The sequence below is a fragment of the Mauremys mutica genome, chromosome 8 (genome assembly GCF_020497125.1).
Source record: "Mauremys mutica isolate MM-2020 ecotype Southern chromosome 8, ASM2049712v1, whole genome shotgun sequence".
NCBI classification, from domain to species: Eukaryota; Metazoa; Chordata; order Testudines; family Geoemydidae; genus Mauremys; species Mauremys mutica.
The window spans coordinates 88477282-88549370 of record NC_059079.1 but is presented as its reverse complement, the minus strand read 5'-3'; the positions used below and the strand labels follow the sequence as shown (position 1 = coordinate 88549370).

The following is a 72089-nucleotide window of genomic DNA, read 5'->3' as shown; positions in this document are numbered from 1 at the left end:
TGTAATTGGACAAGAAAGAGTGTGGGTCAACATGTCAGTGTTCCAATACATATCATTCCAGACCTACACTATGGCCTTGCCTACACATAACTTGCACTGGTTTAATTTAAACTGATTTAGTTAAACCAGTGCAAACCCCTATGGGTAAGTCTACCCTGCAAGTAGGCATTCACATCTGTTTAACCCTCCCCCTTTATGGGGTCCCAGAGCTTGGGCTCTGGCCTGAGCCCGAACATCTGTACTGCACTTAAACAGCCCTTAGCCCGAGCTAGCTGACAAGGACCAGAAACTGGTGTCTAATTGCCACATAGACATACCCTATGTGTAAAAGCAGCAAAGAGTCCTGTGGCACCTTATAGACTAACAGACGTATTGGAGCATGAGCTTTCGCGGATGAATACCCACTTCGTTGGATACCCTATGTAGACATTCTTGCTTCAGTATAAGTGTCTTTCTATGGTTTCATTAAACCTGTTCCTAATTGACTTAGGCTAAAATGAAATACACGTTTCACACAGCTCTTTGCACCAGTTTATCAAAATCAGTTTAAATTAAAAAGATTTTTGTTAAACTTGTGCAGCTCTGCATTTAGACAAGTCCTAAGAATGGTAAGGAATACATTTTATGAGTCCTCACAACCCAGAGGTTGATTAATAATCAGGCCTTGGAATAGATCATCCAAAATACAGCCTTGAGTCTCAAAGCAAGAATGAAAGTTTATATTGCTATGGAATTAATCTCTGCCATTTCTAAGAATGCCAGGGATTTAATCCATCTACTGTCATTTTAGGACAAATCCTCAGCTGATGTAAATCAGTCTAGCTGAAGATCTGGTCCTTCACATCAAAAGATGTTTAGGATAACATCTGCAACTTTTTATCTAAAGTTGCACTCACTCACCAGAAAAGGCTGAACAGTAAACTGCAAACTCCAGCATTGGCCTCTGCAGTTTAGTTTCAATCTATTTCTCTGGGAAGAAATGCCATCAAGATTAGTTTCCTAAATTCGCATTTCTTTTGTTTTCACCAAAGAAACATGACAGATAAAATAATCGGCAAATAAAAAATGTTTCTGCAAGTCATGTCTGCTATGCTGAATTTTGGCTCATTTCAGCCTCGTGCAGTTCTGTTTCTGACATTAAAAATGTATTAACATTCACAAAAATTTATGACTTTAATAAAATCTTTGTTTGTTAATGCTTGTAAAGCACTTTGAGAGCCTTGAATGAAAAAAGTTATATAAGTGCAAAGAAAAAGGAGTAGCAAAGTTATAATGCTGAAAATGATATCACAGGGTTCTGTATTTATTCCCTTCCAAACCATCTCCAAATTACAAAAAAAAAGTTTTCTTTTATGTTCACTGTAAACGTAGCCTAGATCCAAAAGTTAAGCTGTGTTTCTGCTTCCCACATCACTGTCAGTACCAATGAACTGATGCATCCTTAAATATTTTGCTGTCCTTCATAACTTGCTGAGTTAGATGAACACCTTTGCCTCCTGTATGGCCTGCCTTGGTATTGCAGGAACTGATGAATGCAACACAGTTATAATACTGGAGAATCTGTGAAGTGGAAGTGTAGGTATTAGATCTTATTAATATACCACCAGTTTTGAAGCAGAAATCCCCCTTGAACCAATGTGAATTTCTGCTTACAATTGATAACATTATCTGTCCCATTCTGAGCACTTTAAAACTGTTAGTGCTGACAATTTAGTTGATGCACAAAGCAGAATAGGATCCAGCTCATTCTCCCACTGCAGTATTAGCTAAGTGATGCCAAATAGTGGCAAAAGTTATCCACTGCTTTATCATGAAACTAAAATATAGCTGAATGAGAAGGCACCATTTTTATTTTGCAATGATTCTGACTATAGCTGGGCAAATTCTACAAATATTCTTTTCAGGTTTTCCCTAGACAGAAACTCTTTATGTTAAATGTTGGTTTCTATGCAAGCTCTCCCATAGTAGGCTACTGGTAACCTGAACCCTCAACCTCCTTTTCATATAAAAATATCAGGTAAATTTGGGGATGCCTAAAAGAGCCATATTACTGTCCCCCAACATCCTTTGGCCAACCCTGTGCATGATGGTGTAATCACAGTGTATGAGTGTTGGTTATATTTTGGGGGATGGACTTGAAAAAAAAATGTTTTCCACCTTTTCCCCATTCACCCTCTGTTTTTCTTCTCTTTTCACCTTTACCTGCCCATCTTTTTCCTCCTGTCTTTTTCTTTGATTCACCATTAACCTCCTCCACTGTTCTGTCAGTCTGTTATGCCTCCACTCCATTATCCCTTTTCTCTGTTTCTCTGATCTTTGTTTCTCATCTCCCCTTTCTCTTCATTTCCACCCCCTTCAGATTCATTTCCTCTTCATTATCTTCCCTTCCCTTGTCTTCCTCCTATGCCTTTGTCTCTACTGATCCGCAATCCTCACATTTTCCTTTTCTTCTTTCACCTTTTACCTGTGGACCCCCATCAAGTAGGCTGCGTGGTAGTTTGCAATTATGGTAACCTGGGTTTATTACGATATTCTCCATAGTCATATACATAGCTCTCGGGTTTTTTATTATACTTTTGTTCTAGATACTGTATATATTAGTTCCTCTGGTTGTGTTGTCAACGTTCCATGTACTTGTGGTGCACTAAAGAATGTAAGTGAAACTAACAATATTTTGGCTTCAGTAACTATAAATACCTTGACTAAAAAAATTCTAACAAGTTTTATGTTCCATTCCAAAAATGGAGAAGCCAAGAAAAGTTTTATGAAGTGAACTTTCAATGCACATATCCACTTACTCTTTTTCATATTCTAAATGATTATGGGTAACATTTTCAAAGATGCCTAAGTGACTTAGGTGCCTACATCCCATTTTTAATGGGAAATGGGTTTTATGTTCCATTCCATTCCAAAAATGGAGAAGCCAAGAAAAGTTTTATGAAGTGAACTTTCAGTGCACATATCCACTTACTCTTTTTCATATTCTAAATGATTATGGGTAACATTTTCAAAGATGCCTAAGTGACTTAGGTGCCTACATCCCATTTTTAATGGGAAATGGGTTCCTAACCTAATTGGGCACTTTTGAGCAGAACAAATGACTTCCCAGCTCAAATAGACACCCTCAGAGGACAGGCACTCCCACTGCCACCTTTTCCTCCTCCTCTCTCCCCTACCTCTTCCTTCCTCCTGCTCCACTGACCCTTCATTCTGAATCCCACATTATCACCACCCCTCCACTACTCATTGTCTTTCAATTTCCCTCCTCAAGCCACATGCCTTGCCCTCATTTTCACTGTGTGTGTGAGAGAAAGAGTGGAGGATAAATGGAAGGAAGGTAGGAAGGATGGATAGCAGGGGTAGGGGAAGTCCTCCTTCCCACCTACTCCAACTTCTGGCAGCAAGAGTGGCCCAGAAAAAAGAGGAGTTTCTGAGGCCTCCTCTCACCCAGGCTGGTGGCATTAGAAGTAGCCTGGGAAAAGGAAGCCTTGCTGCATTTCTTTCCCAGCCAGCATCTCTGGAATTAACTGCTCCTTCCTCCTCACCCATCCCTAGCTGGTGGCACCAGCACAGCTCGGAGACAGGAGAGTTCTGGAATGCCCATCATTAGGCTAGAATGAACTTGGCCCCCAAATCCACATTCCGAAAATTGTTAGCTGTGCAATTGCCTGTTTATTTCTTTTGCTTTACATGAACTTGTGGGATGCGGAGCCAGAGCTATAAATCAAATATGGAAAGGAAACAGAAAAGTATAGTACAGAGCAAATGATGCTTAAATAAACCCAGCCAGACTTCTGCATCTGTACACTCTCCACCCCCACAGAAGACTCCAAGGCAGATAACAGGAGGGGGCTATTCTGTCTTCTGCTATGTTCATAGGGACTATGGCAACCATGCCCAAATTAGACCAGACCGCCAAGCTGTCCTAACCTGTACTAGGTGCCAAATGGGCCTCCGAGAGCCCCATGATCAGGGAGGATCAAGCTGCCTCCCCCGTGTCTCTCTTCTCATAGGTTATGTCTACACTGCACACTAAGCCAGACTCTGATTCAGGTTTAGGCCCAAGCCCCGCACCTGTCCACGCACAAGTCAGTGCGACTCAGGTCAGTGAACACCAAGAACCCAGGCCCTAGACTCATAGACTTTAAGGTCAGAAGGGACCATTATGATCATCTAGTCTGACCTCTTGCACAATGCAGGCCATACAATCTCACCCATCCATTTCTATAATAAACCCCTAACCTATTTCTGAGTTACTGAAGTCCTCAAATTGTGGTTTGAAGACCTCAAGCTGCAGAGAATCCTCCAGCAAGTGACCCGTGCCCCATGCTGCAGAGGAAGGCGAAAAACTTCCAGGGCCTCTGCCAATCTGCCCTGGAGAAAAATGCCTTCCCAACCCCAAATATAGCGATCAGTTAAACCCTGAGCATGTGGGCAAGACTCACCAGCCAGCACCCAGGAAAGAATTCTCTGTAGTAACTCAGATCCCATCCCATCTAATATCCCATCCCAGACCACTGGGCATACTTACCTGCTGATAATTTGGCAACTGATCTTTGATTAATTGCCAAAATTAGGCTATCCCATCATACCATCCCCTCCATAAACTTATCAAGCTTAGTCTTAAAGCCAGATATGTCTTTTGCCCCCACTACTCCCCTTGGAAGGCTGTTCCAGAACTTCACTCCTCTAATGGTTAGAAACCTTCATCTAATTTCAAGTCCAAACTTCCTAGTGTCCAGTTTATATCCATTTGTTCTTGTGTCCACATTGGTACTAATCTTAAATAATTCCTCTCCCTCCCTAATATTAATCCCTCTGATATATTTATAAAGAGCAATCATATCCCCCCTCAACCTTCTTTTGGTTAGGCTAAACAAGCCAAGCCCTTTGAGTCTCCTTTCATAAGACAGGTTTTCCATTCCTCGGATCATCTTAGTAGCCCATCTCTGAACCTGTTCCAGTTTGAATTCATTCTTCTTAAACATTGGAGACCAGAACTGCACACAGTATTCCAGATGAGGTCTCACCAGTGCCTTGTACAATGGTACTAACACCTCCTAATCTTTGCTGGAAATACCTCGCCTGATGCATCCTAAAACTGCATTAGCTTTTTTAATGGCCATATCACATTGGCGGCTCATAGTCATCCTGTGATCAACCAATACTCCGAGGTCCTTCTCCTCCTCTGTTACTTCCAACTGATGTGTCCCCAATTTATAACTAAAATTCTTGTTATTAATCCCTAAATGCATGACCTTGCACTTTTCACTATTAAATTTCATCCTATTACTATGACTCCAGTTTACAAAGTCATCCAGATCTTCCTGTATGATATCCCGGTCCTTCTCTGTGTTAACAATACCTCCCAGCTTTGTGTCATCCGCAAACTTTATTAGCACATTCCCGCTTTTTGTGCCAAGGTCAGTAATAAAAAGGTTAAATAAGATTGGCCCCAAAACTGATCCCTGAGGAACTCCACTAGTAACCTCCTTCCAGCCTGACAGTTCACCTTTCAGTATGACCCTTTGTAGTCTCCCCTTTAACCAGTTCCTTATCCACCTTTCAATTTTCATATTGATTCCCATCTTTTCCAATTTAACTAATAATTCCCCATGTGGAACTGTGTCAAATGCCTTACTGAAATTGAGGTAAATTAGATCCACTGCGTTTCCTTTGTCTAGAAAATCTGTTACCTTCTCAAAGAAGGAGATCAGGTTGGTTTGGCATGATCTACCTTTTGTAAAACCATGTTGTATTTTGTCCCAATTACCATTGACCTCAATGTCCTTAACTACTTTCTCCTTCAAAAAATTTTTCAAGACCTTACATACTACAGATGTCAAACTAACAGGCCTATAGTTACTCGGATTACCTTTTTTCCCTTTCTTAAAAATAGGAACTATGTTAGCAATTCTCCAGTCGTATGGTACAACCCCTGCTAGGAGTGTGCATGTGTGTGTTTCAGAGCCTGAGTCCTGCTGTGACAAGCCCTGTCATTTTGCGGTGTGGATGCAGGTCAAGCTGCAGACCCAAGTTAGACGGTTTGTGTAGTGCAGTGTGGATGCATTAGCACAACTGTGAGAATCGGGTCCAGCAATTGTACACCCAGTCTTACAGTGCAATGTGGATGCTAGAGCATGGGCTTGGAAACACTGAGTCCACAAGCCTGGGTCCCACAGTGCAGGGCACATCTTAATTTTGTTTTGATCTTAGAATTAGACAAAATGTCTTGAGATAACTAAAAGTCTTGCAGTGAATAGATTTCATAATTCAGGTCATGAATGACTCCCATTAGCTTATATTTAATTCTAAAGCAAACAGAAACAATACTAAGGTTCACCTATTTAAAAGTCCAAAATGTAGCAAATCGTCATGGAACGTGGAGGGAGGAGCAGGATGAACTAGTGTGGAGAAGGCAAGAGAGGAAGGAAGCCAGAAGGAAGCTGTGGTTGTAGCATGGCTGTAAATAGTTCTCTTAATAAAGAGTCAATTTAGTTTTAGAACCATGGAGACCTGTCATGTTATTATGCAGCATATGGTACCTGAAACATGGTGGCAACTCAGTCTAGTGAGCCCCATAACAGGGAGGAGAGTGTGATTAGCAGGCAAATAGATAGCATCAGCAAACAAGCAGCATAGAGGACTGGGACCACCAGGAATGCTAGATTTCTCAACAAAAAAACCTTTCATTGGAATGGAAGCAATGGAAGCAAGAATTATACCTTCATACAGAGCTGATCACAGGGAATACAGGTGAGGAACAGATGGTGCTTTTTTTAGTATTTTATTGGAGGAAGGGATGAGAAGTATGTGAGAAGACACTCTTTCTAATCATACCTGAAACACTGGAACAGCTGATAAAGGTGTCTGAGTACTGTAAACCCAAACAGCATGAAACTGTAGAGAGACCTGATCTCTGTGTAAACTTGTCTCTCTCACCAACAGATGCTGGTCCAATAAAAGATACCACCTCACCCACCTTATCACTGTAGAGAGTTACTTTTTTTTAACCTGAAACCAAGAAGCTGACGAGGAAATCGATACATTGCAGAGCTGAGAACTTTGGCATCCGCATGTAATTTTGGAGACATTAGAAATTCCCTAATTGGAGAAAGAATTATTTGTGGGACACATGATTCCCATTAACAGGAAAGAGAGTGTGGGGAGGAGATTTAACCCTGGAGAAGTGGCTTCAAATAGCAAGGGCAACTGAACTGTCCAGGGAAGGGATCAAAGTAACAACAATCATTAGTGCAGAACAAGTGCACAGGCTGAAGCTGAAGGAACCCAGGAGGCAGGGCAGAGACTGACCAGCCAAGAATGCAGACATCATGCTGCACTGTACATACTTTGGAAAGCAACACTGAAGGCAGAACGAAAAATGCCCAGCCTATGGGTAGTGGTGCAAAGGATGTGGGAAACAGAACCAATTTATGTCCAATACTGAAGCCACCCCTGGAAGAAAGGCACAAGTACATGCAGGGATTGAGGATGTAGAGACTTCCAACAAAGTTTCTGCAGTGCACTTCTAGCAGACCCAAAGACCTGCAGTGTACACACACTGAGGAAGAAGGCAGCCAGCCATTCAACTGCCATATTTGCAACTATGCTATTAGATGAGCAGTTAGATTCAAGGTGGATCATGGAGCCAGCTGCAATTTAACCCAGCAACACAGATAAGCATCAATATTAGACTGGAGGAATATGACCCAAGTGCAATAAAACCATTCTGAGACCAATGGGCAAATGCAGGCCATTGATAAGAAACCCATGAAACAAGAGACATAACTTGGAATTTATAGTAGCTGACACATTGGAGTACCACCCACTGCTGGGCAGTGCAAACCATGGATTTGCTTGCAGTACAATACCAAAACATCTTCAACGTGAGAGGAGGAAGAACAGGCACCGGGGGCCCTGTCCAGCATTCTAACAGAATGTCAGGACATATTTCAAGGAGATGGACACCCAGACAGCAAGCTGGAGTTAGACGTAGACCCCCAATGTGCAGCCTGTAAAACTACTGAATGCATTAACCCTGGTGGAGCCATGGGATAGGCAACCATGCAAAGAAGTGGCATCGTTACACCTGTTGAGACTAGCTCAGAGGGGATTAGTAGCCTAGCAGTGGTGAGAAAACCATCAGATAAACTGAGGATCTGCATTGATCCAAAACCACTTAACAGAGTGTGGCTAGAATCCTAGCTGCAGTGGCAGCATCTCTGTAAACAGTTCTCTTAATAAAGAGCCAGTTGAGTTTTAGAAGCGGGGTCTTCCCCTCCCCCCACTTTACCGGCAGGTGGTACCTGAGACAGAGTGAGGAAGTTAGTTATCTTCAGCTTGGAAGTAACCTTTATTTCTGTTACTGCTGGTTTACATTCACTGCACAGCTGCTGTCAGTGAGATTTGCAGCCTGTGATACATCACATATCCAGCACCCCGGAGATCACAGTGACATGCAAGGAAAGCCAAGAAAAATCACCCGTTCTTCTGTTCCAAAAATACTTTTGTTACAGACAGTGCACATGGTGCAGCAGATCAATGCACCAACCAAAAGCAAATGAAAAGACCCAAATTCTCCTTCAAACAGCTCTAGTTCTCCAAGACTGAAGGAGTTCAGAGGCAGTGCTGCATGGAATAAACAAGTACCCAAGAACTTTAGGAAACACTAACATTATTTCTCTGTACAATGTTCTCAGTAACACCACAGAAGAGTGGTAGGCTACGGCATCAATAGGGATTTGCCTCTGTTTAAGAGGCTACACAGAGAGTGTGTGTCTGTGTCCACTGACAGCTTCACACTGATAGAACCAATGATCTGTGAACACATTATAAAGGAGAACACCACACCAGCACTAGAGCACATATATAAGTCCTGTAGAATCCTGGCTTTTCCCTTTGAGACAACAACAAAATTGCCTCTCTTATATAGCACTTTTTATCTGCGGATATCAAAGCACTTTACCTAGGAGGTGAGCATCACTAGCCCCTTTTTACAGTTGGGGAAACTGAGGCAAAGAGAGACGTGACTTGCCCAAGGTCATCTAACAGGCCAGTGGCAAAGCTGGGAATAGAAACCAGTTCTCTGAGTCCCAGGACAGTGCTCTATCCACTAGGCAAAAATGCCTCAAATACTAGCCCCACACAGGTGATGTATCAGATATTGATCAGATAACAGCTTCTACGTTTGATCTTAGCCAAAAGGCTGAGAAGTTATGTTGTGTAATGTTTACACAATAAAGTTTTCGCTCTAATGCCTTAGTAGTTTGGAACTGCTCCTGTGTAACTCAATTGCATCAAATTAGTAAAGTCCTACTGCCCAACGAGTTTCCTCTGGACTAAATACACATGAAATGTCTCTCAGGTGTCAGTTATCTATTTCATAACTGAAGGAAGTTTTATATGGGAGTGGTCTATTTCATCTTGCATCCAACGAAGTGGGTATTCACCCATGAAAGCTCATGCTGCAAAACGTCTGTTAGTCTATAAGGTGCCACAGGATTCTTTGCTGCTATTTCATCAACATAATTCCCTTTTTTCCCTTTGAATATATTTCAACTGATTTAAGATAAATTTCACACATGCATTTGGGAAGCAATAGTAGAGAAAGCTAGATACAGAGATGAGATGCAGAGTGCAGATATAGGTGTATCTCTACACCTCTGTACCTTTACTTTGCAGCTCATCTTTGTATCTGTATCTTTCAATTTTATATATTTCACACATGCACACACACACCCTCTATGTCTATATAAATATAGAGGTAAACAGATACATTGAGAAACAAGTAATGAGATTAATAAGTTTTTCCTCAACTCTGTCTTCCAAAAAGCTCCTGCAGGGTTCTAAACCAGCCAAAGAGCCTTTGCAGTTTCAGTGCTGTGATGTATTGTGGTGGAAATAAAACTTGTATTGTGGTGGAAATAAGATATTTGAGTTATCAGTAGGCACGTCTTTAATTTATCATGCTGTTTAATTTGTCCCTCTGAAGCTTTAAACTGAGCTGGTTTGGGCTATAAATAAAGATCCTTTGGGAACCTGGGTCTTGCCTCTCAAACTAAAACTTCAGTGACTCATTCTCATACATATTTTCTTCCATTATTATCACCATGACTGAATGTTCATTCTGAAAAGTCAGAAGCTGTGATCATTTTAGAGATAATTCAGATTCTACATTTCTTCCACACAATAGACACCCTTAAACAAATGTGATTTATTTTATAACTGAGAGTTGTTAAAGAAACAGTTTGCAGTTATAAATGACACTCTCCAAGCAATTTTGATGTTCCCCAGAAATTATTGTGCTGGTTCTCCATCACAGGTTCACTGGAACAAGTGATGCATCTCACGAAGCAAACGTCCTTTAATTTGACAGCAGTAAATTGATGTGGCCAACTCAGGGTGGCTACCTGGGCTTTACATTCCCAAGTGTCAAATGGAACAGTCTTTCATTGGTCTAACCAAAAAGGTGCAGTCAGAGTTAACTCCCTGGTCTGGCTGGGGTTCTTGGGTTAAGATGTGAAATCTCACTCCCATCCTGCCATGTTCCAGCTTCACCCAGGACTGCACCCTGGAGGAAGGAGCCAGCTCCTTCTACCTTCACTTCTAGGCCCTGATTGGCTTCTGCCTGCTCCTGTCCATTCTAGAATTGAGGACCAATTTTCATTGGTTCTCTCAGCAGCTGCTCCTGGGTGGCTTCTCTAGGAGGTCTAGACTCACTTCTCTTTTTCCCCAAAAGAGTACACTTCATCATGCTGAGTGTGCCAAGCTGGGGGCATCAGACACCTGGTACACACAGTCAGTCTCCATCACCCAGCATCCTAAAGTTACTCCTAAGAACAAAAGCAAATTTACTAATCAGAAGAGATTATGCCTTGCTGAAAGAGGCATAACACAAGTGTCTAATGACCTCATTTGGCATTTCTAACTTGTTACCTCCTAGCAGCCTTGATGCAGGGTCTTTCTCTGAAGGAAATAGATCCTGCTGGAGTCAAATCTGGTCATTTTTAATAAGAACAAAAGTTAACCTGACTAATAGACCATGGATTGAGGCAAAGTTTCCTGAAGCAAAAACCTTCAGAGGTCACTAAAATATGATGCATACACAGTATCAACCATGGTCCATTAGTTGATTTATTCAGAACCACAGTTTCCAGTTGGTCTGAAACACATCGACTTCAAGTAACTGTCCAACAAAGAGGCAAAGCACCACAGGCCAGATTTTTAAAGGTATTTAGGGGTCTAAAGATGCAGATAGGCACCTAGGGGGCATGGCTAGTGCTAAGGCTCCATTTTTGATGGAGCAAGTGGGTACTGGAGGGCCACTGGATGTCACGATTAAAAAAAAAAAACAGGCAAAAAGCCCACACTTTCCAGGAGTCCAGGGGCTAGTTACAATCCAAGATTTTTCAGGAGTATAAGAGTTTAAAGGACTAAAATTTGACTTCTGTCTGTATTTTGCTGTGATTTATAATTTATACAAATGATGAAGACTCTCCAATCTGCTGCTATTGCACTGCTTAACATTTGATAACTATGTACATATTTTGGCCTTTTGACAATAATTTGGGACCCCTTAAAGATCACTGGAGGGGGGGCAAATGTCCCCTTTTCCCCTCACCCCAGTAGCACTGGGCCTGCTAGTGGGATTTGCAAAAGGATCAAGGCACTTCCCATTTAAGTCAGTGAGAATCAGCTTAGCTCTTGGCTTCAGTAGAGCTATATCAATTGAGAATTAACTAAAGTATTTTAAGGCCAGATTTTTAAAGATACTTAGGTACTTAAAGATGCAAATATGTGCGTAGTGGGATTTTTGAGAGTGCCTAGGCACCTAACTCCCATTGAAGTCACTGGGAATTAGATGCCTAGACACTTTTGAAAATCCCATTAGGCATCTAGCTGCATCTTTAGGTGCCTAAATACCTTTCCATAGCTGTCCCTTTGTGCAGATTCTCTTATTAACGTAGCCTTGAACTAGCTTGCGTTGTCTATGACCCATCGTCTGTTACAAATTCAGTCACTAACTGTTCAGTTCTCAACTCCATGTTATAAGTTCTGCCACCACAATGCCTTTCCTCCAGTCTGGACAAAAGACTGGATCTTCCCCAGGGCTGGTGTCTGATTCTTCCTGGATCAGACTGCAGTTGGTGCCTTGGGAAGATAACAGCTCCTAGAACTATCTCGTAAGGTACCAGTGAAGCTATTAATGATGAGCCAACGTCAGTTTATCTCAATGTGCAGAGCCTCGTCTCACATATGCATCTGGCCCATAATGACTTGAGGGTCTATTTTCCTCTCCATATAGATACATCATTCCCATTAACATTGCTTGGAATGTGTGTGTGTAAAATGTGACCCTTCTCCCCAGGGACTAGAAATTTTTCCATTTTTCTTGAGCAAAATAAAACAAAATATAAGCAGGCATAATTTTAAATGTCCTATTTAAAAACAACAGACCTCTAAAAAGCCTATTTACTATAACCCATGCCTTACACTGCTTCATCTATACTGTATTCTCACACAACAGGAATCTCCAGTGTGTTACAATGTGACACTCTTATATGGAGTCAAAGGGGGGCCATATAAGAATAAATATGCATGTGGTTCTAAGATTTTGCAGTATCATGCACTTATTTTGTCTATCTGGTGCCCTGGCTTTTGTTGGTTATGTAATGACATGTTAACAACTCTCTGGGGAGACAGAATTGGGGGGTTGTCGCTGAACTACAGAATATATTCTAAGCACAACATTCTGATGCTGCCAGCAAAATTTTAGGTGAACTTTAAGGTAATTCTGCTGGTTACAGTCTACAGAGACCCAAATGCCCTGAGGCCCAGCGATCCCAGGGATTAGCTCTCTTTCTATGGCCTGTGCTACAATTTGCACTCATCACTGGAACACTTACATTCACTGTCTCAAAAATGAGGCTCAAAGGAGCCAGGGAGCAGACTCTCCTATCTGGAATTTGCTATATATAGAAATTGCCTAATCCTGAGCCAGGTCATTATAGTTAGGAAGCATGGCCAATGCCTCTTAATAATGAACAGCTCATTTTCCCTCATTGCTAAGGTACATCTTCTCTTTGTGGTTTTAAATTCCTGGTGCTAAAAAAGGGTTATGGGTAAAGGGTAACTGACAGGTGTCAGATAAATGTATGCAATAAATAATAAACCTTTAGATGTAGTATTTTGGTGGGAGCTGTTATCAAATGAGACAACTTAGGTTCTTCTAAAAATATTAACATGATCATAAAGCAAACTGGAAAATGGTTAATAAACAGGAAAGATATCTGAATCTGTGGTAATTAAAATGGATTTTTACCCCTTTGCAATACAAAGAAATCATGTGAATTTCCTGGATTGTACCCAGATTTGTGCTAAAACAGATTGCATTCTTCTAATTTTCATTTGCAGCTGGCTGTGCTTGGATAAGCAACAGTCATATATGGCATGCCACCCTTTTAAATAAAGAATAAGGCAAATTTTCTAGTGAGACAAAGTAATATTTAAGCAGCAGAGATCTTTCTCATTCTGCGGATGAGCACAGAATAAAGCTCCATATCATTGATCTGACACTACTGAGGAACTTTGAGGTAATGCATGCGCCTATTCTTTTCTATTTTTAATTGTTCTGCTTATGTCGAAAATTAAGATAAAGGCTTTCATGGCGACTAATATTATACCATCAAGATGTGGAGTAAGAATAAGACAAGAAGGGGAGGAATATATAGATATAGATATTTACCTTGAGAAATAAAATTGTTTCTAGAGAAATAAAAATTAATATATTTGACAGGCTTTAATGAGAAAACAATATAAAACTTTTGTGGAAAGTAGCAAATTTCATGATGATTTAGCATTAATGCAAAGAAGAGTCATGTTCATTTCAAAGAAACTATACAAAATAAACCCAGATGTCTTTTCTGAAAGGTTTTCATTTAATTCCTTTCTTGGAACCTCTCAAATCCAACACTGGGATTCTTCTAGAGATTCTTATGGTCTATTAGAACAGAGGACTCCTAGGTTATGTGTTTAACTCTGCCACTGACTAATGCATTGTGTCATCTTGGCAAGAAACTTAACCTATCTGTGCGTGCCTCTTTTTACACTCAACTTTCCAACGTACGTAATACTCATCTGTACTATCTCACTAGGATGTAGGGAGACAATCAGGGAATGTTTGTAGAGGACTTTGAGATCTTTAGATGAAAGGCAAGACATAAGTGCAAAGTATTATTTCCTATGAATGAGGGTGTTTTTGCCCTACTTGAATATCTGAATCACACACTGAACCTTTAAGAGAATTAATTTAAAGAAGTGCATTATGAGAAACAATTCTGTTCACTGCTTAAACAAGGGGCTGTAATTATCCATAGAGCAAAGGAGGCAGTATGTGTTGTGAAAATGGCTCATTTTTCATTTTTTTCCAGTGAATTTGTAGAATTTTTTTCTATTCCCAGTTCAAAAAAAAGGAATGGTTTAGCCTTATGCATGACTCGTTTCTCTGGCTTTGGCTAAATGTCAGTTTTAAAATTAGATGAACTATTGCATGTAGCAGTTCTGCGGATGTCGAAGGGTTGTTCTAGCATTATTTTGTTTTGCTTGATTTTCCCCAAACACTTCTCTGCTGCAAACCATCCACACAATGAAGCTTGTTCCATTAGACCTTGATCTCTATTCTGTTGGCTCTTCTTCTCTTTCCCCATACTGTTTCTTGAATCCCCCTATTATGTTGACTGACAGCGCATACAGCATTGCAAATGTGTTCTTACTTGGCCCTTATGGATAACTTTCTCCACCTTAGATATGACATATTTTTGCATCCTAGAATTTGTTTGTATTTTGTCTCCTGCTAAATAGTGAAGGGTTGAGTTTCATCCTTTGGCCCAATGCTATGCAGTCTGACCTTGAATGAAGAATTCCCTCATCTTGTTTTTTGGATCTTGCCTCATTATTACCTTAATTTTCTCTACACTGAGTTGCACAGACTCTTTATCTGCTCATTTTCCTGGTCTAAATCATTCTGAGCTGTGTTATTACCCTTTTCCAATGTAATGATTACACCCTGAGAAGTTTGCATCATTAGCAAATGGAAAGTCTATCACTGGGGCAAGGAGGAGAAGCACAATCTATCCTTCCCAGTTTCCTATCTGTACTAGGAAACTAAAGGAACGTGTAGCTAATGCTTTGAGATATTTGGCTTCTTAGAGTCTGCATTATTTTAACACAAGTGGAACTCCAAAATCCTTCCTCAAGAATAAATACGTTGGTTGGCTCCAAGAAAGACATCCTGGAAGATATCTAATGACAAATCTATGGAAAGTAATAGATTAAATTAGACTGAAATATTGCCAAAGACTAGTTTAAATTAGGATTTGTATGTCACCTATGGTCATTTTAGAAACTATAATGTTAAATGTACAAAACTCATTTTCTTGCTCTTAAAAGTGTATGCATGAAGGCAAAACATCTAATGAGCCAGCATGCAAGCATCGCAAATTGCAGTTCACTATCAACAATAATGAATCTTCATGATTTAATTGGCAGTAATAACATATTTAGATTGTAGGTTCAAATTCTGAATGTGATGCTAATGTATACAGCAGGCCTGGAAAGTAACATGTCTGCAACAACAGGAAAGAAACCACAAAATCTATTATTTTTTTAACCATTGGCAAAATAGCAGCCAATCATTTAAATTGGCTTGAGCTGCAAAATTCAGATCCCAATTTCAATCACCCCAAAGTTTAGGGGCATTTAAACCCCAGGTTTGGTTTGGCCCATTATAAATACAGAGAACATTGGCAAAATTCAGCTTTGGTTCCTTAGGAACACTGGAATGGCTAAAGAAGATCCGCTGGCCCAGCTCCATCATAACAGATCTGGGATAAAATTTTCAGACTGTCTAAAAGCCAGAATTTTCGAAGATATTTAGGTACCTTAAGATGCAAATAGGAGCCTAGTAGGTTTTACAGACCTGCCTAAGAAGGCTGGGCACCTTATTCCCATTGATTTCAATTGGGAGTAGGCACATAACCTGCCTAGGCACTTTTGAAACACCAAGTAAGCGTATACCTGCATTTTTAGATGCCTTAATGCCTATGAAAATCTGGCTTTTAGTCACTTTTGAAGATTTTACCCCTAACCTAATACCCAGTTTCTAACAGTGTCCATTACTGATTGCTTCAGCAGCAGGTGCAAGAAACATAGTAGTGAATAATTATGCAATAATCTCCAAATAAGGGAAGTTTTTTCCTAACCTCTGTGAAGCTGCAGGTTTGTGCCCTGAAGCATGAAGGTTTACATCCACTTTGTCGTCTGATCTAATCTAACTGTGGATGTTTTTATTACCCATATAAATGTCTAATTGTTTCAGATTCCTACTGAGCTCTTGGCCTGACTTGTTTTATGACAATGAGTAACTCCAGCTAATTATGTGGTTGTGTTAAAAAAAAATAAAAAAGTGTACCCTTTTTTCAATTTTAAATTTGTTGCCTTTCAATGTCATGTTAAATATTTCAGATGGAGATTGTTTTAGTAAAATACCTGAGTAATATGGTTTTTTTTTAAAGAAAATACATCAGTCTTTAGCTCTATGATGTAGAACAGATGTTACTACAGAGACTAAAACTCCAAGTCAAAAATCATGGTAATTAGGCTATCAAATATTCAAGTTATGAGAGAGATTTCTCCTGATTTTTTTCCATTTAACTACTTAACCTACAGAGCCTGGTCCTGTGTTAATACTGGACTCTCATCTGCCCTTGACTCTACGGGGAGTGAAGAACACTTAGAACTGGAGCTGGATGGAAATATCTTGATGAAACTTCTTGACCAAAAAAATGCCTTTTTTGTTTAATTGAGATGTTTTGCAAAAAGTGTGGCTTTAGATAAAATTTCATTTATCAAGAGGCTTAGTTTCATTTTTTTCTAATGTTGGAATGCCCCATTTCAATATTTCCGGGTTAAAATTGTTTGGTTCTTTTGCTTTGAAATTACTTTTCAAAATGAATTTTTCATGAAAAATATTTTTAAATTGTATAAGAGGTCAAAATCAAAACTAAATGTTTCAATTTTATTGAAACAAAACATTTTAGCTGACCTGAAATATATTTTTTTTTTAATTTCATTTCCTGGAAAATTTTGTTTCAAAATAGAAAAATATTCAAAAATCGCAGAATTTTCCATGAAATGAAAATCAGGTTCTCTTGCAGCTCTACTCAGAACCCTGCAGGATGGATCACAACTTCTTTACTTTTAAAAAACATAAAGAAAAAAGTTCTTGAAATAAAGTACATGAAAATTGTATTGTAGTTTTCAAAACAAAGCCATGTCAAGTATTGGCCTACAGAACAGGATGCATTGTTCAACTGCCAGGTTTTTAAATCTTTGGCAAAGCAAAACAACTCTTTTTCCATTAAAACCAATAATATTTTGGCAAACATTTCAGTGACAAACCTTTCCTTAATTTATTTCAGTCACAAATTTTACAGAGGATTAGAATGTTCTTATTCATTTTAATCCTAAAATAATTAATTTAAGGCAAAGGGAAAATTGCAGGGGGGGTCATTTTAGGAATTGAGGTACATTGTTCTGAGCGAATACAGTTAGTGGCTTTCTATTTAGAAAGCCAATGGTACGTAAATCCAATAGTATTTGCTGCATTAGGACCCTTTGTCTAATATGATACTGTTTATATAACAGTCTCAGGGAATATAAATGATCTCTTCAACAATCTATCATTTGCTTTTGAGATGTGGATACATCCTATATAGTAAGCTCCTGGGGACAGTGATCAGGTCAAATTCATCCTTGACATCAATCCGGGACCCCTGATGTTCACTCAGTGGTCTTCACGGGATTGAACATATTCTCCATGTCCAATACATTGGGTGATAGTATACTTTGACAAAAACCATTAGAAGCCAGAACCATGTCTTAGAATTCAGGGCTTTCCATACCTTTAGCTCCAATATTGTTTCCTCTGTTACAGAAAGAAAGAATATACCTCTTCATGCGGAAGATTCTCTTTCTTCTTTGGCTTTCTTTTGGATTGCCAGTTCTCTAGAGCCACAGGCTGAGATTCTCTGGCCCAGCTTTGCTGGATTCAGTGCAGGACCAGAGAAGTGGAGGACCAGGCTTTGTGCCACATGTGTGGCTTCCTGATCCTCAGGCTCATCAGGGGCTAGTTCAGCCCCCAGCACAACTTAGAACAAACTCAGCCGACTTTAAAATACACACAGTTCCATTCCAGCATCTGGCAACTGTCCCAGTGCCAAAGCACAGGCGCTGTGCCCCCTTTGTCCGCTCCCTACTTCAGAAGCATGAAAGGGGATTACAGTGAGCTGCTGTATACCACCCAGGGAGTCTTCTTATGCAGCAAGAATCCCCATGTGATCAATAAACTCTTTAACATTGTAGTGGATTCTGGGTAAATCAGCTCCCTATTCTATCTCCGACTTTAGTGTTTGGACGATCACCTGCAACCAGGGACTGAGTCTTTATATTCAGTCTTCATGTTTCAGTCCTTAGCTACAAATCTGAGGGCCCTGCTATACATTTAGTCTTTCATTGATTGAGAGGTATGGGTGACCAGTTTCCACCCTCTAGCTCTTTTGTGTTATAGATTGCAGGGGATAATCAGGGCATTAATACTCAGTATACAGCCCCCATGCCACTTACAGACTGAATCTGATATGATAGCAGAGGTGGAAGAATTCGAAGAGGGGCAAAATAGCAAGCAAGGGAGAAAACTTTAGTGACAATGTTTTGGCTAGACTAGGGGCAATATGAGCGTTTGGGAGACCAGACAGGAAATGTTGCTGTAGTCAGGATTGGAAGAGAGGGCCTGAATGAGAGAGACACTATTGTGGAGAAAGAAAAGAATGTCTCCTACCAATGTTTTGGAATAAGAACCCACAGGATGGGGACATGGTCTGGCGGTGTGGTCAAGGGAAAAGAAGATAACCCCTGCATTACAAGCTTAAGTGACAGAGAGAATGGTGCTCTTGTCAACAGAGACAAAGGGCGAATTGGAGCAGGGTTAAGAGAGAAGAGAAGCAATTCAGTTCTGGACATTTAATATTTAAGCTGAGAGGAGATGTCAGAGTCAGGCTGAGAAGCAGGAATGAATGGAAAGAGAATCCCACTTAAACTCTCAAAATAGGACTCAAGTGGGACTGAAGTGATGCACAGGTCTTGTGCTTCAGCATAAGGGGGATGAGTAGGCTTATGAGTCATCAACAGAGAGAAGGCAGGTAAAGCCATGTGAATGGATGAGACTGCATAGAAACACAGTGTAAATTGAGAAGAGCAGGGGGCCAAGGACAGACCCCCTAGGGATGCATTCTCCCCACATGCCAGTAGCAGAAGGCAGGAGAACACCCACTGAAAGAACAGTCAGAGATAGGAGAGGACCTAGGAGACAGCAGTCCCGCAAAAGCCCAGTTAGGAGTCAAAAAGATGACCTCTCTCTCTGCCTTTTTTTTTATACTGTTTTCATGCAAAATAAACTCAAGATTATAGAAAATTTTAATGCTTTGATATACATTTCTTCTTGTTTTTGAATCCATAGTTGATGGGTAGATTTCTGGGTGTGGCTTTGTTTGCTTAGTTTAATGCTACCCTACATGGCAAACCACAACAAGCAAAACAGGCCTAGCAATTTTTGTAGGGAGGGGTTTCGTGGGATTTATTAAAATAATTGCACTGTTAAATCATACCTTACATTCTACCGTTTAGAAGCAACACCCCATAGCATGCAATCAGTTCTATTTTGTCATGTCACAATAAAGACCCAATGGAACCTTAAATCCAGTTGTATGATTTAGGGTTGGGTTTTTTTTTTAACTCCTTGCTACAGATCCCACCCCAGAGCAAGCCCCATTTGCACAGAAGTGACTTACCAGATAGCACTCCCTGGTGGCTGGGTGCAGAGTTGCTGTGCATTCCCCTGGGTCATCACCTCCTGTTGGTCACCTCTGTCTGGGCCTCATGTGGCCTAGCCTTCTTAAGAGCTGAATCCCTTTCTGGAGTATCCAAGATTCCAAGTCCAGCTGTAACTGCTCAGGCCCTAAGCTAGCTTCTCCCAGCTGGCCTTTTCAACACCCCTTCACCCAGCTTCCCTTTTGGCCACCAACAAAGTCTTTCTAAATCAAACAGAATCCCACCCTTCATTCACAAAGCAGCAGGTCCCAGGGCTTCTCCTGGGCCCCCCAGTAGAACTCCAGCATTACAGACAAAACTAAACACTACCAGACCATCTTTCAGGCTTCAGGACTGCTTCCCTAGAGCTAGGTCCCTGGTTCCAGGAGCTACCACAGGAGTCAGTTCCACCCCTTTGGCTCAGGTCTCCAGCCCTCACCCAGTTCAACTTCTCTCCTCCATGGCCAGCCCCTAAATGATGGGCTTCCTCTTTTTTTAAGTCCTACACTCAGCGCAGGTGTGGCAAAGCAAGGCTTATTAAACAGGATTGGCTAACCCTGGGCCTCTTGGCTGTTACACCCACATAACTTGCCCAAGCCAGTGATTTAGCAGTATGGCTGCATACTCTGGCAAAGGGCTCCTGGACTTTTAGCAGCAAACACAGATTACCCACTTTGGAGGCTAATGGAGATCTGACTGGTCACATGCTGGACATTCATAGAGTTTAAGGCCAGAAGGGACCATTATGATCATCTAGTCTGCATAACACAGGCCATAGAATTTCACTGAGTGATTCCTGCATCAAACCCATAACTTCTGGTCAGCTAAAGCATATCTTTTAGAAGACATCCAGTCTTTATTTAAGGACTTCAAATAATGGAGAATTCGTCATGCGCCTAGGTAAGTTATTTCGAATGGTTAATTACTCTCACTGATAAAAATTTGCACTTTATTTCTAGTTTGAATGTGTCTAACTTAAGCATCCAGCCATTTGGATCTTGTTAAGTTTTGACTGCTTAATTATAGAGTTCTCTACTATCAGAAACCCTGTCCATTTGTAGGTGCTCACAGATGGTGATCAAGCCACCTTTTAACCTTCTGTTAGATAAACTAAATAGAATGAGCTGCTTTAGTCTCTCCCTGAAAGGCAGGTATCATGGTTCCAGGGTGAAATGTACCTTAGCCCCCTTTTAGTTCCTTGTGAGTGCACCCCTCTGGTGACAGAACTGGCATCTAGCACCTTACTCTAGGTGGACCATGCAGTCCAACCACTCTTAGACTGGATCCCTGGGCTACAACACCCCTGGTTCCCAACCATGTTTGATGTGACAGGCCCAACTGCATTTGGTACCTGTACACTCTTTCACTCTGGGGACCTCTGACCAGTGAGTTGATTAAAGCAACTCAAAAACAGCATCTTCCAAACAAAGCATTATTTATTAATTCCCCCAAAGTTACAATGAACATACAGCAAAGGGCAATAATAAAAAAGGTCTGTAATTTGCTTATACCTTAATCTTTCTTTGCCAGCTTTTGTAAGTTTCCCTCAGCCCAGCTAACCCCCATATTTGGCGGGAAGAAACAGACTGCCTTGTTCTCAGCAGACTCTTTCTGTCTCGGTGTAATTCCTTGCCAACCTGTCCGCATTCACTGACACTCTTTGGGCAGCCACTCATCACTCACTCAACTCCCACCCTTTTCTAGGCACCAAGTTTCTCTAATGTTCTAGTGTTTCCTTGGATCTCTCTCCTCAGCTCTGGCAAAACAGTTCTGTCACCAGCACTGGGCCAAGGAGTTGCCGCTTCACAGCAATAAACCTGGCTATTGGGTTTGAGTGTTTGCTAGGATGCTCCTTATCTAGGCTATTGTTTTACTTTTCCTGCTTGCTCTGGCAACCCCTTTTGATCTCACTCCATAGAAGTGTCCCATCATAAACAAACACATAGGCATGGATCACATTCATAAAAAAAAATACAGATATTTCCCAGTTCATCACAACAGGTTTTCCAGATCTCAGATAATTCTTGTGGCTCTCCTCCCTCGGCCTGCACCACTACCCACAGCCCCCATTGGCCTGGAGCGGTGAACAGCAGCCAGTGGGAGCTGTGATCGGCTGTACCTGCGGACACGGCAGGTAAACAAACTGGCCTGGCCCGCCCAGGGGCTTATCCTGGGGGGCCGTGTTCCAAAGGTTGCCGATCCCTGTTATAGGTTATAATTTCATTTATATAGTTACAAGGCTGAAAATGTGTCTTCATGGCTTAAAATGAGCCCAGGCAAAAACTCTCTATGAGCAGAGGGGAAGTTCACACCTCATCAGGGCATGTATGGGACAAACCCAGCCCAGCCTCACAGGAACAAAGGACGCTGGTCTAGGCAGCAACAAAAGGATCTGTTGGACTCTTGAGTGAGTCAACCCCTTTCTTTTGGCCAGTTTGGGACTGCGATGAGGTAATGCTTACCTGACTCTGAAAGGCGGGACAGGCAAAGCCAAAAGGGAAGAAATAACATGATAAAAGGGAGAGACGTTTGCCATGGTCACTCTCTCTTCCACTTACATCTACAGACACCACACCAAGCAGCTGAAGGGCTGATCAAAGGGGAAAGCCTCGTGAAGAGCAACTAGCCAGCTTGTGGTGAGAAGCATCTAAGTTTGTAAGGGCATTGAAAGTGTTAAGATCAGCTTAGAATGCATTTTGCTTTTATTTCATTGAACCAAATCTGACTTGTTATGCTTTGACTTATGATCACTTAAAATGTATCTTTGTAGTTAATAAATCTGTTTGTTTATTCTACCTGAAGCAGTGCGTTTGGTTTGAAGCTTGTCAGAGACTCCCTGTGAGATAACAAGCCTGATACATATCAATTTCTTTGTTAAATTGATGAACTCATATAAGCTTCCAGCGGGCATAACTGGACACTGCAAGATGGAGGATCCTAGAGTTGTATCTGGGACTGGAGATATTGGCTAGTGTCATTCGGTAGCACAATCCAAGGAGCAGCTTACGTGCCAGAGGCTGTGCGTGAACAGCCCAGGAGCGGGGGTTCTCACAGCAGAGCAGGGTAAGGCTGACTCCCAGAGTCAAGGATTGGAGTGACCTAGCAGATCACCGGTCCAGATAACTATGGCGTTCCCCTCTGGTGCTCTTTTATACAGGCAGAATCATTGTAACTGAGGTAAGCAGCTTGGTATATTTCATAAAAGGACTGGACACTAATTTAACTAAAATAGTGCCTTCAGCGACACTAGCTAAGATAAAAATCACAAAGCTAATCATCCTTCAGTCCTCAGGTTGAGGGCTGATCTCCAGCTGAGGTCTGGAAGAAATTCTTCTTCTTTGGTACAGTACAGCATAGTGTGGTGAATTATGTGGGGTGGAGGCAGTGGCGGATTAACAAATTTGCTGCCCCTAGGCCCTCAAAAAATCGCCGCCCACCCCCGCCAGCTCACCTCCACTCCACCGCAGCAAGCCTGAGAGGGAGGGGGGACAAGGGGAGTTGTGGCGCGCTCGGGGGATGGCGGAGGTGGAGTGGAGGTGAGCTGGGGCAGGGAACCGCTCCCTGCTCCTCCCTCCCACCCCCCATCCCCTGGGGTTACATTTTCCTTTGAAGCATCCTGTATTGGCTACTGTAGGAGACAAGATACCAAACAGATTAGCTTGGCCACTGCTCTATTACACAGTGACAATTGTATTTACTGATGCTCACCAAACTAGGACCAGTTAGTTCTTAATAATGTCATTGTGGAAAACTTTTTAGCTGTTCTGTTATTGTTTGTTTAAAATGCTGTTCCCTCAAATAACAGAAGCTTTATAGTCCTCCTTTATGTATCCAGCCTCATTACATCTGTAATGATCCCACTAATTAACTTAAAGTTAAATTCCCTGGAAACAGGTGGCTGTGCTGGAACTTGCTCCTGGCAGTCTTACACCTGAATACTGCAAAACTCAGCATTATTAAATGCTGGACTGCTGGACATTAATCTGCTTATTCACTCTCGCCCCCAAATCCCCAGAGATTGCTAAACATATTTAAAGAAGGTGTAGTCAGGGTTAGAAGAATTTATCATAAAATGGAGTTGAGAGGTGAGGAGGGGAGATGAAAGAGATAAATTGAACTGGACTCTTGCTAGCCAACGTACCAGTCAATTAATTGGGAATTCATTGCAGGTTATGAATTCACCATCGGTTAGTGCCCTGTGCCTCAATCATGACTCCTTAACTAGTCTGTGTAAAGCTGTATGACTGCAAGATGAGCTCATTGCAGGCAAAGCTAAGTAAGCTTCATGTGCTAGTAAACTGCATTTTAATTCCCACTGCTCGGGTTGTAATTAGTGTGTTGTGGAAAACCAGAAAACAGAGAAATTGTCAGATTATCTCAGTGGTAAGGGAAGGTCCAATTTAGGTTCCAAACTATAAGACTCATGAAACTGGCAAGGAGACCCCATGTATTACGCATGCCTTCTGTGTCCTTTTTAATTTCAAGGCCTGTTTTTTTATTTTATTTTATTTTACTTTATTTTACTTTCAATAAATCCACATTTCAAGCAACAAATACAGCGAGGCAATGATTTGCCTATACGTTTCAGAGTGTAATTTATATTATGTTCTTAATTCAAGTCACAATGTATTGTGACCTACCAAAACAGAGCTATTTATACAGCAACAGTGATGCCTGAACTTTCAAATACGGGTAGAAAGGATGCAACAAAAGCTATTGGTGCACATCCTGAGTAACTATAAATGGGTAGTTAGTTGCACAAGTTCAAGGAGCATGAGTGCATTTTTGCAGACACCTTTGTACCCAGACTGCTAGGCCAAATTTTCAATAGTTTGCATCCTCAAAAACACGTGTGTAGTACCAGTAATCCTACAAACACATGTGGAACATGGCCCCCAGTTTCTAATGGTCTGCAGCTTCTAAGGCCCCACAGCTCTAGATGAGCAATGTACTATGAAAACATTTGTAGTTCATTATCGTTGCTTCCTTTGTCAGAAGACCAGATTTACACTTGGCTAATATGGTTTTATAATAGCTCCCTGATCTCTTCCCTGTGCTCAGCTGACTTCAAGACAGCCTGCCTTCCTGGAACATGTCAGGGAAGAGCTAATAAAAATGAAATCCTCCTCATCCACCACAAGAATTCATTTTTATGCACCCAAACATGTACAATTTTTCGACACCAGTAAGTAGGAATACTTGAGAGCAGAAGTGCATTACATAAAAGCACTACACAAGTTATTGTCTCTGTAGAAATCTATTTTGATTATTGGTATTTATTTTTAAGGTTAGGAGGTGCTACGCCACAGAGCCCTGCATTTGTTCCACTGATAGTCACAGTGCCGTGAGAGGGGAAAAAAACGTTGTTTGAACTGATAAGAGGGATGTAAATAATAAAGGAATGGCATGCTCATGCTGCAGGCCAGTTTGCCAGCAAGGCAACAGGAAAGATCGGGACTTCACCATCTTTCATGTCTTTGCTTTGCCCCCATCATTTTCCCTGTGATGCTTGTCTGTAGCTGCATCCTTTGCAGGACCAGCTGCAGATAACATTCCCTTGGGGCAGAGAGAAGGGGTGAGTTTTTAAAGGTCAGAAGCCGGATCTGGCTTTTCAAAGGGTGGCTGAAGGGCAGTGTTGACAGCTGTTCAATGGTGCTCCTGGCCTCGGAATGTTTCCCTTTGATATCGAGACTGTGTGCAGGGAGGAACATTGCTTTGGGGTGGAGTTGTTTGGGCCACAGGAGTCAGTTGAAGGATACTGGCTCTGGCTCGTCACAGTTCCTGTGCATCCTCCTCTATGGAGAGAGAGGTGGCTGTTTCAGAAGGGCTGGTGGTGTTGGGGCACATGTGACAACAGCATGAGGTGGCTTGTAGGGATGTAAAATACACGGTAGGAGTAAAGCGCCCTGTGGTGGTAGACAGGAAGTGCGCACTGCCCTTCTTTTGTGAGATCTCTAGAGCAAGATCCTAGCTGCAGCACCTCTTTTGCCTTGAAAGCTCCCATTTTGGGGTGGCCAAGACAGCCTGATGTTGTTGACACTTTCTGGGAATCTAATGTGGTGCCCTGGGACGCTGGGGAAAGGTGAGGAAAGCCAGAGTTTGTCCAAATGGAGACTGGGCCCACCTGACAGTGAGTGGGAATCCCTGAGACAGTATTACTGTGATCTCTGCGGCTTTTTGTTGTTCTGTTTTTATTTAGTCTGCTTAGGTCCCAGAATTTGGACTCATCTCAGGCACTTTCTGAAAGGCAAGTCACACTCCTATACATTTAGACGTCAGAAAACGGTGTATGTCTGTGATGAGGCTCTGATCAGAGCGCTGGCAGGCTGACAGCTACATGCAGGCACATGACAAGATTGCATTTTCATTGATTTGAGCTGTATGTGCTGCTGGTTCCAGTTTTCTGCATGAAATGATTCTGATAAAGTGCAGCGTGCAGTAAAAGAGTGCCTTAATGTGTATGAAAGATTAGGCCATAAGTGCATTTTCTTTTTGAATTTGTATATAGATATAATTTATAGGCACAGAGAATAGACCATAGTTCATAGATCAATAGTTCCACTTTGTCATGTCATCATATTCTTGTGTTAATTCAATGACTGGCTAAGGTGAGCAATGACTTATAAATGCGTTAGGTTTGCTCATCAGTTTTCACAGAGTTTGTGAATCTAAACACACGCGCACACACACACACACGCCTGTGCTGTTATAGAGTTAAGCAGTATTTTTTCCCTTTATTTTTAAAGACCCACTGACACACACAGGCAAACTTTCAAGCAGATTTTTACCACAACTTCAATATACATGCATTCATTTTTGTGCCTTTCTGTTCCTAGCATTAGTGTTTATCAAAGGATTTGTGCCCTTTGTAGGGTCTTTTGATACCTCTCAGTATGAAGCACTATATAAACACAAAATACTACTACTAGTAGTATTTATTATTTGTATTGCAGTATAGCCCCAGTCATGGATGGGACCCCATTGTGCTAGGCACTGTACATTTATTATTATTATCACCTTACCCTCCTGTCCAATTCACGGTACAATATTCATTGTTGACCTTCAAAGTGCTGCCTACCATTTAAAATGTTTTTGTAGTTTGCTGCTTTGGACAGAGTCAGTTTCACTCCTTCCCCTGTGCTGTTACTCAGGTAGGCCTCCATTCAGCAGCTGACTACAGGTGGGTCAATCCCTGTGCCCACACAGAGCTCCGTTGAAGTCAGTGGGCTCGGCACAACTGAAAAGGTTCATCTGCATGGAATCAGTTTTGGGACTGGGGTTTGTATTAGTGCCTTCTGTTAATTGTGTCGGTCTTAGACACAGCAACAGGGGAGAGAAAAATATTTTTTAAAATAGAAAATGCGAGTGTGAAAATAAAAATTGGGAGGGGACTTATGTGCTGGAGATGATGCCTGAAATGATTAATAACTTTAAAAATTAACTAGCCAAGGTGGATTTTTTTTTTTAACTATTGTGCCATGGGCAAGACTGTGATGTCACCAGTGCTGGATTGAGGCACTGGAAAATACAGACTGTTCAAAATTTTGAATACTGTTTGCATTTTGTTTCAGTTTATTTCAAGCCAGCAAATTTTCCTTTTATTCATGTTTTTTTCATGCCAAAAACAGGAGAAAGTACAAGTGAATCTGCCTTTGCTCAAAAATAGGCCAAATGTTTCTTGAAATGTGACCCATTTTAACGCAATTTTTCTCAGCTCCACTTGAAAATGGACCCTTTTTTGAGGAGCGTATGTACAAAAAAATGCAAAATGGAGCAATTTTCAATTTCAGAGTGAAATACAAAAACACTCAGATACTGGGACTTCAGTGGATTTTTTTTTGCACAACTTTGTCTAATGCCAACTGATTTTTTATACTCAACATCTTGTTAATTGGCAATGAGAGGAAAGGAAGAGATATATGACAGTTTAATGAAGTTTTTGTAAAAGACTGTCTCTGGCTTTTAAAAAGTTTGGCTGAACATGTCAGGGGTTCTTTCTAGAAAGAAAACAGATCTCAAAAACACTGTAAAACAAGCATATCAAACTAGTGGTTTCCACCACCTGCAATTAATAAAGCAAGCAATAAAAAAGACAGAATCTAATGTCAGACAGCATAGATGAGTAATGTTGCGGTGTCCAATGATAGACAAAAGTTTTATCATTGTCTACATATCTTGTTTAAAGGTTAACTTACACATGTGAGTAAAATTGCTGATGTTGTTTATAAGGAATCCTTTTTTTAAGCTGCAGTCAAATGTCAGATACCAGCATGTCACTAATTCTCCCTTAGCCACAAATCTGCTATATCTCACAAAAAGCAGCAGGCTTACCCCACTTCTCAGGAAAGATTTAATAGCAGAGACAGTGCTTCAGTAAGGTCTGATATTACAAAGGTTTCATCTGTATCCATCTGTTATCTCTTGTCTTATACTTAGATTATAAACTCTTCAGAGCAGGAATAGCGTTTCTGATTGAGGAAACCGAACACTCTTGCCTAGACCTCTGCCCCGTCCCTTCTCCAAGGCCCTGCCCCCACTCACTCCATTCCCCCTCCTTCCGCTCTCCCCCACCCTTCCTCACTCTCTCATTTTCACCGGGCTGGGGCAGAGAGTTGGGGTGCAGGAGGGGATGAGGGGTCTGGCTGGAGGTGCAGGCTCCAGGGTGGGGCCAAAAATGAGGTGTTCAGGGTGCAAGAGGGGGCTCTGGCCTGGGGTGGGGGTCTGGGCCCTGGGGTGGGGCCAGGGATGAGGGGTTTGGGTGTGGGCGGGGGCTCAGGGTTGTCTCCAAGGGGTTTGGAGTGCAGGAGGGGGCTCTGGGGTGAGGCAGGGGATTAGTGTGTAGGAGGGGTACAGGGTGCAGGCTCTGGGAGGGAGTTTGAGTGTGGGAGGGGGCTCCAGGCTAAGGCGGGCATTTGGGTTGTGGGCTCTGGATGGCACTTACCTCAGGCAGCTCCCCAGTAGTGGCCGGTATGTCCCTGTGGCTCCTAGGCAGAGGCGTGGCCAGGCAGCTCTGGGTGCTGCCCCCACTCATAGGCACCGCCCTTGCAGCTCCCATTGGCCCTGGTTCCTGGCCAATGGAAGCTGTGGAGCCAGCACTTGGGGCAGGGGCAGCGCACGGAGCCTCCCTGGCCACCCCTGTGGCTAGGGACTGCAGGAACATACCAGCCACTTCCAGGAGCCACGCAGAGCCAGGCACAGAGCCTGCCAGCCGTGCTGTGCCACTGACCGGACTTTTAATGGCCCACTCAGCAGTGCTGACTGGAGCCGCCAGGGTCCCTTTTCGACCGGGCGTTCTTTTGAAAATCCCACCAGGTGCCTAACTCCCAGGCAGTGGTGCAAGTAGAATTCATTTCTTACCAGTACACTGCACTAGCTAAAGAGGGGGCACATAACCTTCCCATGTGACCCCTCACGTGACTCCACCCTGCCCCAAGCCCAGGGTCCCGTGCTCTCCCTCTCCCCTCCCCATGATCCATCCCATGTTACCTGGGGGGAAGCGCTCCTAGTGGGTGGACATGGCACAGCTGCTGTATGGGCTGCTAAGAGAAGATGAGGGCTTGTTCTCTGGAACAATAGCCAGTTCACCGTAGCACCTGCTTTAGGAATTGCCAGCAGAAGAACTTCAAGCCAACTCCCTCTAACAGCAGAGAATATTTTTTTTCAGATACGCTGGCAACCGAGCCCCACACCAGCAGCTCCTGTGGAACAGTTGTACTGCCCCCAGCCCTGCCCCCAGTCCATCCCCGTAGCAGATGTTTGTCCAACTGTTCTTTAAAATCTCCAGTGATGGGGATTCCACAACCTCCCTTGCAAGCCTATTCCAGAGCTATAGAAACTATATTGAGGCACTAAAATACCTTTAAAAATCGGACCCAAAGTGAACAAAAGACTGATACATTTTAAAAAGCACTTTGGAAAACTTTTTTTAAAAAGCAACTCTACTAATTCCAAAGCTAGGCCCTGATGAGAATCTTTTTGCATCCTGGATCTGATAAGGTAAAATATATTTTAAAAAGTCCAGCACATTTCAAGTTTCAAACTAGTCAGAGTCCCTTTAAAGATGTACTCCTTGTTTCCACAAATAAGTGTTCTATATTCAGTCTCTCGTTGCTTTGGCAATTTGACCATAGCACACTTACTTTGAAAGGCTAAGAGGAACAGCAATTTGTCTCACAGTAGAATGTGATTGAAACAGCTTTGAATAGGAACTCCAAACTCTAGAAATCTTTTTTCAGGGAACATGGCATATCTGAATTTCAGGATAAAAGCAACTTTGCAATCAATAGGATCTATGTTTCTCTGACCTTCTCTGTCTTCAGTTGCAGTAACATAAAAACTATCTTAACTATGATGGAAAGAGAAGCCTGTTTCCCAAATGTACCTGTTCCTCTTATCCATGCAAAGGGTGTAAAGAGTTAATGTTCATATCCATGTCTGTGCACATTATCCACTAACAATGCTTTATTAAAGAACCTGTCTTTGAAGATCTCAAACCAATTTGAAAACATTAATCAGTTACGCCTCACAAGTTACTGAGGTAGGTAAGTATTATTACACAGATGAATAAACTGACACAAGGATAGGTAAAGTGATTAACCCAAAGCTATACAGTAACTCTGTGGCAGAACATAGAGTAAAACAGTCCTGTCTTCTGCTCTAACCACTTGACAAAACTCACTCCCTTACTAGCATTGTTGGTTTAATCTCTCTTCATTTTACACTGATTTTTACTGTTTGCATGCCAATTTCATTATTATTGTTGATGAATAACAAATTGAGAGTAATGCCCCATGATACTACACACTGTTTATGCACACTGTACGAGAAAGTCCCTGCCCTGAAGAGCTTATAATCTGAATGGACAAGACACATGGTGGGAAACAGAATCACAAATCACAAATAAACTTGAGAGAAATGATATGGGATTTCAGTGAAATAGAGCAAAATGTGAGGAATAAATGAAAAATGTAAGTCTGTCCAGCAGCAAAAGCTACAAATCCTGCTTTTATGGCCCAGACATCTCCCTACTATCAAGAAAGGGCAGAGGCAAGATCCACAAAGGGATTTATGCAGCTAACTGCCACTCCCAAAGCCCCCACTCAGCTGCTGCCTAACCCTGTAGACACTTACATTCTCTAGGCATTTCCACTGGTAAAGTCCCCTAGGCACCTACATTTTCCCCAATGGGCATGCACATAACTAAGTCCTGATGCCTAAGGCCCAGCAGGAAGCTCACGGTAGGTGTTCCCCCGGTATATCTCACCTACGGGCACAGGATCAGGCCCTGCACAAAATATAGCTGGAGACAGAATGACTCTATAGCCCAGTGAGAGTGACTCTCTAGCTCCCTGGGCTGTGGGAGAATCAAGTTCCAGTCCCTGCTCCAATGAATATGTTTGTGCTTTATACAAAGTAGAACAGCTTCAGTAGCTCAGGGATTTAGGGTACTCTGGTGGGAGACCTGGGTTCAAGTTCCTGCTCATGGCTGGAAGGGGGATGTGAACCTGGGTCACCCACACCCTCAGTGAGTGCTCTAACCCCTGGTGGATAGTGGGTACAGAGGGCGCACCACTTCCTCTTTGTTTTTTTGCAAGAAAGGACTGACCTGGTTTAGGTGCCTAACTCCAGGAGAGCAGTCATGGCTGGGAATCCCAAGTGGCAATAGGTGCTTCCCTTCAACCGGAGTTAGGGATCTAAGTCCCTGAGAAGGGTGGATCCTATGTCACACCTCTTTCTTTGATATTTCCTATTGGCTAACTTTGGTGGTGCCCTGTTCAGCATCCTGGCTTTTGTGGATCCCATTCTTAGGGCTTGTCTACATTACCCGCTGGATCGACGGGCAGCAATGGGGTCAATTTATCGTGTCTAGTCTAGACGCAATAAATCGACTGCCGAGCGCTCTCCCGTCGACTCTGGTACTCCACCAAGGCGAGAGGCGCGGGCAGAGTTGACGGGAGAGCATCAGCCATCGACTTACCACAGTGAAGACACCACAGTAAGTAGATCTAAGTACGTCGACTTCAGCTACATTTCTCACGTAGCTGAAGTTGTGTAACTTAGATCAATCCTCCCCAGCGTAGACCAGGCCTTAGCAACCTAACTCTCCCCAGGCATTGTATAGGGATCTTGAGTGCCCAGTTCAGAGCTGTGGATTCCACTAGGCGGAAAGGCACTTAAGCTTTGCAATGCTGAGCCTAAGTCCCCGGTGTCTCAAGGTGGCTGAACTTAAGATATTTCAGTCTAACCAGGAAAACAGATATTCATAAAATAATTGTTTTTTTTTATCACTCCAGTGGTCTCTTGACATGTTTTCACTGTGTTATTATAGGTGCTTCAAAGAAAAGCTTTTAAACACAAGTTATTTCTCATTGTCACTGCCATTATTAAGTGCAGCGCAAACATGTCATACGCTTCCTGAAATAAAATTCAAGCAGAGTTTTTGTGTACAAAATATGTCTTTCAAAACAACGTCCCTGTTCATTCACTGTCGCCTTATTGAAAATAAACCTTTTATTTTAAACATGGTACATTTTGTAACAGAAAAACCAATATATGGTCACTCAGAGTTCTTCAGACAACAGCTGTAGGATATAATACAATGACAGAAAGTAGAGAACAATATTTTGGCAGTTTTATGCTTAGCTGATGTTTTGCTTTTACTTTTTAATGGTATTAGGCTGTGAAGCTACAGGACTTTCCTGCATCTGGTGATCCAAGATTACATAGCATACACTGCACTCCATTGTGGCTAAAAAAATAACACATCCCTGTCCTAAAGACCTCAAAGTCTAAGGCACAGATGCAGCAAGGTATTTAAGCATATTGAATGCTTGCTAAGAAGTACTGAGGACCTTCAATCCCCATTAACTTCAAATGGAGTTGAGGGCACTCAGTAGCTTGCAAAACTGGGGTCTAAAGAGAGAGGGATCCAGAATAATACAATACAGAATCATCATCAAAGATCTTGCCACAGATTTTGAGTTTCATCATCTGGCACTTTTCCCCTAATTTACAGGAGAAAACTGCCTTTGAAATAAAACTAGCTCATGTGCAATTCTGTGTCACTTTTGAATACTAAGTCTTTCTATATTTGACCATAAAAACCATAAATGCTGCATTTCCCAAATCCATGTGTTCATCATTACAAGGTAGGGGATCATTAGATCTGTCAAATAGCACATGATTCATTTTGATTACAAAATAAACTACAAGATACTTATTTAGTGAGTGAAAGTCCTAGAGTGCTATATTATTTTGAACTGCAGTTGCTTTTTCTCCATATCCCACTGAGTATATTTTTCTCAGATAATGAAACTATTTTTTTAAGGTTTCCAATCCAGATTTCTATGTAGCAAATGCTTTAATTAAGATTGATGTATTCCATTTGTTTAGTTTTGAAGCTTGGATTTGGACGTTTTAACTTAAACTGCATTGCCCTCTAGTGCTGTTATGTGTCAGGGCTCCAGTGATGTCATTAGAGCAGCCAGTGTAAGCAAAGGCAGCCACTCCATGCAGAGCTGCCTAAATGCTTACAAACGCTTCTTGGAGACGCATGTCATAACAGCTAGGCAGGGGCATCCTTCCAACAAAGCCACAAATGCACAAGAGAGGATAGTAAACCAGCCTTTTGTTTCAGAGACCTCATGATCCAAACAGCTACTCTAAGACTCAGTCCAAGAGTTCCATCTGCTAATTTCTGTTTAAATGAATTGACATGGAAAATTAACCAAGTTGAGCATCCTATTACTTTTTGACAAGCTTCAGAGGATTTAATGCTGTGCAAACTCTGCATGCTGGTGGCTCGTAACCTACAGTGGCGATGAGTTCTCACGCTGAAACTGGGCTTTGCTTTGCAGCAAGTTCTTCGGTGGAGAGATAACTTTCAACAGACCTGAAGCACTTTTGTGCATTGTCCAGGGGATCCAATTACAACTTGCTATGGAGCATGATTTTTAAGATGAATACCTACCTTGATGATAACTATAATTCATCATTACCTGGCTATTTGGACTACTCTGTACTAAGTAATGGGAGTCTCACTGAAAACAACTCTAATCAGTCAGCAAGCAATCTGAATTTACCTGCCTTGGATATCACTAGGGCTATAATTGTGGGGCTTGTCCTAGGTGCCTTCATACTTTTTACTATAGTAGGTAACATCTTGGTAATTCTCTCTGTAGCTTGCAATAGGCATTTAAGAATCCCTACGAACTACTTCATAATTAACCTCGCAATAGCAGACTTGTTGCTGAGTTTTACTGTCCTTCCGTTTTCTGCTACACTAGAAATTCTTGGCTATTGGGCTTTAGGGAGGATATTCTGTGATATTTGGGCAGCGGTTGATGTGATGTGCTGTACTGCTTCTATCTTAAGCCTGTGTGCAATTTCTATAGATAGATATATAGGGGTGAGTTATTCACTTCAGTATCCGACTTTGGTAACTAGAAGGAAAGCAATTCTTGCCCTCCTAAGTGTCTGGGTCCTCTCCACAGTAATCTCCATTGGACCTCTTCTGGGGTGGAAGGAACCAGCACCCAAGGACGATAAAGAGTGCCGCATCACTGAAGAACCTTTCTATGCCTTGTTTTCTTCTTTGGGGTCATTTTACATTCCTTTGATTGTCATACTGGTGATGTACTGTAGAGTCTACATAGTGGCCAAAAGAACAACTAAAAACCTGGAAGCTGGGGTCATGAAAGAAATGTGCGATTCCAAGGAGCTGACCTTAAGGATTCACTCCCGGAACATTCACGAGGACACTTTCAACAGCAGCAAGAGCAAGGGGCACCACCCCAGAAACTCCATAGCTTTCAAACTTTTTAAATTCTCTCGAGAAAAGAAGGCAGCCAAGACCTTGGGAATTGTAGTTGGCATGTTTATTTTGTGCTGGCTACCTTTCTTCATAGCTCTGCCTCTAGGTAAGATGGGGATCCAGGGATGAGGGTCAATTGTTTATTACAGAAATGTTAGATAAAAATCAGCTGAATGGTGTCTAGATGCCATAAAGATAGATGCATTAGAACTGCAGATAGATAGATAGATAGATAGAACTACATCATAATTTCCCTCTGACACTGTTCTTGCTGAAAGTCATGGAAAAACTTTGCAGTGTCTTGCAGCCTGAAGAAATCAGTTCAGTTGTCAGGTAGACAGACGGCACATGGATAAAACCTTCACATATTTTTTCTTAACACTTTATATTAAGGTTCCATTTATAAGTGTTTTATTTTTAAATGTTTTATGGATATTTTTGTAGCATGCTGAATAGCAAAAGTCATGAATTGAACAGATGCAGGCAGCCCATTCAGATGTCATACAAAGCTTTTTAACATGTTATACTGTCAGCTGTTAATAATACAGACTAGGTTGTAACATTTTTAGTAGAAATGGCCTGATCCAAAGCTCTGGATCCAAACACCTCTGAACTATGGGGCATTCAAAATCTAGATCTGGATCCATACACTGTGACTTGACTGCATCTCTTCTTTTGGGGTCTGATCCAAAGCCAAGGGAAAGTCTCCCATTGATTTCAAAGGGATTTTGGATCAGGCCCTTGAAGAGGCTGCAGCTGGAACTTTTAGCAATCAATTCTTTCATTTTTAAATGCTCTAAAACTATGTACTTTTAACTGAAAATGTTACCAACGCATCCTACATAACCTTACACAGGGCTGCATTCCTGAAATCCTTTCGACTTTTTCCCTTTTTGTCCTTAATATTATTCACCACCTTGAATCAGCATCACAGCACAACAGCTCACAACCTGTTAGCACAGAATTCTTAAATCTTCTCTAAAATCTCTGTCCAAAATCAGCTGTTATGTAAAGCAAATGATCCTACTGGCTAACCATGAAAGAAGGTGGAAAATAGCCTTCTCGGTGTTCTGTGTCTCATATTTACTTAGTCACTGTAAAACAAAATATTTCCAATCCAGTCATTGTGGTAAGCTAAAGAATTGGTTTATACATTTCACCTATGGTCCCCTGCCTCCTGCTGAACAAATTGTCTCTAAACTGCCTCAAGATCTAGGAGTCCTGGTTAAAAGTTTTAAGTTTATCATTTTTACTGGATCAAACTATGGGTGTGCTATTCTTTGTGCTAGATTCTCAGCTGGTGAAAATCGGGAAGATCTGTCTCTATGTGTGTAAAATTAATCATATATAAGGCTACCGGTGTGACAAACCCACAAGGGTCGGGAAATTCTGAGTTAAGGGCTCCTGAACTCAGCCCCTCTGAGGTCAAACATTGTCCTCTGTCAGAGAAAGTTCCACCATACTGGATAATGCTACAGATCACTGGGAAAATAAGTATGTCATCCGTACAGAGTAGATGTGTTGTGCAAAGCATGCTTACAAAGTACAACATTACAGTCTAGATATAAAGAATCTCCGAACTCAGGCAGTAGAATCCAGTGGGGTTCAGGGCCCTCTGCTAAAGTAAATTAGCTCAGTCCCTTTGTGCTTAGATTGCTGTAGGAACCTTTAAAAAATTCACTGCTACATCCTGGCTTAAATTTAAGGGCCAGATCCTCAGCTGGCATAAGTGTAGCCTTTTAAGTCAGTAGCTTCACCTGCTGATTTTCACAAGCTGAGGACCTACCTCAAAATCACAGTAACAAGAGTAGTGTAGATATGGAGTCAAAAGAAGCCATATTTCGACATGTCTTCATTTTGCCTTGAGAACGGTTAAAAGCCGCTGCAGGCGCCCTGCTCACCCATGGGATGGCTAATGAATTATTCCTTGAGTGAGTGAGGAATTTAAAACATCAGTTCACCTGTTGTCTCAACCATGAGCCCAAGATATTGCAAGTGGCGTGACGGATCAAAAAGTCTCAACACTGTTTGGAGACACAGAGATTCAGAGATGGAAGCAGGGGCTGAGGAGAAGCTGTCTGGCTGAAAAGAGCTGTTCTGGCACCTGGGCTCTAACGCCTGACCCCGCAAGGTGCTAAGCTTCCACAACTCCCATTGAACAAAATGAGGAGTTGAGAGAACTTGGCACCTCACGGGATTGGGCCTTTTATTGGGATACTGAAAGTGCTGCTACTTAGATCAGTTCTGAGATGTTTTTTGTTGTCAGTATCCATTCCTGTTAGAGGGTTTACATACTCATCAGTACATTAGAATAGCAATCCAGTCGTCTGTGTCTGCAACCTCATCTCTCTGCCAGCCCACTCCAGGAGCCCAAATCCTTGTTCAATGCTCTGATCCCCAGAAAAACGTTAGCCAAGCCTGTTTAACTGCTGTGTACTTTTCCTCTTATTACTTTTTCAATTGTTGCTAATCACCAGAAACAGAAGGTGTATCAAGCCCTAATTCACCTGATCTTCTTCCTTAATTCATTCAAAGATGTCACAATCCTATTTGTTTGACAATACATAGTTGTTCCACATTGATGGATGGCACCTCTGCAGTGCTTTGAAAATGCATAGAAGGTAAAGGTGAAAAGGGCCTGTTATGTCAGCCACATCCCCATCAATACAGGATTGTTAGCTATGGTATATTTTCTGCTCTTCGGTCCAAACTAGTTTTTAAAGCAGCTTCTTCTACTTCCCTGCAAGTTTCTCTTTATAGTTCAGCCTACCTTTTCCCTTTCCGAAGTCCAGCCCGTTATTTCTAGTCATACCTACATGCACACTCCTTTGCAATCATCTGGCTTTCCCCTCCTGATTCATTCAGTGATGACATGTCCCCACAATATGCATGGATGTAAAATAGAGCAATTCTGTATTTGCAGTCATGTGAAACTGATCAGAATCTGACCCAATGCTTCTTGAAACACTTTACAACTGTACAGTTATGCCTGAATCCTGGGACACTGAAAAATATTGCCTTGACAAATGATTCTGCTTGTATGTAAATAAGCTCTTTTCTTCTCAAAAGTTCCTCCGCTCCTGCTGCTTGTTCCCCAGCTAAAGTTCTAATCCTTTGGTTGTGACATTGCAATAATTTCCACAGCTACCTGTTGTGCTGTCCCAAACAAAGGATTATAACATTGGGGCACCAGGGGTGGGAATACACAGCAGGATCAGATGAATTCTTGAGATACAAAGATTTTGTTTTAATAAATGTGCTCCTTCTAATACGTGAAGAGAAATAATATTTCACATTTACAGAGTGCTTTTCAACCAGAGACTTCAAAGCACTTTACAAAGGTGGAAAAGTACTCTGCTGAGTCTACAAACAGAGAAATTAAGGCACAGAGGTTGTGATTTGTTACACATCATAAAACCAGTCACTATAGAACCCTGATTGCTTGACGCCCACACCTAGCTCTAACCACTGGGCCATGCTGCTTCCAGCACTAAGCATAGGATGATGCATGCACCGGAATCGTTTCCAAACAGAATAATGTGCAAAGTTTTTTTTTTTCCCATGAGGTACCAGCTGTTCTTTCATGTAAATAAGGCCTATATTATATCCCTCTTGTGCATGTTTATAAACACTCAGTTTATATAGACAGCTATCCTGCTATTCAAAATTATGTGTGATGCAGTATAATGAATAAAATTAAGGCATATATGCTGCCAAGGCAATTGGTAGCTCCACAAACTCAGCAACATAATTTCAAAATGTAAATATCTTGGTTATTTCAAAATAAATATTTTTTTCACCCAAAAATATTCAAAGGCATCAGGAACTTATTAACCACTCATTGTTGAAAAATGTCAAATAAAAATAGACAACTTTTAGCTAGAGTAGTGGGAAAAGAAGTCTGAAACCTTCTGTGTGATCCAGACCCTCTTTTACATAAGGTGGAACCAATTTTGAGCCATTACATGTATAAAAAGAAATGCATCTAGGGTGAAAAGGCTCCATATGGTACAGCAAGGCTACAAGTTGCAACTCAATGCTATTTCTATTAGGTGAATTATTAGGCAGAGCTTTCCAAAGAAGTGTAAATGAGTTAGGCGTCGAACTCACAATTTGACCAATATGCGTTTGGCACCCAGCACCTGCAGGCTCCTTTGAAAAGCCCAGCCGTAAAGCTTATACATGACATAACATACGTCGCAAGGAAAAAAGCCACCACCAGCACTAAAAATTATTAACACGTCAGACACAAGTCCTGCAACTTGACTTCACTGGGGCTCCAGACAGGTACATGGCAGGCCTAAATAAACTCAGATTCTGCAACCACTGAAATGAGATGCAAAATTCCCATTGACATCAGTGGCCGCAGCATGAGAGACCAGATGTGTAAAAGAAAACAGTAATAATGTTACTTTCCCAAAAGCCTTTTTTTAGTAGGCTTTTTAAATCTGACAATAAAATAAGTAATAATATTAGGGGTCCTACAAGCAACCAACATATAAGTTCAAAGTTACAATGTAAGTTTGTGTTATTTGGGGCCTGATTCTGCATTCCCGGTGCACCAGGAATTGAGGATCAGGTCTCACATCTTTCCATGGAAATCATATTTTATCAAAGATTTTAGCTCTAGTCCTAGCTTTGTATGTATAGGCTCCTAAAGACTTTAGGCCTATTTCTTCCTATAACCCTCTTTAGTTTAGCTGTTTAAGATTGGTGCCCACAAGTTGCCAGTTCAGTGTCCGATAGCATTTCAGCCCTTTAGAAAAGCAGAAAAATAGCAATTTAATCCCTTTAAGCAAATTAAAGCCCTTTAGAATAGCAATTTAATCAGTTTCAGCCCAGATCTTTGGAACAAAGTTCAATAGCTCAAATTGTAGGACAAAACAGTTCAGTCTATTCTCTGACCAATGCACATGAGGCCAAAGATCATGATGGGCAGTTACTGCAGAGGCCTAGCACACGTTGCCATGTATGGAGTGCTTACCCTTCTCAAAATGATTCATTGCAGCACAAGGCCTATGCGCCACTCAAGTTCCACTTAAGCCCTATTCAGACCCTTCTGCTCCGTGGTGAATTTCATCCAAAATACCCAAAGCAATTAGTTACTTTGCCTGTAATGTTTTCTTTTCAAAGCAAAGCTGTTTGTCAAAACACCTGAAATTGTATGAACATCCAGGGATTGGATACTTCTTTTATTTACTAACTTATATTTGGGGCTTTAGGTGGCAAACAGGCAAATGTTAAAACACAGCATCACACTGAAGTAAATATGCAAATAAAATACAAAACCAGTTTGAATTCAAAGAAAAGTATTGACAGAAACTAGTCGCCTAAAGATAAATATCAGCACTAAACCCTCCAAGTTCTAAACAGACATCACAGGACAAGAGAGGCTCTGATTTCTGGTGAGACCAACTGACCTCAGTAAAAATGATAATCAGTCTCAAGAAGGGAGGTAATATGGATATCTTCTTATTTTCTAGGGCAATATATTTCTCTGTTGTTGGGAAGGCTCATAATCTATTAAGCCAGAAAATTCAAAGGAGAAATGTGGGGATTTAGCCATTGGGCAGCTATTAAACTTGAACAGAGGAAGGAATTGATTTTTCTAGTGGGGAAAATTGCTCTCAACACCCAGCAGAGCAATGGACATATGTCCTGATCCTGCAGATGTTGTGAACGCGTGTAACTTTACTCACATCCTATTGCCTTTAGTGGGATTATTCATGTGAGTAAATTTATACACATGCCCAAGTGTCTACAGGATCAATGCCGTAGTAGCTGTATGGGATAGGTGCTTTTTAATGCAAAAATGGACAGATCTATTAAATGAAGGTCAGGGGAAAGAGTACAGGGTTTAGCGGCATCTGAACAAACGGCCTGATCCAAAACCCATTGAATGCTATGGGAATATTTTGTTATTTCAATGGCTTTTGGACCGAGGCCTAAAAACCAGTGCACTAACCTGCTTAATTAAAAAGCCATGATCATCAAGGTGTGAATATCAGAGTTTAGAATGGAAGCCAAGATAGCCTCTCTATAGCTCTCCTATTAGGTCCCCCAGCCAGAGGATTATCCTTTACCAAAGATATCCAAGAAAGAATGGTTAGGCCATACATCAAGAATAAAAAGTTTAAAAAAACTGTTTATAAAGCAAGCCCAGTACTTGAAAATGCATACGTGTAATAAATGAAATGTCTGCAGACTTAGATTAGCTTTTCCCTAATCAACTAATCCTTTGCAAAACAAGTGCAAGCCCTGGCCATATCCTATCCAGTTAGCCAGCTGCAAAACTGTTTTATTCTGGCCAAAAATAATAAGATCAGACTCCCGTCCCCATTTAACTCCCAGTGGCTTCAATGGGAGAAAGGTTAGGCCCTAAGAAGTTATATTATAATATAAAAATACCATAAATGAAAGTCTTGATAACAGGAGAAGAAGACAACTTAAACATAAAGGCCCAGATTCCCAGCTGGTATAAATCGTCATGGCTCCATTGGCCTCAGTGCAGGCACACTGATTTACCCCAGCTGAGGATCTGGCTGACAGATTTCTATTTGCATTAAAGTTATTGCTTGAATTTCCCTCTATGCATTTTTAAGGACTGTTTTGATAGCATGTAAATAAAAGGGAGAATGAACTTGAAAGAATTTGTGCTATCCACGAAATGTCCTGTATTTCTGCTGATAGTTACAATATTACAGATGGGGCACAAAGAATTCCAAGTGGTATTTTATTTAAGATATTGGCTTCCTCTTTCTTTCTTTCTTTTGCCCCAGAAGAGAAAGCTTCCATTGTCCTTCCTGTTACGAGATCATTCTTAGTACCTATTTTCAAATGGGCTATTGTACCATCACCTTGATCAATCGGTCCTTCAGCCCTCGTATAGATTGCGCCAATCTTAAATTCAGCTATCAAGTCTTTAATTATAACAATAATGCTTTGTAGTTTGACAGCATCTTTCATCTGAAGATCTACATACGTGGGCTGAATTGCAGGGTGGGGCCTCAGAGATGGCCCCAATCCCTTAATGGCATCATGGAATGTGCCAGCCAATGACTCTCTATCATGTTAGGAGCGTTATTATTGGTCATTCCCAGTGCCTCTATTACATTCCAGGACTGTGGGTGAGTGGCAGGGGACTGACCATAAAGATGTAGATGGGTGGGAGTAGAATCTTATCTATTCCATTCTGTCAATGCCTGCAGCATATGGGACATACAAGGACCATGTCAGCCACCACTGAAAAGTGACGAAAGGGCTCTGCTCTGGGCAGTGTTAGACAACACGATGGTAAAAAGGCCTGAACCCTGTCTATGCCATAGCGTCCTCCAGTGAAGTTTTGGCCACTGTGTAGACAAGTCCCTAGAGTTGGAGCCTTGTATAGTGCAGAATGAAATCATACTGTGTTTGTAAGGGTGAGTTGTTCACTTGGAATTTGACACACCATTAATCACAGATAGATGATGTGGATGATAAGAGAAGGCATCTGAATGTGTGGATTTTAATTAGGCTAAGAGGACAAAAAACAAAGCTACTCCAGGCTGCCAGAAGGCAGGGACTACCCTTGCCAGAGCTTTTTGTCCTGTTTACCAAGGTATTAGTACAGAGAAGTGCTCTTTCAGAGTCTGATTCTGCATTCCCTGCACACCCTGTACTCCCACAGAATTCCCTGCGGAGTTTGTGTGCGTAAAGAATACAGATCAGGCTCTATGTGTGTAAATGCTATTGGCTATTTAATGATGCTGACAATATTTATAGGTTTGCACAGATTGCATTTCCAAATTGTAACAGGATGGGAGCATGAGTATGCCTCATTCATAAACCACTGAGACAGATGACAGAGCCCCTGTCTGTGACTTCAATTACCAAATGTTTGTAAACTAGGGATTTTTTCTGTTTTATATAAATTTAGAGGAATGTAAACAAATATTGAATGTTGGAGGCAAAAAAATCAGGAGCTTCAGGAATCCAATTAACATTAAAAACTTGGCATGCTGATTTGGCCAAGTACATTGTAACAAGGACCACAGCAAACTAGCAAAGTTCAGCGTGTCTTCCTGCTTTTCATATATTCGGCACTCACAATAGTTCTGGTAATAGCTAGCTTCCATGCGTCTCACTTATCCAATAAGAACCTAATTACCACATGCATGTAGTGTCTGCCCTTTACCCTTAGGCAAACACAATGTTAGTTAACCTTTTATTGCTATTTAGCTTAACATTGACTTTTACAGATAGGAAGCAATGACTTTCAACCCCATAAAAGCCAAGTTTTTCTCACTGCTAGCTAGGGGGTGGGGGATAAGTTCCTATTTTGTGGGTGCTGTTTCAGAAACTCCTAGGTAGCATTTAAGCCTCTTTCTCTTCCCCAGTGCCTTGTGGCAGGGCTGACTAAACTTGATGTAGAGTTCTTGTTTCTCTTCAGCGGTTACGAGACTTGCTACTGTCACTGATAAGCAGGTTTAGGACCTAGACCTGGTGAGGGGACAATGCAGTGAAGGGCAGGGGAAAAAAATTTTTTTACAGGGGAGGGATAGCTCAGTGGTATGAGTATTGGCCTACTAAATCCAGTGTTATGAGTTGAATCCTTGAGGGGGCCGTTTAGGGAACTGGGGCAAAAATCTGTCTGGGGATTGGTCTCACTTTGAGCAGGGGGTTGGACTAGATCTCCTGAGGTCCCTTCCAACCCTAATATTCTATTCTAACTAGCTACAGTAATGAAAACTTGGCTTTTACTTCATCCTTATTAAGGAAGGCAGCGTGAGATAGTGAACAGAGCAGAAGATTGGAAAAGAGACGACTGGAGTTCTAGTCTGGGCTTTGAGAATGACAAATTGTGTGGCACTGGACAAATCTCTCTTCTAGAACACATGTGAAACACTTAGAACCATTTTCTATCAGAGAATGCATTGCCCTCAAAATTGAAATGCTTCATGAACTTGTGGCAATTTCACTAAGGAGCAAACCAGGAAAAAAAGTTCAGACAATGTCAAAACATCCCATTTTGGCATTGTCGGAACAAACATTTCTATTTTGGAGGGTTTTGAAGCTACTTTTTGTTTCCATTTTTTTTTAAATGTTGTACAATATGATACATTTTGATTGATCTGAAATGATTTTTTTAAATTTTTCTTCCATGGAGAATTTCAGAAGGTTCAGATGTCTTTCCAATTTGGAAGGAAGCCAGATTTCAAAATCTTAAAATCCTTCATGAAGTGGAATTTCCCTCTTCTGCTCAGCAATACACTCAGCCTCTCTGCAACTAGTAATTCTATTTCCTACATCTGCCCCTACAACACCACTAGGAAGTTTAAAAATTTAGGATTAGATTCTACCACCCACACTCAGAATCAGTAGTAACTAGCCCCCCTGCTAGTCCTAGCCTGTGACATTCACACAAGAAAGTGACAGTGTTGTCTATAGAACCCTTCTGACTCAGTGTTTGGAACTTTGGAACTCTTCGTTTTTCATTCATACTGGACAATGCTCCAACTCAGGTAGTTACTAAATGCTATTGTGTACTTTGATTTAATCTTTTTAAAAAATCTATCCAGTGAAACTTTCTCACTATCAAGTTATTCTTTCACATTACATTTCTCTATGAGAAGTGCGCTCTTACCATAACGGCAATTCCAGATCATCATCCGACTTTTGTATGAACAAGTAGTGGGGGCAAAAGACATATCTGGCTTTAAGACTAAGCTTGATAAGTTTATGGAGGGGATGGTATGATGGGATAGCCTAATTTTGGCAATTAATTTGGCAACTGATCTTTGATTATCAGCAGGTAAATATGCCCAGTGCTCTGTGATGGGATGTTAGATGGGGTGGGAACTGAGTTACTACAGAAAGGGCCGGCTCCAGGCACCAGCATTCCAAGCTGGTGCTTGGGGCAGCATTCTGCAACGGGCGGCAGTCCCTGTTGTTTTGCCCCCAAGCAGCGCTCCGAATTGCCGCCGCGGAGGACGGAAGCAGTCCGTGTGCCCTTAGGGTGGCAGGCGCGTTTCTGCAGTGAGGGCAATTTGGCGGCAGCTTCTATGTTCAGCTGTCCGGGGCGGCTTCAGCTAAACATAGAAGCTGCCGCCGAATTGCCGCCGCCACCACAGAAACACACCTGCCTCCCTAAGGGCACACGGCCTGCCCCCGCTGCCCACGGCAGCAATTTGGCGCGCTGCTTGGGGCGGCGAAAACTGTAGAGCCGGCCAGTGATGAGCTGCCAAAATATTAACAACCGGTTCCCTCCTCCCCCCGGGGCGGGGTCGTGCCCCATCCAACCCCTCATGTTCCTTGACACCCCCCCGGGACCCCTGACCCATCTCCCCCTTCCCTGTTCCCTGACTGCCCCTTGTCGCCCCACCCAACCCCTCCTCTCATTCTCGATGGCCCCCCAGGACCCCTACCCCATCCAACCACCCCTTCTCTCTGTCCCTGAGTGCCCCCACCACCTCATTCAACCCTGCTCTTTCCTGTCTGTTCCCCGGGACCCTTGCCCCCATTCATTCACCCTGTTCCCTGCCCTCTGACCGCCCTGACCCCTATCCACCCCCCCACAACCCACTCTCTCCCTGCCCCCTTACCACACTGCCTGGGGCCGGGACCGGGTCCACTCCGCCAGGACCACAACCGGCGCCGCGGGGCCCAATTCCCCGAGCCCGGCTGGACCAGAGAAGGCACCGCTCGGCCGGAACCGCGGGGCCCGACTCCCCGGGCCGGCACCAGGGCCGAGCCGCTCGGCCGGAACCGTGGGGCCCGACTCCCCGGGCCGGCACCAGGGCCGAGCCACTCGGCCAGAACCGCGGGGCCCGACTCCCCGGGCCGGCACCGGGGCCGGAGCCGCTCGGCCAGAACCGCGGGACCCGACTCCCCGGGCCGGCACCGGGGCCGGAGCCACTCGGCCAGAACCGCGGGACCCGACTCCCCGGGCCGGCACCGGGGCCGAGCCGCTTGGCTGGCATCTGGGCCGGTGCCGCGGGTCCCGAGCTGCGCCGGGTCGGAGCCGCTCAGCCGGGACCAGACCGAGCCGGGGATGCTTGACCGGGACCGGGCTGGGGAGCTTGGCTGGGGCCAGGGGGAGCCGCTCAAGTGGAGCTGGACTGGGCCACGCACGCCGTCCGCCCTGCCCGGCTTACCTGCCTGCTCCTTGTTTCAGGCTTCCCGCGAACATCTGATTCGCGGGAAGCAGGGGAGGGGGAGGGGGAGGAGAAGGAGGGCGGAGCATTCAGGGGAGAGGGGGAGGTGAGCTGGGGCTGGGGGCCGGGCAGACAGCTGCCTGAGCTTTGTTAAATTTAAAAACTTTTTAGAACCTGGTTGTCCTGGAACAACCGGTTCTAAAAAGGCTTCTAAATTTAACAACCGGTTCGCGCGAACCGGCTGGAGCTCACCACTGGAGCCGGCCCTGACTACAAAGAATTCTTTCCTGGGTGCTGGCTGGTGAGTCTTGCCCACATGCTCAGGGTTTAGCTGATCGCCATATTTGGGATTGGGAAGGAATTTTCCTCCAGGGCAGATTGGCAGAGGCCCTAGAGGTTTTTCCCCTTCCTCTGCAGCATGGGGCATGGGTCACTTGCTGGAGGATTCTCTACAGCTTGAGGTCTTCAAACCACAATTTGAGGACTTCAATAACTCAGACGTAGGTTAGGAGTTTGTTACAGGAGTGGGTGGGTGAGATTCTGTAGCCTGCGTTGTGCAGGAGGTCAGACTAGATGATCGTAATGGTCCCTTCTGACCTTAAAGTCTATGAGTCTATAAATGATTCCCATTTGTTCCTATAATGACAACAGATAGATTTTCCTCTAAGTGGGCCCCAGTGTATATGAAACCAAATGTATAAGATTCTTTTAATATGGTCCCTTAATCACTAATAGCTAGAAAAGGTGACACCTGAGAACCTACATCCACCAAAACTTTGTTACTGTGTGATCATACATCTGCCAAAATAGCAAAATGATTAATCCCCAATACTTCATCAGTCTGGCCAGAGCAGGTGTTTCTACTGTAATAAGGAGTAATTAACCTATGTGTTTAAGACCACTTCAACGTGTAATTAAAGATGGGTGTTAGGCTAATGGAAAATCATAAACTGTGAAGAGAAAAGGGTGATTAGAAAATAGAAAACTAGGAAGTTGGAGAGAAAAACTAGATAGGAGGGAAGAAGAGGAGAGAAGGAATAAATGATAAAAATGAAGAGAAGAAAGGAATAAGAGAAGAAAAGTGACAGAAAGCAGAAAATAGGAAGATAGAAAAAGAAACAGAGAAGGAGGAAAGGAAAAGAGGAGAATGCCAGTAATTTGGAATAAAAATGGTTTACAGTTTCCCACGTGCTGGGCACAAATGAGAAATATATAAGCACTCCCGGCAAATCTATATTCCAAGAAAACTCACGCATGAAGATTGTCAACCCATTTACATTAAAACAAGATGTAAATCAATTGATATGTACCTAGAGGCTGCCTGGCTTTCAAGACCATCACAGCAGAAACAAAATATATTCCCTGCACACAGGACCGATGAAAGGAAATGTATCCACACAATTGAGGTTCATGATGTCATAAATGAGGAACAGTTTGATTTAAATGGTGTTCACAATTTATTTCCTTTTGTGTGAATGGAAATGGCATAATTAACTGCCTGGCATAAGCCAACTTCAACAGCATTTCCTTCGCAGACACATCCTATATTTTAGGTGTTTAAACTGCTGCCAATCACTGCAGCATTTGAGCACCTTAACCAATACAAAATCAATAACAATAGCAAAGACCCTATTGAGCTTCACGGAGTCACTGGCATGTCCCCTCCTTTTCAGGGTAAACACTCTGTTTGAGGTAGAGTTTTTTGGTTTAGTTTGGCTAGTCTAACTATTTAAGGTCAGTTCTTTCCTACAAAAATGAGAACAGGACCCTCTCTGATGTACTGTATCCATTAGAATACATTTATCCTTTGTACTTAAATGAAGAGTCTTAACGTTGCCATCTTGCTGTCACACTTTACAGGAATATCGTTACTGGTGGACTGAGGTAACAGGAAACTTTTCAGCAAATATTTATACCATATTAGGCTGCTGAGAATGGATCCAGATCTTGGAGGAGAAATGCCCTTCCTAGAAATCTGCTAGTTAAGGTGTCAGCGGATCCACAAATAATTTTGTTTTTCTAGCTGTGATTATCCATACTCTGGAAATACTCCGGTCTAGCTTTTAATGCATGACACAGAGTATGGCAGTGGTGGTTATTGTTATATATCTGGCTTTTCCTGTAACAGACTAGATTGCAGATAAACCTGAACGGTTTACAGCAAAGCCTCAACAGCCAATGATTTTAAAGGTGATCTGTGTTGTTTTCCCAGACAGAGTATTTTTAATGTTAATAGGCTTTACTTTAGATTAAAGGAAAACAAAAAAGCAAGAGAGAACATGAGAGATTACGGTGTTTGTGGCTCCTCTGTAGCAGGCTACATCTGAACTGTCCTCAAATGTGAAGTTCGGTTATGTGTGTTAGGATTTGGCAAATCCAGAGGATCTTCCTACTGTTCGCCCTGCTGATTTAGGGCCTGATCCAAAGCCCACTGAAGTCCAAATCTCATTCAAAGGCTCCCACTGAATCAATGTGCAATAGATTAGGCCCCTAGAATAGGACTTGAGCCCCAGTGTTTCAGAATGCCCAGATTTGGAGGGTCACTATAGAAATGGGAGTGGCCACAAAGTTCTGACCTGCATCCAAGCTTCCCCAGTGTTGGAGGGTATTTGCCCCCATGGTTTCAGCTCCAGTCCATCGCTAGCTATTCCTTAGCAGTTCCGTGGGGAAAGGCTGAGTGTGCTGAATTATTTTCTATGCTTTGTTTTTCCATCTGGGAAAAAAAGAAGAATATAATCAGGTAAGAAAAGAAGAGCAAAAAAGAGAAAGGCGTATGTTTTGTATTGCACAGCCCTGGGTCCAATGCAGTCCTTACTCAGGCAAAATCCCAGCTGTTAACAGGAGCCGTGAGGTGTACAAACGGCAGGATTGGGCCCATTTTCAGGAGCTGAGCCCTGGGTGCTATAAAAATAGTAGAACATAACAAAGTTATTTAGAGCTTGATCCTATGAAGTGCTCAGTACCTCTCAGTGTTTTCCAGGATCAGGCCCTTGATGAGGAACAGTCACCCTAGAGCTAGTGATAGGTTCGTTTCAATTACCCAATGCTATGCTGGTCTGATATGCTTCAAAATGTGTAATGACAGGCTAATCCCGTAGATTGTTTCCCACAGCCTTCGCCAATTTCACTGAGGGTGACTTACATAGTTTGACTGTAATAAACAGTTCATTAAAAACTGCTTGAAACGCTAATGACATTCTAATTTAAATTAACTTTCACTAGAGAAAATAACTTTTAATTCCTAATTATGTTATTCACTTTTGTTCAGTCTCCTTCCAACCTGAATAGCTCTGTCATGTCTGGTGTGTACAGTTGGTAATGATTAGGGATTTTTTTTTTTCAAAATGCCATCAAAAACTACTAGACTGATTGAATTCCTGGTATATTTCCTGTTCTGCATTATTAGTGGATAAGGGGATTTGCAAAATAGCTAGAAGGGGAAGGTGTCAAGGCTGCAGAAAGAGGTAAATCATATGCAATGCTATATTTAGTGACTCACAATATAAACCATCATAAATAAAATAAATAAAAATAAATAAAATAAAAATGAAAAGAGAAGAAAAAATACATTCCCTGGCTGGGAAGTTATTGACCATGAAGTGCCAGGAAACAGTTAGTTTAGAGTGGGGGAGTTATTCTGGCTTCCTCATCAGGAATAAATCACTGACGAGATAATTATAGGCGACATTTTTTCAGCTATTCTGAAAGGCAATCTAAATCAGGACTGGGAAATATTTAATCTGTTTATCAGACTGTGATGGGAAAATAGCTAGAGATTAGAGTAGGAAATATTAGTTTGTTGTTTGGAGACTGTGCCTGGTAGGATTAGTTTTATTATTTTATCAAGGTACCAAAATAGCCCACAGTTGTTTCCTCCTGGCAGGTTAATTACAAGGTAAGGCATGGATGCATGATGAAATAAAAGGCATTGTTAGTACCAAGGAAGGGGCAGGGGGAAAGGGTGATGTTAAAAATATACAAGCTAATCAAAATATATTTTCCCTATCTTTACTGTAGGATAAGTGTCAAAGGAGCTCTGTGCAACAGTGGCCAAATTGTGCCCAGGTCTGCACGATTAGAATGAGGTGGTTCATACAGAGGCCTCTATAGGGTGACCAGATCACCCAGGTCAAATATCGGGACGCGGGGGGGGGGGGCGGCAATGGGGGAAAAAATGGCGGAAGAGCAAAAAAAAAAAAATTCCCCACCCCCGATTCCTTCTCCCTCCGCAAGCGCTGGAGGGAGGCCTGGGAGACTCAGGGGAGCTCAGGGCCGGGGTGAGTGTGAGTCCGGGCTGGCCCCAAGCAGGCAGGACTTGGGCATGGTACCTGTAGGGAGAGTAGGGAGTGGCCTGCGGGGCCAGGCGGCGGCGGCTGTTCTCCCCACCTGGGCAGCGGGACTTGAGAGCAGCCGCTGCTGCAGCTCTCACATCCCCGGGGGGAGGAAGCGGCCGCTGGCCAAACTTGGCGGCTGCGGCTCTGGTGCCCATGAACCCCCCGAGCCCGGGCCTGCTGCGGGGACCCAGCACGCACACCGCGCGCCCAGCCCCTGGCCAGTTGCGTCTGGGCTGGCTGCCCAGCTGGTGCAATCCCACGGGTGGCCCTGGAGTGGGGGCAGCAGGCCCCAGCCCCCCCATCCTGCTCGGGTCCCATAGGGGAACGAACGGGGCTGGGCTGCCGATGCCTCCGCCGCGGGATTGCACCAGCTGGGCAGCCAGCCCAGACGCGACTGGCCAGTGGCGGGGCGCAGTGTGCGTGCTGCTGGGTCCCCGCAGCAGGCCCGGGTTCAGGCCCGGGCGCCACGTGCTTGGCCGCTTCCTCCCCCCGCGGCAGTGGGAGCAGCAGCAGCGGTTGCTCCCGTGTCCCGCTGCCCAAGTGGGGAGAACAGCCACCGACTGGCCCCGCAGGCCACTCCCTACTCTCCATCCAGGCACCGCGCCCGAGTCCTGCCTGCTCGGGGCCAGGCTGGACTCACACTCACCCCGGCCCCACGTTCCCCTGCGTCTCCTGGGCATGGCGTGCTTGGCAAGAAGCGGGGATTTGGGGAGGGAGCCAATGGGGCGGGGATGGGGGCGGGGATTTGGGGAGGGAGCCAATTGGGGAAGGAGGAGGCAGAGTCGGGGCGGGGAAGGGCGCGAGCCCTTCCAGGCTCCGGAGCCTTTGCTTGTTTGTCCAGTGTCCCAACCTAACATTGGTCGGGACGCGGGACAAACAAGCAAATATCGGGACAGTCCCGATAAAATCGGGACGTCTGGTCACCCTAGGCCTCTATCAAACTAAAATTCCTAATAACAAAGGGTCTTCTATCTTTGTGGGAAATTCCTATTGATGCCTTTGGAGCTCCCACACGCAGAGGGGGAGAGGATATGAAACCTGAGACACTTTCTAAAGTCCTGAAGGGAACATAAAGTGCACAGGGCGCTATTTGCCTACTCAAAGGCTGCAAGAGTAACTACCTTTGAAATGAAAAAAACCCAACATCCACCCCCGCACACGAGGCAAGCCCACCACAACCACAACCCCCAACCACAAGGCAACTCCGCAACCCCCCCTTCAACAGCCACTTATAGTATCTGGAGTGATAACACATGGAGATAAGATTGATAACATCCCCATCTCCTTGCTCTCGCGTGACTCAAACCCTCTCTCACGCACACGTGCAGTGAGCTTGCATGTTTGTGGGAAGACAGCTGCTATATTTTCAACTGTTTTGATTTGTTATCACTTAAACTGCGGAAATGGGAACACGGCAGCATCTTTCGTTGGACACAGAAACTTTTAACATTATATATCCCGGTGGATTGTGATAATAATGCCAATCTTTAAACCCACATTAAAAAAAACCTGTCAGATTAAATTATTTTTCTGGCAACTGGCAAATCCATTTAAAAAACCAGCCAGGCCAGTCAGCTACCAGTCAGGTGGTAACCCTAGAGGCTGCCCCAGCTATAGGCAGATGCGTAGGCAGCAGCTGCGGAAAACAAGGCTTGTTGGGCTGGCTGAGCTCCAAGGAGCAGGAAGCCACAGCCAGGCTCCCAGGGAAGCTCTCCCCACCCCCAGAATGGGTAACATCGTAGCTTGGGGCTGCTTGAGCTCCGCGGGGCTTTGGCCACAAGTACAGTGAACCATCCAGCTCCATGCTGGCAGCCAACCTACACCTGTCTCCTGCTGCCCCAGGCAGTCTTTGAGCCCAGGTATCATCACTTCCCTACCACTGTGTCTGGGCTCTGGAGGCACTGCCGCGATGCAGGCTACGAGCCCGACAACAGGGCACACAGGCGAGAAGGTGTGAGTCTGCGGGGGGCTGGGCAAATGGTGTGGGCTGGGATGGGCTGTGGGGTGCGGCCAGGAAGTGCAGTGTGTGGGGGCCAGGCAGGGGACTGGCGGTGCGGGGCCAGGACAGTGGTGTGGGGGCTGAGGTACGGAGACTCCCACTGTGTCCAGTGAGAAGGAGCCTGCTGCCTCTGTGTTAGAGAGATAGTTGTCCCCAGCCTGGGTTGCTTTGTACAGAGTAGGGGTCTGCGATACCCATTACCTATGGGCTGGGAGCACCGGTGCTGGAACTGGGGGGGGTGTCAGGGCAATGGCCCCCCACTTTTAAAAGCGGGAGGGCCATAACCCCCTACTTTTTAACAAAATAAACATAAGCACAGAATTCATGTCCCCCACAGATTTTTTTACCCCCCGCAGAATAGATTACCGGTATCCTGGGGAGGTGCTACAATTACATCTTTTGCCCACCAGGGCCTACTGTGGCACCATAAGAGAGGGCAGGTGGCTCATCGCCAGAGCAGCCAGCCATGGAGAGGGAGGGGGCACTTTGGCCTTGGCCTCCCCACTTCTACAACGTTGGCTGGGAGGTGTTCTTGCCAGTGCCTGACTGTCAAACTGCTCTCATCCCATGGGATCTGTCACTGGGGCCCAGCAGCTTCTGCCTCCCCAGGCCATTGTCTGCCCTGTCATCCTCCAAGGTGACTACCCAAGGCTTGGAGGTGGAGATGACAGCTGTGGGGGAGGCACTGGGTACCTGCCACCAATTTTCTACAGAGGCAGGAGGGGGCAGCAGACTAAAGATTTGCCTAAGGCAACGGATTGTCCTGAGAAGCTTCTTTGTGTAGTGAATTCAGTCTTTCTAACATCAATCCTCTCTTAAATAAGTGATATATTTACTGAGGGCCAGATTGTCAATGGGCCTCCATTACTGCAACTGTAAAACTTGCTGCAAAGTTTTATATCAGTGGTTCTGTGTTGAGAACATAGGAGGTGGACACACCCTAGATTATTGTGTGTGTCCCCATAGGAGCTGGACACAGTCCCTAGACTCCCCACAGAGGACTAAACAGAAAGTGATACTACATTTGATCTTAGGCAACAGTAAGAGAAGAAACTGTGTTCAGTCTTTACAAGTTCAGCAGTAAATTAACCAAATGCCTCAATCCCATTAGTGAGTGTCTGAGCGTTAGATTGCCTCTATTGTTACAGTCATGCTTTGGGGCTGCTGTGGAGCTCCCTACTCCACTGAGGCTTTAGGGAAGGATTATCCTTCCCACCGCTGGCAGGAGTGCAGCAGAAATGTAGAGAGTGCACCTAACTTTAGGATGGTGCAGCCTGCTCTGCCTGGCAGGGTTCCTCCTCCATCTTTGCCCTCCTTGGGATTAGATTCACCTCTGGGGACACACAGTCAATGCTCCTTTGAGCTCAGGGACTAAGGCTGTTACTGGCCCTTGCGTGGGACACGTAGGAACTTATTGGCGATCTCATTACCTTGTGTACCTGCACAAAGGTCAGGGACAATATGACCCTAAATAAAGAAAATAAAGCATTAAAATGTGGCAGATTTAACCTGGTTTAGCTGATAGCAAGCTCACAGTTTCTGGGCCAAAGGATATGGTTTCAGATCCCAAATAAGGTCTTGGGTTCATAATCCAAATGGACTAGAGCTAGAACGGGATTCTATGGTAGAGGCATCATCATTCAGATGATCACTGAGTTTTCGTCAATATTCCCTCTCTGTCAGATAGCATGTGGGTTTTTGCTGAGCTCACAATAACTACTGTATTTGTCCATGACCTCTGCACTGCCAACTGTAAGCATGACTCAGCAAAGTGCTCAACTTTCATTAATTTCACGTGTCCTCAACTCTGCTTTGTGGGATTAGGACCTAGTTGAGTCATTATTACAAAATCTCATTGGTTACCCAGTATGGTACAATGATAAGACAATGGTTTTGGAATTTGAGAGATGGGGTTCTAATCCTGGCTCAGCAAGTCAGTTTGTCTCTCTATTACTCAGTTTCCCCATTGGTAAAATGTGGGTGATGATGTTTTGTAAAAGCACTTTGAGTTGACCTACAGATGCAAAGTGCTGTGTAAAAGCAAAATAGTTATGTTTCTATTTGGGAATTTGTTAATTCTCCTTTGGTATGATAACATCTCTGTTTGCCAGTTCACCTTCAAAATAATTATCCTAACATCTAATATGTTCCTAAAACTATGCAGTGATCCTGCATTACATACTAAATGAAATTCTCTAGCCTCCAGAGGTGTTTTTACATATTTGTAAGGCTTGCGTTGTTCAGATAAGAAGTCACTGTTTTTATACAACTGCCAAAAAAAGAGCTATTACCATACAGTTCTATAATTTAACATCTCAAAGGATATCCACTTGTCAAATTAGTATCTCTTTGTTCAGAAAAGCATAATCTTGGATACTATAGTGTGAGTAATGAATTCTAGGCATTGTGTGCTATCTCCACGGGTCTAAGTCTTGTTCATTTTTGCTGCAGCTGTGGGAAATAAAATAAATAAATTTGGAAAAATAATAATTTTATAACCAATGTTTTAAATATCTATCTTTAATCTTGTTCCCATACTACTCAAAAAAAGCAAGAGAGAAATATGCAAAATTCTCCTTCAAATGTTGCTAGACGTAGATCATTTTTTAAGTCCAAACCTTCACTTTCCAAATTGATATGTCTTCAGATCTTTGCTGCTAAGCACTCAATTATAGATGGACTACAGTACTGTAGTTGCTTTGTAGTTTTTTTTTTTTTAATTATCTGCCACAGTGCAGTGACATTTCAAGAATAAGAACTGAACACATGCTACCTCACACAGCCTGGGATATTGAGGAGTAATTCTCTTCACCCTTGAGAAGTTGCCCTTTTACATACGAGAACTCAAACTGACTGACTGGAGATTGTCATCAGTAAAAACCTGAAAACTTGATTATCCTGAAAGTGTGTGAGAGAGACATGCCTGTTACCTTCTTTCCTTAACTGTGTACTATACGCATTTCCACTAGCTCTTTCAAATATTACCCACTTTTTCAGGACTTGACTTTTGTTTTTACCTTTTCCACTGCTTTGTTTGAGACTTTGATCTTTGTGTGTCAGTGTGTTGTACTGTATTCTGTTTATATGCAAGACAGCACATACAGACGCGTCCCATTTATCTTTCTCCATACGTATAGCCACTCATTTCTTCTGTGGAACTTCTCTTGCTTTACTTACCCATAGGCAAAGTCTTTCCAGCAACCTTTCCTTCTTCTTTAACTATTATTTATTATTTACGGGAAAAGACACTGTCAAATGGATTATGTCCAAATTTTGTCCTGCCCAATATAATTGGAAACATTTAGAACCTAGAAGAAATTCCTCCACCAGATTTTAATGTTTTCAGTCAATATATTCCAGTCTCCTGGGGGGAAAAAGCCAATGTTTATGTAGGACCTGCACAACAATAATATGTGCTCTTCAGCGCCTTCATTGGTCCTACTGGTCCTTAATATCTTGAGTTCATCTAGACTTTATGGTGGTTCTGGAAAACAAAATAGAGACACTTTAAAGGATAAGCCCCAGACTAGTTCTTCCATATAATCAGTTTTCATATTTGTGTAGTACAATCACAACACTTTTTTCTTCAAATCCAAAGGAAAATATTTGTAATTATTGTTAGAAAATGAATCCTGAAAGCAGTTCCAACTGAGTGTATAGGAGGACTTGGCATATCTTGCCTATATTTGCTCAAGTCATAAGCTTGGATCAAGTTTCACTAAGATAGTATAAGGGTTTCACACCCTCTTCATGGTTATTCCCTAGAACCACATGAATGTTTGTTGAATCTTTCATTAAAAAGTACTTAATGCTAAGCAGACAGTCAATGTGTTTGCATTATTTTGGTTTGTCCATTGGAAATCTTTTGGGTACTTTTCACTGTTTCTCCAGTGTTAGACTCTGTGCTGCATTCATCACTTCCTGCAGTACCAAATCAGGGCTGAGCCTTGGGAGCTCCAGCAGATGGGAGGGAGAGGCCTGCAGAATATTAGGGGCAGCCCAATAGTTTGTGCACTGAAATGCAGTCCACTGCAGAAGGCGTGAACAAAGAACTATGTGCCTTTTAAATTCCACTTAAACACTCAGACAGGGGTGAAAGTAACTTACAGGACTTACCAGTACTGCCGGAGTCCTGAGGGGGCGTGGCCTCATCCAGAAGAGGCGGGGCCTCAACCAGAAGAGGCGGGGCCTCTCAAGATTTAAAGGCCCTGGGGCACCGGCACCGGCTGTGGCTGGGAGCCCCAGGGCCTTTAAATCAACCTGGGGCTCCCAGCTGCAGAGGTGGCTGGGAGCCCCCGGGGCTCAGGAGCAAATTAAAGGTCCCGGAGCTCCTGCGGCTCTGGGGAACCCCGAGCCTTGCCACGCTGGGGCCGGGATTTAAAGGGCCCAGAGCTCTTGCCACTGCAGGGAGCTCTGAGCCCTTTAAATCCGGCCCCAGCCCGGCCGCTGGCATCCTCACAGGAATGTCCATGAACATCATGGGTTCATCTTATTCTCTTTATTAAAGGCAGTCAGGACCAGTTATCTCAGATGCTTTCTCTGCTTGTTTTTCCCTGATAGGGTCTATGTTTCCTGCTTTGAAGCCACCTGAAGCCATCTTCAAGATAATTTTTTGGCTTGGCTACTTCAACAGCTGCTTGAACCCAATCATCTACCCCTGCTCAAGCAAAGAGTTCAAGAGGGCTTTTATACGGATCCTGAAGTGCCAGTGCCACCGGCGGAGGCGGCTGGGGTGGTGGGCCTACAACTACAGGAACTGGAACCAAGGCTCCTTCGAACGCTCCCGCAAAGACTCATTAGAAGACAGCAGAAGCTTCCTAAGTGGCAGTCAGAGGACATTATCCTCAGCCACCCCGAGCCCCAGCTACCTGAGCAAAGTCACTCACCCTCACATGGAAATGTACACATTCCAGGAGTGGAAGAGCTCCAGCTCCTTCCTGAGCCCCCTACAGGAAGGCAGCAGGCGAAAGGACTCATGCCACCTCTTCACCTTCAAGCTCCCAACAGAGCACAATGGACATATCGCTGCTGGCAGCCAAGCCTCAAGCAATGGGGGCTGCAAGACCATCTGTGACACACTGAACAGCACAGCTGATTGCAGAATGGCTGTTGAAATGAGCGAATTCTAAACGCTGTTCCCTGGATGCAGGAGGACCTGGACTCTGGGCTCATCTGAATACATTAAGTTGGTTGGTGTTTAACCCAGGTGAAGACATGAACCTGCACCCAATCTAGTCATGCTTGACATGGTGCCGGGAGGGAGTTCATCCAGGATGGCAGTAGCAGGCAGTCCAATGTCAGAATATTGGCATAGTCCCACTACCGCAAGGAGATCAGTGTTCCAAGTTGATTGCCAGAGATGCTGCTGAAATTTGTGCACAATGCAGGGAAGGCCCCTATAAAGACAGTGATGTGCACTCAGCCAAATATTCAGCTCTGATGGAAAGGCTGTGGAGCAGCCAAACACACATAGCTATAGAAAGTATATATAAGGAGAGAGAGAGAGAGAGAGTGTATCTTCAAGAGGAAGTGTGGTTTTATTTGTACCTCTTCAGGGTAGCACCAGCTGCTTCTGGTTTTGCCTGTAAAAACCTTACCTGTTGGTGTACTTCACTGAATGCTAGCACTTTAGAAATCACAAACAATGTCAAAGATTAAAGTAACTTCACATGTATACATCACTTTTGTTTATTAATATTCAATTGGCATTCCAGCAGAGCCTCCTTGCCCACTCTCCCATTCGTGCATGTGCGCGCAGACTGGGGTGGGATCTCCCATCCTAGCCACTGATATCCTTTGGGGCAGCGCTAGGAGTTGGCGATGAGTTAAAAATGGAAGTGAACCAACTTGGCCAAACTCCCCTATTTTTTACCATGTTATTTTTTTGAAAGCTTAAAAACAGCAGCAATGGTCAGGGCTCAGTATTCGTGCGCCAGCACATTTGTGATTGTCCTATAAGCGTACAGGCAACCAAAGGGTCTGGTTTCCAAAGCAAAACCCATAAATCACTCCAGATCCTTCATAAACAGCATTGCAGACATAGCACAAAAGAGCACTGACCGCTGGAAGTCCATAACCCAGCCTGAGAGCAAATCTGCTGGATTTCAGTAAAACCCACTTGGTGCTTTTGGCAGTGTTTGGAGGTGACATTGCATGTCTAGTGACTTTTGCTTTGTCACTGAAATCAGAAATGGAAAAATCAAAAGGATGCAGTTATATGAGAGTCCCACTTTGCTTTGCATCCTTCAGCTAAACAACATGGTAATAACTGGGGGATCTCTGAGGACATCTTCTAATATGTTTTAACCCATGTTTGGAAGTTGTTTTCATCTCTTTCAACTAAGTGTGAATCATGAAACTAACAACTGTGAATTTTTACATAAAGTGGTACAAACCATGGCAACTGGTCTTTACTCCTTCCTCTGACCTGAGGCTTCCCTTATTAGGAATTTTAGCAGTGTTTTTGTGAATACTGAAACAGAGGCTGAACCATAAACAGATGTGCGGAAAACACTTAACAGATGTTTTTACAACGTTGACTCCCATGAGAGCATTTCCCTTGGTTTCATTGCATATGTATATTCCCTCATTAGGCTGATGAAGGTGGATGTGATCTGTGGTTGGGCCAAATATCCTCCAGCTCAGTGAGCAAAGATAGGGAAGTTTTGTGTCTAGGTCACCACATGCTCGAATACTACAATGATGAGAGCCATATAAGTACATATACAGACTTAATGTACGGCACTTTGGGTCTGATCCTGATCCCCTTGAAGTCACTGGCAAATCTCCTGTTGTGTTTAAATGGCCCAATCCTGCTCCTACTGAGTTGCAATTTCCTCTTAAAGGGACACTGCTTATTAAAATAGAAAGGATTTGAAAAATCTTTCCACTCTTTTTGCCGCTCATTTATTTTTTGTATTCTACTCCGCTCAGAAAAGGAAACTAGACTGGACGATTTTGCTTTCTGCTTGTGCTGCACTAGAATATTCCTGTTCTCTCTGAGTTTCCCATGGTGCAGATGACTGTGTGGGGTTCTTTTGTGTAAGTTTTCATTTTAATTTTTGGAAGGGGACCTACAGGGGGAAAATGTTCTAAAACCATGTCTAGTCACATTAGGTTTTGTACATTATTGTTGATTACAGATCAGAATTTTGGGCCTAACTGTTTGATAGTGTCCTTCTACGTTTAGCTTAACAGGTGAGCCATGCAGTGTAAACCCAAACCAAAATAACATCTATCAAATTTGGAGAACTTTTCAGAGCTGATGGTAGAAGGTGCAGCAGAGCCAGCATTTCACTCCTCTAAAGCCTTTAACAAAGCAGCTTTGAAAGACTGACATTTCTTTTTATTACTTTTGGTTCTTAACAAAAGCTGTCTGATCCCTGATAATCATTCAAGCTCCTTAAATAATTGTATTTCATTGTAATGAGATTTCTGTAGTAACCCACGGCAAGCCTTGAAATTTGATATTGTGCCACTCCTTGCTGGACTGACCTTTAAGCACTTGTCATTTTTATACATTGGATACTCCTTACAACTTTCCAAAGAAAAGATTCCTCACTGCCAATTTAGCTTTTCAAATTTACAAAAGAGAATCTTGGTCATTTTAGTGCAGAAAAACCATCTCTCTCCAAGTAACAGAGAAGGAAACCCAGATCAATCAAAGAAACCTTAACTAAGCTTCACATTAGTCCATACCTTTTGTACAGTACCTCCCCAAATCCTCCATTTCATAATCACAGCCAACACATCAGAGGCTGCTTGCCAGGTGAGATAGTTGGGGGATACCACCTTCCAAGAGGAACAGAAATCCAGGAGATGTTCTGTTTTAGGATCCCTGCCACCTAGGAAGATAACAAGAGAAAAGTTAACCTACCCAGCATGGTAATAAAAATGTCAAACAGTTACAGCCAGCCAAAAGTAAATGTATGCTGTACTTTCTAAGGCTATGTCTACATCACTGTTTATGTCAGTATAACTCAGTGGGTCTCAAACTTTTGTACTGGTGACCCCTCTCACACAGCTAGCCTCTGAGTGCGACCCCCCTTATAAACAAAAAACACTTTTTTACATATTTAAAACCATTAAAAATGCTGGAGGCAAAGTGGGGTTTGTGGTGGAGGCTGACAGCTCGTGACCCCCCCCCATGTAATAACCTTGCGACCCCCTGAGGGGTCCCACCCCCCTGTTTGAGAACCCCTGGAATAACTCATGCCGCTCAGGGATGTGAATAAATCACCCCCATGAGTGACATAAGTTACATTGACATACGCGCTCGTGTGCGCAGCAGAGCTTCTCCTGCTGACATAGCTTCTGCCATTCACAGAGGTGGTTTTATTAACCTCTTCACCAGACACGCTGCAGCAGTGCAGCTGCATCAGTACAGCTGTGCCGCTGCAGCACTGTGTATGTAGACATGCCCGAAGTAAAACATTTCCTCTACAGTAGGCATTCAGCAAGCCTTGCCTGGAGTATCTCATTCAGAAGTGGTTCAAAAGCTTCACCTCTTATTGCCATGACATCGGATGCATTACAGAGTGATTGATCCCACAGCTTTAGTGGAGCTGTGTGAAAGCAAACAATTCCAATGGAAGCAATGAGGTGAGATGACACTTGACATGTAAATAAGACATCATTTCAACAAATTGTGATGTCTCATTAGCTTGATTCATATTTGTTATCCTATAATTCCTATATTTGGCACCCTGTTCCTCTACAAAATGTGGGGATTCCTCACATCTCTTTGCAATTCATATCTCATTCTTTTTTTACAGCCACACTGCCATTCTGGATTCCCCATGACCTCCCTTTAGATATTTCATGAGCCTCCTCTTCATAGCTTCCTGCTTCCCACTTGTAGGCTCCCTGCCTTTCATCTCATGAGAACCCCAAGTCCAGCTTTTTGGAGGGTCTCATTTTGGGCCACATGGTTTGGTTCTGCATGGAGCTCTGGTGACACTCTGGCACCTTTGGGAAGCAGCCTGCATATACATGTGAGGTTTCCGTAAAGTGGTGCCAAGCCACAGTTCGAACCTGCAGAAAAACTGCCAGGGAGAAGCACCCCACCTCTAATCATAGCATCAACACATATCTGAGACCCCATTACCAAACACAATGTAAAGACCAGTGTGAAGGACTCAAACTGTAAAATGGACTTGAGAGAATCCATTCATGCCACCTCTGAAGGAAAGTAGGGAGACCTGCAGGAGGAATATCTATCATGATTACCTTCCAGTCATTGTTGCCCTGGGTTGCCCAGGAGCTCCATATCCTTTCTCAGAGGAAATCTACTCTAATCTCTTTATTGTACCAGTAGAATCTTTCCAGATCTGCATCCAATCAAGTCCTGCCCAAATGAGGTCCTGCACATCTCTCTATGTTCCCTCCATAAGTCCTCCCTCCATTGCTATTTCTTTCTTTTGGTGAAAAATTAGTCAAGGTAGAGCATCATCACCAAGTCTTGTGGGACCAGTCCCCCTTTGTTAAGGAAATAATATAGATTACATAGAGAATATATGCAGCCTATGGGGAAATAGCAATTGGCATGTTCTGGTGGCCTGGAGGATGCAATTATATTCCATCACGTAGTTCTGCCTGTAGCACCGATAACCTCTCTGATAAACTAACTAGGGGTATGTCTACACTACAGTTAGACACCCACAGCTGGCCCATGTCAGCCAACTTGGGCTCATGGGGTTGTGCTATGGGGATGTTTAATTGTGGTGTAGGCATTTGGATTTGGGCTTAAGCCCAGGCTCTGGGACATAAGAACAGCCATACTGGGTCAAACCAAAGGTCCATCTACCCCAGTATCCTGTCTTCCGACAGTGGCCAATGCCAAGTGCCCCAGAGGGAATGAACAGAACAGGTAATCATCAAGTGACCCATCCCCTGCCACCCATTCCCAGCTTCTGGCAAACAGAAGCTAGGAACACCATCCGTGCCCATCCTGGCTAATAGCCATTGATGGACCTATCCCCCATTAATTTATCTAGCTCTTTTTTGAACCCTGTTATAGTCTTGGCCTTCACAACATCCTCTAGCAAAGAATTCCACAGGTTGACTGTGTGTTGTGTGAAGAAATACTTCCTTTGGCTTGTTTTAAACCTGCTGCCTATTATTTTTATTTAGTGACCCCTAGTTCTTGTGTTATGAGAAGGAGTAAATAACACTTCCTTGTAGTGAAACATGCTGTGCTGGCAAACCACACACGTGTTTATTACATTTACTCCTGGCTTAAGGTAAAGCAATGCTCAGGTTATTGATTAAGCACAGACTAGGCAATAGTGCACGTAGCCCCTCCAATAGCTCACGTAGCCCCTTCACCAATTATGATATATTGCACAAAGGGAGATGGCTATGGGTGAACCAATCAATATGTTACAAGTAACTGTGATCTCATGCTCTTTGTTCTAATTACTAATAAAAACCCAGCTCAAGAGAGCTCGGGACGCCTGCTTAACAAACCTCTTGACTCCGCGTCTCCTTGATCCCAACATCTGGTGACCCCGACGTGATACACCGGATCCCGAGGACCCCTGCTCATCCGACTGGAATAGTCTAGGTGCACCCGCTGGAAACAGCCACTCGTGAGTATGGGGAGCGATTTATCAGTGCCACAAAAGGCTCATGCTAAGGAATTATTTAAGCTCATTGAGGGGAGCGGTTGCCCAGCAGTTATGCTGCGGCATGTAGAGGATTTTGTTAAGGAAATAGAATGCCAATGCCCCTGGTATCCCGAAGAGGGGTCCCTGCAGCAAGCAGATTGGCAAAAGATAGGAACACAGCTCTTTGAGACACCGAGAGCAGCAGTACAGCACCTGCTCATGTGGCAGCGCTGTACTGAGGCAGTGGGAAAACTGGGGCCACAGGCGTCTCTCACTGCCGCCCCGCTTCTCGCGCTGACGACACCGCCTCCGTACCCACGGGTGCTACCACCAGCACCTGCGGTGTCGGATACGGGGCAGCGGCCCTCGGATCCCTCCGTTAATAAAGGAACTGATCAGCCTTGTTTCCGGGGGAATCGTGGGGGCTGCGTCCGGGCGGCGGTTGCGTTGGCGCGTGAGACGGGGGAATTGAATTTGGAGGAAGAACATCAGTGGGAGGGAGAGTTGCCCATGTTAATGCCTATAGCGGCAGGAGTCGATGCACAGGGCAATGCCGCCAGAGAGTGGACGGCGCTACCGTATACAGTACTGAGGGAAGTGAGAAAAGCTATCACGGAGACAGGCATCAGGTCTAATTTCGTGGCAGGCATCTTAGAAGGAATTGGAAATGGCTACATTATGGCTCCACAAGATTGGAAAGACTTATTTCGTATGGTGCTGACCCCCGCCCAGTATATGGTGTGGGACAGTGAGTTTAGGTTAGCTGCTGTGGGATACTCAACCCCAGCTGCCACGCCTGACCAGATTTATGGAGCAGGCCAATTTAGCACTATAGAGGGACAGTTGGAGTTAGACCCAGATACATATATTCGTACTAAACTTAGTGTTATGAGAGCTTTCAGAAGGGTTCCCGTAAGTGGGAAACCAACTAGGTCTTTCACAGCCACCCGGCAGCAGCCTACAGAGCCGTATCCGCAGTTCATAGATAGGCTCAAGGAAGCAGTACAGCGGCAGGTTGATAACGAGGAGGCACAGACAGAGCTTTTACGGCGACTGGCCTATGAGCAAGCTAATGCTGATTGCAAGAAGGTACTGCAATCTATAATACATCGCCCCTCATACACTTTAGCGGACATGATTCAGGCTTGCGCAGATGTCGGTAGTCAAACCCATGCTATGGCTCTTTTGGCGGGGGCTATAAGACAAGGTAATAAACCCACGGGAAATTGTTTTAATTGCAAAAAACCGGGTCACTTTAAAAGCCAGTGTAGGGCACCTGGAGGGGGAGCACATAAAGGAAGAGCCCAGGAAGGGGGTAGGCCCTCCAAAAAATGTCCTAAATGCAACAAGGGGTATCATTGGGCAAATCAATGTCGATCAGGACTGGGGCAGGGAAACCAATAACCGGGCCCTCCCCGGGCCCTGGAAAAACAATGGGGGCGGAAGAATTGACTACAGCGCAACCGGCAACGACCGGCAGTGCTGGAATAGATTTGTATAATCAAGAAGAAAAATCCTCATTCTTACCGGGGGAAGTTCTTTTAATGCCTACTCAATTAAAAGGGCCCCTTCCTGAAGGGACGGTGGGCATTATACTCCCTCGGTCATCAGCAAGCAAACAAGGAATTATGGTAGTTCCAGGAGTGATTGATGCTGATTATCAGGGAAAAATATATGTTCAGTATTGGAGTCACCTGCCTTTTACTTTAAGACGAGGGGACTCCTGGGCACAAATGATACTGTTGCCATATGAGCTCCCTGGAGAAAAATCACAGGTAACACGTACAGGAGGCTTCGGATCCACCCGTACTGAAGGCGACAGCGACTCTTCCTTTCACCCACAGGTGGCAGCGTTGGTACACCGAATATCCCTGCACAAACCTCAACGTAAGTATAACCTCCAAGGTAAGTGGCTGACCGGTTTGTTGGACACAGGGGCGGATGTTTCTGTCATAGCTGAAAAGGATTGGGAACCTAAATGGCCCTCTGAGATAGCCCCTGCGGTATTCGGGGTAGGAGGAAGCCAAGCATCTAAAAAGAGCTCTCAATGGTTACCGGTAAAATCCCAGGAACAAGGTCCCATAATAGCATATGTTCAACCCTGCATATTGCCTTTACAGTTTAACATTTGGGGAAGAGATTTGTTAGAACAGATAGGGGCGAAACTGATTTTGGAAGATGAGTAAGCCTCAGGCTCTTCCGTTACAGTGGAAAACTGATAAACCAGTCTGGGTAGAACAATGGCCATTACCTAAAGAAAAATTAGAAGCTTTGCAGCAATTAGTTGAGCAACAATTGAAAGATGAACACATTGAGCATACTACAAGCCCGTACAATACTCCTGTTTTTGTAATTAAGAAAAAATCAGGAAAATGGAGGCTCCTTCACGATTTGAGGGAAATTAATACAATACTAGAACCAATGGGCCCCCTGCAGTGTGGCCTCCCCAATCCAAATTTAATCCCTTATGACTACCAGGTGGCAATAATTGATTTAAAGGATTGTTTCTTTACAATACCGTTACAGGAAAAGGATAGAAAGTATTTTGCATTCACAGTGCCAGTCCTGAACAATGCCCAACCCACAACACGTTATCATTGGAAAGTGTTACCCCAGGGCATGTTAAATAGCCCTACCATGTGTCAGTATTTTGTAAACACTGCTCTTCAACCTTTCAGAAATAAGTTCAAAAAGCTACTTGTATACCATTATATGGATGATATCTTAATAGCCGGTAGGCCCCTACCCACCACATGGAAAAGTGAGTTAACGGATATCTTAAGTCAATCGGGTCTAGTAGTAGCCCCGGAAAAAATACAGGAAGCCGAACCTTTTCAATATTTAGGTCATAAAATGCTTGCAGCATACTCCATGCCCATACTTCCAAAACTTACCTTGCCAAACAAATTAACATATGTAGTACTACAGCAAATTCTGGGATCCATAAATTGGATAAGACCGTATTACAAGATTCCCACTTCTATGCTAACTCCACTGTTTAATGCCCTAAAATTAGGAAAGCAACCGGGAGACATAATATCACTAACAAACGAACAACGGGAGGTAGTGCATAAGGTCAACGAAGCCATGGCAGAAAGGTGGGTAGATAGAGCAGTACCTGACGTGCCCCCGTCCTTAATCATTCTTGGGGACACTAAGCAATTCATGGGGGCATTACTTCAACATACAAGTGAGAGAGAATTTATCCTCGAGTGGATGTATTTACCACACACACACAAAAACACACTCGTCCCATTGTCTGGAATGTTTGCTCAATTAATCACTAAAGGACGCAATCGAGCACTAAACTTGTTTGCCATGGATTTAGTAAACATTATTATCCCCATCCCCATCGCCACCTGGGAAGTTGCATGTATGCACTCGGAGGAGGTGCAAATAGCCCTAGCCAATTATGTTGGGTCCGTAACTTACCATACTCCCAAGGATCCTCGTCTCCAAGTTGCTCAGCATATTCCACTGAAAGTATTCTACTTGGTATCTCCCGTTCCCATAACAGAAGCTCTTACCATTTTCACCGATGGTGGCCCCTCCAGAGGGGTGGTTGCTTGGAAGAAAAATGACCAGTGGAAATCCCAGTTTACCTTACCGCAACGCTCTCCTCAGCGTGCGGAGCTAGCTGCGTTAATTCTTGCCTTTAACACATTTTCTGATCAACCAGTTAACCTCATAACAGACAGTTTGTATGCTGCCAATGTTGTTAGTAATATTGCTTCTAGTTGTGTTACTGCATCTTTGGATAATAATTTGCTTGGTTTATTTCTTTCCCTACAACTGATATTACGTCACCGACGACATCTATTTTTATCGCACATGTTAGAAGTCATCAGCCTTTCCCCGGAGAAATCTCACAAGGCAATGCCTATGCTGATAACGCCTTAAAGGCTTTCCCCTGCTCTCCTATGGAAAGTCACTCCTTACATCACCAAAATGCTAGGGCATTGGCCAAGCAATTTTCCATACCACTATCTGATGCACAAGCGATTATTCAGCAGTGCCCTGAGTGTACTGGAAACCTCGCAGGACCCGCTATCGGGGTAAATCCTCGGGGGCTAGGTGCAAACCAATTGTGGCAAATGGACGTCACTCGGTTCCCACCATTAGCTCCCTGGTCCTATTTGCATGTAGTCATAGACACTTATTCTGGCTATTTATGGGCAACGCCACAAAAAGGGGAAAAAGCCAAACACGTCTGTAATCACCTCATTCGTTCCTTTGCAGTGATGGGAAAGCCATCAGCTTTAAAAACTGACAACGGCCCAGCCTATTGCTCTTCAGCGATGGCAGCGTTCTGCACGCGATGGGGAATCACGCATACCTTTGGCATCCCATACAATTCCCAAGGACAAGCCATTGTAGAGCGAGCTAATCGCACATTAAAAACTGCCCTCCTGCGGCAAAAACAAAAAGGGGGAATTGTCCCCGGCAGCCTGACAGAAAAGGAAGAATGGCTGGCTCAAGTACTGTTTACACTCAATCATTTAAATCTATTACCTTTCAATTCTCAATTTTTCACCAGGGCACAACGGCATTATCAGACGACCGAAGTTCTTCCTGCTCCAAAGGTAACCTATCGTCAGCTACCTGGCCCGGAGTGGAGCGAACCTGTGCCACTAATCACCTGGGGGCGCGGTTACGCAGCTGTATCAACACCAAGCGGCCCGCTCTGGGTACCTGCACGATACGTTCGACCATACAAGGATGGCGTGGCATCAGGGACTGAGCAACCCCATCCCTGACTTCAACATACACTTATATGATGAACAAGGAAAAGTGACAACAGGCCGACAACGAGGGGGCCAACGAAATGCACCTGTCACATGGGGCCAAGTAAAGAACCTAGCTAATCAGGCTGAACAACTGTTGGAAAAAACAGGACAAGAGAAAACAGCAGAGAACTATATGATGGCATTAATAGCCTCCTTAAATGCCAATTCTGTACTTTTGTTAACAATAATTATTTTCAGTTTAACTACTGTCCCTACGGAAGGGGGGCCGATAATGACTGGGGGGGTTCATCTTAATATATGGGAGGTATTTGCAAAGACTTTAAACCAAAGTACCTTCTGCTTAACGGAGCAGAGGGCGGTGGGGGAGGTGCTAGAATTATGCCTGCAAATTGCTTAAAAACAAAAAGGGGGAGGTGTAGTGAAACATGCTGTGCTGGCAAACCACACACGTGTTTATTACATTTACTCCTGGCTTAAGGTAAAGCAATGCTCAGGTTATTGATTAAGCACAGACTAGGCAATAGTGCACGTAGCCCCTCCAATAGCTCACGTAGCCCCTTCACCAATTATGATATATTGCACAAAGGGAGATGGCTATGGGTGAACCAATCAATATGTTACAAGTAACTGTGATCTCATGCTCTTTGTTCTAATTACTAATAAAAACCCAGCTCAAGAGAGCTCGGGACGCCTGCTTAACAAACCTCTTGACTCCGCGTCTCCTTGATCCCAACACTTCCTTATTTACTTTCTCCCTTGCAGGGTCCTGAATGTCCACACCACAATTAAACAACCCCTTAGCCCGAGCTCTAGTCAGCAGGCATGGACCAGCTGTGGATTTTTAATTGCAGTGTAGGCATACCCTGTGTCCAAATGGGTTTGCTTACATTTCAGTGGTTTTGCCACTTAGCACAGAAGACACTTGTAAACCACTGTGTTTCTCCAAGTTAAGCTACTACATAGAGCCTAATTGCTAACTAGAAGCCTGCAGAAACCCATTCAGTCAAGAGCACAGCTGTAATGGCTTGTACTATACTGTTACAGCTCAGCTGCACCTACATTAGACTCATTAGGTGTCAACATTTTCATCCATCACAAGAGTGCTTCTTATTTCAGCAAGAGGTGATGGTAAAATCAATCCAAGTGAATGAGATTATACCATTGGAACTCTGGGTCATAGTGCATTGTTTACTCTTGGGAAATTAAATTGTCGGTTATCTTTCCAAATGGGGTGGCAGAGGGAGAAAGCAGGGAGTGCACATTAATACTGTAAAACTGAAGTTCTAGTCTGAAAAGTGACATGTGAAACTAGCACTTCCTTATGCTACAGCAATGCTCTCTGGGTGCATTCAGAGTAATTGGAGTAGATCTTTATCTGGGGTAAATAAGCATCAGATTACACTGCATACTGATGAATGTTCTGAGGTAGTGGCTCCTGTAGCTCAGAACCAACTAGTTCTGAGAGAGAGAGCTGGCTTCTGTGCTGGCTTGTGCATCAACGGAATTGCTCACTTAGTTCCAAACTGCTCAGGAGATGATGGGGCTGGCGGCTGGGTAGATGTAATGAGGCAGAGATGGCCTGGTGGTGACAACACACACAACGGAGAGAATCCAACTCGACTTTCAAATCCAGGCTGAGTTTGCAGGGCTGGCAGTTAGGAAGCAAGGTCGTTTTAGCCTTTGAATGAAGCAGATTTGATGAGACTGTAATTATGCCTCAACTACCCTGAAGGCCCATCCCATTATTTTTAGAATCACTCCAATGCAGAGAAAAAAATGTTTGCAGAAGGCTGAGGGGTGGAGCAACAAGAAAAAATGTTCACTGGAACCTTTAACCTCTGGAAGGGTTTGGACAGGGGGCTCCACTCCTTGTAAATTGGCTGCCAGACCTTAAGGTTGTTGCTGCTGGAATTTTAAGTGTGTTTGCTCTGTCTCTGACCACCTGTGAACAAAGAGATTAAATCTCCTGCACCTATTCCTTCCTTTCTTTCCCTGCTCTCCTCCTCTCTAGCTATCCCTTCCTTTCCCCAAGACCCATAGCAGGAAGACTTTGAGCCTAATTCTGCCCTCAGATATGCATTTACAGTTCTCATTGACGTCAGTGGGGTTGCACAGGCATAAAATGAGGGCAAAATTTAGTCCTTTGATTCTCTTTTATGGTACAATTTGTACTTTAGTTAACATAGTGGATGGTTTGCAATCAAAGGGGATTTTTTGCCAGGAGGAGCTGTGTCTACAATGAAGGTGTCCAGTTCCAGTTTTGGAAAAGGAAAGCCATGGTGACGTATGTGTGACTAAATGAAGGCAACCCAGGTCAAGCTTGTTCAGAGGAGGAATCACTGTTGGTCAAGATTTCAGTCCAGAGTTAAAATATATGGAGGTGCAGCAGTGAGTACCAAACAAGGCAACATCTTGCCATTCAGTGGATTTACTGCTGATTTACACTAGTGTAAGTGGGATGAGAATGGCCCTGAGTCAGGAGGAAAAGGGCCCAGATCCTCAAAGGCATTTAGGCATCTAACTCCCACTGAAATCATTGGGAGTTAGTACCTACATAAGTTTGAGGATCTAGGTCTATGCTACTGAAAGTAAGTGTTTCTGCAGTTGAGGTAATGGAATATATGGGACATTTCCAGTATGTATTCTGCCTCTGAAGTCCACGCAGATTACTAAGGCTATGTCTACACTACACAGCTTTTGTGTCGCTACAGCCGTGCTGCCAAAAGTTGTGCAGTGTAGGCGTTGTTTGTCAGCTCTCCTGACAACAAAAAACTTCCACCCCCAACGGGCAGTGTTTGCATTGTCGGCAGGAGAGCGCTCCTGCTAAAGCACTGTTTACACTGGCACTTGTAGTGGCAAAACATTTTTCTTTCAGGGGTGGGATAGCTAAGGAAAAAAAGTTTTGTCGTTCAATTGCCAGTGTAGACATAGCCAGAGATTTATGTGAGTTCATCAACAGAATAAACCCCACAATGTCTGCTCACAAATGCCACCTGTAGGCAATTCTCAAAGGAGCCAAGCTTCCTGGGAATCTTACTGACACCACTCTGCAGTGGAATATGTGGATGTTAGCACATGTCTTGGGTCTCTTTTCCATACATGCAGCCGAGGTTCATAGATTTATTAACCCTGAAACTCACATTTCCTCCTGTTTGGTACGGTGGCTTAAGACCAGTACTCTACAAGCTTCTTTAGTTATCCACACATATTTTTTTCCTTTGTCGATTAATTTATCTTATGCTTTCCTCACAACAGTTGAATATATTGTTCGAGGCCTCAGCAAGTATGTCAAGAAAGGGAGAAAACTTCCAAAGGCTCACATAAGAAAGCAAAACCACACGGCTGGTTTTGAACCTAGACTTTAGCTCACTGCAGCCAACTTCTCAGCCAGCATGCCATAAATATGTAAGAAGGGGATGTATTTGGTGCTATGCACATATTTTCTGAATCACTGAAGTTTTTTCTCTAGCTATTATTTACTTGCTTAAGTTTCCATATACATACAAATCTAAAAATACCCAGGAGTCTCTAGGGATCTGCCATTTCTGACCCTATCTCTGAAACAGGGAAATAATTTCCCTGTGTAAGTGCAGCAATCAGGAAAATATAATAATAATGACTTTTGTTGTCAATAAGGATGGAAATCTATGGCCTTTTCTTCTCCTTTGGCCTCTATAGAGACTCTTGCATCAACCAGTTGGCGACGTGTATGGCCTTCGAAAGGCACCCATCATCTTGGTATCTGTGGGCAGATGTGTAATTGTAATATTTTATGAGAACAAGAGAAAGTGTTCTGCACAAGAAAGAGGCATAGTCTAGCTAGGCCAAGCATGGTCTTGGCATCAGGAATTTACTGAGTTCTAATCCTGGCTCTGACCTTTGCCTCAGCGCCTCATCTGAAAAATGGAGACAAGAATGTTTATCTCCCAAAGCTGGTGTGAGGAATGATGAGTTAACGTTTGCGGCGTGCTTTGAAGATTCAGGTACTGATCCTGCAAACATTTACACTGTGTTTAATTTTAAACACTACTCAAGTGCATAAAATTAAGCATGTGTTTGCAGAACTGATGACTATAAAGACTGAGTATAAATTATATAGATGAGGTTAACCTCCTCATTTTCCTGTCTGTTCCATTCACCCTTGTGACAACAGTATGATATTAATTGCCTCAAACTTTTATTTGTATGAATCAAGTTTTCTATTACCCTGGCCAGATACTTTGATGAATGTGCTTGTGAAAAAATGTATCATTCATTAGATTGGGTGTATTTTTAGACATTGTTTACCTGCAATGCTGAGGTTAGTAATAACCATAGGATCTCTTGGTAGCCTAAAGCAAGGACATTATGTCAACTTGTGCTGCTGTGGTGTTTGCAGACGTGCCTGCATTTTTTATGTTCTCCTTTGTTGTAGGGGAGTAGAGCTAGATTTTATTTACATTCACTTGTAATTTATTGACTTTTGCTTGAAAAGCTCCCAGTCTCAGGAACTGTCCATTCCACTTGGGTGTGCCGTTTGATTAAAACTTTG

General features: G+C 43.4%; 1 protein-coding gene and 1 non-coding gene across 2 annotated transcripts; one reads left to right on the top strand and one right to left on the bottom strand.

Annotated features, from left to right (window-relative positions):
• Nucleotides 1-9028: 9028 nt before the first annotated feature.
• On the bottom strand, nt 9029-9220 carry LOC123376757. The gene has a single exon (XR_006581929.1). It is a non-coding gene; the product is annotated as a U2 spliceosomal RNA (small nuclear RNA).
• A 24453-nt stretch (nt 9221-33673) lies between these two features.
• On the top strand, nt 33674-57705 carry ADRA1B (adrenoceptor alpha 1B). The gene is made up of 2 exons (XM_045028778.1): nt 33674-34844; nt 56764-57705. The coding sequence occupies exons 1-2, from the start codon at nt 33872-33874 to the stop codon at nt 57330-57332; spliced, it is 1542 nt and encodes a 513-aa protein (XP_044884713.1). The 5' UTR covers nt 33674-33871; the 3' UTR covers nt 57333-57705.
• The last annotated feature ends 14384 nt before the right edge of the window (nt 57706-72089 follow it).

Excerpts from the sequence above, each read along its gene's own strand:
- ADRA1B (XM_045028778.1), top strand. The coding sequence starts at position 33,872 with ATGATTTTTAAGATGAATACCTACCTTGATGATAACTATAATTCATCA. Across the intron at positions 34,845-56,763 it reads CTTCATAGCTCTGCCTCTAG|GGTCTATGTTTCCTGCTTTG; the intron begins GTAAGATGGGGA and ends TTTCCCTGATAG.